This window comes from Cetorhinus maximus, chromosome 1 (genome assembly GCF_964194155.1).
Source record: "Cetorhinus maximus chromosome 1, sCetMax3.hap1.1, whole genome shotgun sequence".
In the NCBI taxonomy this organism is placed as follows: domain Eukaryota; kingdom Metazoa; phylum Chordata; class Chondrichthyes; order Lamniformes; family Cetorhinidae; genus Cetorhinus; species Cetorhinus maximus.
In genome coordinates, this window is record NC_135879.1 from 205,928,187 (window position 1) to 206,000,275 (window position 72,089).

Sequence of the window (72,089 nt, forward strand, 5' to 3'; positions counted from 1 at the left end):
TAATTAATAGATGCTGTGAATTAAGTTTTACAGGTGACCCTAAAGGAATATTTCATCGCTTTTTTTCCTCCCTCATTTTATTTTTAAACCTTTAATTAAAAGTTGCTCGTTACTGTCTCCTTTCCTGCCTCAAAAAGATTTTTAAATGCAAGCCTAGAAAGTAATACAAACGCTGTGCATAACTGAGTTAGTTAAATGGGTTAGGTTCAGATCCTATAATAGAGAATAGGCTCCCAGTGTAACATTCTTCCATTCAGCCTCTGCACAATTCAATAATAAATTTTGGATGATTTCCAGAAAGCCCAAATAGAAAAGGCAGGAGAATGGGAGCATGGATTTTAATCTGGGGCTAAGTAGGGCCAGGGGGCTGGCAATTATGTTTATTATTTAGTTTTCTTTTCCAGGCTATTTCTTTTAGTTTGGTCCTGATGTCAAAGCATCATCGTGGTTAATGGTAACATTAATTAATCAATCACTATGGTCAGGAGGCAGAGTTTCTAGAAATATAGGCAAAGACTGAAAACAAAAACCAAGTTGGATCAGAACAGAGATAATGGCAGGTCAGTTTGATGCATCTTGATTCATAATTGTAGTTAATTTTTTTTTTGTTGCTATCCAAATGAGCAAAGATTCTGGTGTCAGTGAATATGAGAGAGTTTTCAGGGGTAGGCTGATTCCATTAATCTTTCTTAGCTGCTAAATAAGACAGATTTATCCAGATAATTTCAGGCGATACTTAGGTCACAGAATTGATGCAGCCTCAAGGTTATAATCTGACAGGATGGTTTATTTCCCCCCTTCCTAACCTACGACTTCTGTGGTCAGTTTTGGTGCCTCAAATACTACACTCAGCTCAGTAAAAATAGCGAATCCAGGTCTATGTAACTCAGTAACATGCCACATTCTACACTTGCCCACTAAATCACGAGTGGAACTCTCTGAATTTTTGTGTCATTAAGTTCCTGGGTCGATCTGTTTATATTCTTCTGACTCTTGGAGTGACCCTGACGCAACAGTTCATTCTTCTTCTGTATTACGCCTCTTTGTTTGTCTCCCAAATTGTTTTCAACTTCTTGGAACCCTTGTATTGAGGTGTTGATTTTTGCCTGCTCCACTGGTTCGCTGTTCACACTTTGACCGATATTCTGCTCCTGGTTCTTGGCGTACTCCCAGTATATATAAGAACCATTTAGGTTGTGCATTTAGGCCATTTAGCCTGCTCGAACCAATTCTGCGGAGATCATGGCTGATTTACGACCCAGCTTTGCTCTTTGCCCCATATTACTTAATATCTTGGATTAACAAAAATCTCGCAATCTCAGATTTAAAATTAACAATTGATCTGGTGTCAATTGTTTACAGAAGAGAGGTCCAAAACTCTACCACTGTTTGTGTGCCGAAGTGTTTCCTAATGTAATTCCTGTTAGGCCTTGCTCTAATTTTTTGGCTATGCTCCCTAGTCGTGGACTTCCCAGCCTATGGGTAGAAAATTACCCTCGGCAAGCGTGCGTGTGCACGACCTGGCTGAGCGTAAAGTGACATCCTGATGTCATCACGCAGTCCGGCGATATTTTGTTTGGCGGGTGTTTGGCATCGGAGTCGGCAGCTACCAGACGAAAATTAAAAGGCCTGTTGAGGCCATTAAAATGTTATTTAAATTCAAAGTTACGCTGCCCTAACAGTTGGCGGGCAGGCAAAAAGGCCAAGCGGCCTTTACATTTTTTAGGAAGCCTCATCCACGGGCAGGATGAGGTTTCCTAAAGCAAATAAACATCACATTAAAGTTTTACACTTGAATTAAAAACATGTCCCCACTCATGTGAGAGAGTCACGTGTGGGGACATGTTTCATAACATTTATAAGATCTTTAATTTTTTTATCCGAAATCAGTTCATCTTTGCCTCAGGGAGATTATGTAGCGTGCACTTGCACGCATGTGCGATGGGTTGCGCTCATCCAGTTCGCATTCGCCCCCACCACCTGCACAGGCAGCGCTCGCGTTTCATGCTGGGTGGGCCTTAATTGGCCCGCCAACGTGAAATTGCCTTCCAGGCCCGATCATGGGTGGGGGTTGGCTTCTTAACCACCCCCGCCTGCCCTGGCTGAGCCTGCACACCAAGCACAAAGTTCTGCCCTGTGAAATATGCGCTTCCGCCTATTACGGGCCTGCCAAACTGAATGGAGATTTAAATGGTTCACCGCATCTGCTGGGGGAAGACAGGCTGCAGTGAGGCTGTAAAATCCTGGCCTATCTGTTCCCCTTAAGATCCTGAAAACTTTAATCAAATCACCCCTTAACCTTGTAAATTCCAAAGGATATATCCCTAGTTTGTGTAATCTCTCCGTATAATTTAACATTTGGAGTCCAGGGCCAGAATCTTCGGGTCAGTGTGCGGGGGCAGGGCCCGCTCGCCTACACGTAAAATGATACGTGGTGACATCGGGCGTGCATTGAAATAATGAACTGAGCATCCTGTCCAACCTTAAGGTTGGCGGGCAGGCATGGAGCCCAGGCGGCCTTTGCATTTATCATGAAACCTCATCCACGGGCAGGATGTGGTTTCATGAAGGCTATTAAACTAATAAAAATTTTCCAAAATATTCATAGACATGCCTGAAAAGCTTTTTTTTTCCTTTATTTAAATTTTCAAATATCAAACTGATCTCGCTGAGGCAGCCCTGTGCCTCAGGGAGATTTCTGTGTTCCTTTGCGCAGGGCCCAACTCAGCCTACTCCCCCCGCCCACACACGGAGCGGTCAGCGCTTCCGGGTGTGCGCTTCACACTGGGCGGGCCTTAATTGGCCCGCCCACGTAAAATGGCGGCGCGCAGCCGATCACAAGCAGCGATCAGCTGTGCGTCCACCCGCGCCCGCTCCCGCCCAACCCCTCATCGATGGGAAGAAAATTCTCCCCCAGATATCCTTCTGGTAAATCTATGCTGCACTCCCTCCAAGGCTAATATACCCTTCTGAAAGTGTGATGTCCAGAACATCTCACAGTACTCCAGGTGTTGTCTAACCAGGGCTGAAGCATAACTTCTACCCCTTGTATCTTAGGTCTCTCAATATAAAGACCAGCATTCCATTAGCTTTTTTGATTGTTTTCCACAATGCCAATGTCAAAAAATAATTGCAAATCTACATGGATAGCCAGAGACAAAAGCATAATCCCAAACCAACATACTTGAGAATGACTCCAGTTAGGACTCTGCCCTTCTGGGAACATTTGAAGAAAACAGCAGCAAAGGTGAAAACCAGAAACAACCAGCTAGCCAAACTTGCTGGATCTACGTGGGCGCCGCTGCCACAACACTCTGGACCTCAGCACTTGCCCTGTCATATTCCTCAGCAGAGCACTGTGCACCTGTCTGGCAAAGGTCATACACACACATCTTGTTGGCACTCAATTGAATGCAACAATGTGCAAGATACCTGGAATTCTCCGTTCAACACCTCTCCACTGGCTTCCTGTCTTTGCAAACATCACTCCAGCACACATCTGCTGACTGACGAAAACCCACAAACTGGGGAAAACCATCCATGCTGCACCTCAATTACCCCTCCATGATGACCTATTCAACCCACCTACTGCCCACCTTCCATCTCAGCAGCCCAAATGGTGCACCGTTCTTGAACAAGATCTACCAGCATACTTCCTTAAGACCCAGGAATGGGAAAAATGGGAAGTCACTAACAAGTTCCTTGTGACAAACCCCATCTGTCGAATGGCAGGCTTTGAGCCTTGCTAAAGAGGTTCAGGACAATTCGGGGTCCCTGCGCAACCAACCTTCACCACTGGGGCTTCAGTACAAACCCCTTATGCACCTGTGGAAAGACACAAACAATGCTGCATAGTACCAAGTGTCCCCTTTACAGATGAAGTGGCGTACTAATCAAATGCTTGATCCATCACCTTCAACATCCACTCTCTCCACCACTGATGTACAATGGCAGCATGTGTACCATCTACAAGGTGCACTGCCACCTAGAAAGACAAGGACGGGAACTATATCCCCATCTCTTCACTGTTGCTGGGTTAATATCCTGGAACTCCCTCCCTGGCAGTACTGTGGATGTACCCACACTGCAGGAGCTGCAGCAGTTCAAGGCGGTGGCTCACTACCACCTTCTCAAGGGCAATTAGGGTTGGGCAATAAATGCTGGCCTGGACAGCAATAAAAAAGAATCACCTTCAACTCAGCAAATGAGGGGGCTATTATTTGACTTTGGGGATTCATGGTCACTAAATGCGTAAATAAATAATTTTCTGCACCTGTTCATGACATTTTAATGATCTATGTACCTAACCACCACTGCTTCTAGCTTTTCACCATTTAAAACATATTCTGTCCTTTTTAAGTCCAAAGTAGATAATCTCACATTGGCTAACCTTGAAATCCATTTTCCATAGTTTTGTCTATTCACTTAAACTAATAATATCTCTTGGTAAAATTATGGTCCCATCTACATTATTTACAATGGTGACTATCTTTGTGTCATTGGCAAATTTGCATATGTGACTTTCTATGCCATCATCCAAATCATTAGTGAATGTAAGGAATAGTTGAGGTCCCAACTCAGATCCTTATGGGACACTGCAGGCCTCATCCTGCCAGTTAGAGTACCTGTCCATTATCCCAGAACTCTGATTGCTACTGTTCAGCCAACTTCCGAACAAGGTCAATAAATTGCCTTCTGTTCCCTGGACTTCAACTTTTGCTAACAGTGTCTTAAGAGGAACCTTATTGAATGTCTTCTGGAAGTCCATATAAAGAACATCCAGAGACATTCCATTTCCACTATTTTAGTTACCCCTTCAAAAAATTCAATCAAGTTCGTTAGGCATGACCTGCCATTTACAAACCTCTGCTGGCTCCCTCTGATCAGCCTAAAATTTTCAAGGGGGAGAATTTTCTCCCCGTCGGGCGGGCCATGCGGGAGCAGGTGTGGGTGGGTGCGGAGCCGATCGTCGCCCGCGATCGGCTCCGTGCTGCCATTATTGGCCCACCCAGCATGAAGCGCGGCTCCCGAGGATAGCGGGAGTGGGCGGGCGGCAGCGGGAGTGCAATAACTGCTGGGTCCAATGGCAACCTAGCGGCCTGTTTAAATAGCGTGCAGGCAGCCTTGAAAAGGCTGTGAATCATAGCACACAGAAGGACTCCCTAGAGCGCTGCTGGAGAGCAGGCCAGGCAGGAGGGTAGGACAGCGGGGCAGTGTCACCCTCGGTTTTCTGATGATTGCTTAGCTGCCCTCCTGGAGGATGTGGCAGCGCGGCGGGAGCTCCTCGTTCCCAGGGACAGGAAGAGAAGCCCCCCCCCACCTAACCAAACGTGCCTGGGAGGAGGTGACAGACATAGTCAGCTCCCATGACATGGTGCGACGTATGTGGGTCCAGTGCCGCAAGCAATTCAACGACATCTTGCGCTCGAGAAGGGTGAGTACCATGTTGGCAGAAGTCACTTAACACAGCAGGTGGGCTTTCCCACCAGTGCCCCCTCCCCCCCAACTCTGAGTGCAGTTACAGCATTGAATCATTGACAGCATGTGTCCCTCGCAGATATTGCCCAAGCCTAGTTCACCCTGAGTTGTGCTGAGATGAGTTCTGTACCTGCAGCATGTGTTAGACTGACACCCAGAGTACTGTTTTGGGGGCAACCTCAAGGATCTGCACCTAGGCGCAGTGCTGGAACTGCAAAACCTGTCAAAGTCAGGCTGCTGACCTGCTGGGAGGGGAGCTTCCAGGTGGAGGGGCAGCAACCCATCTGCGTTCCATGTGCTTGTGCATCCTTGCTTTGCAAGGTTAGACAGTGTGGTGGCAAATGTGGTGAAGGCAGCATGTGACTTCTTGGTGTGAGTGTGCGGCAGCTACGGTGTGGCCATACACTGGAGCCCTGCAATGTCCCACTCTGGTTGGGGTGGCAGGGATGCGATGACAATCCAGGTACAGGGTGGACTAATCGATGCTCCTCTCTTCTTTTCAGGAGAAGACTGCACACAATGCCACCGAGCGGATGCGGACTGGTGGAGGCCAGGCCCAGTTGGCCATGACCACCAGATACGAGCAGGGGGCAATGGATCTGGAGAGGTGCCACGCACCCAGGTCCACCGGTGGCGGTGAGGCTGGGGTGCCAGGGGGAGGTAAGTTTGCCGTACACTGAGGTCACCATTTGTGTCCCAGCAGCCATGCCACTGTTGAATGTTCAGTGATTTAAGCTTCCAACATGGGTTGACCATTGATTATGGAAGGATGAGCGCATACTGATCCAAGGGACAGCCATGCACATTGACATTGTCTCCACTTGAACTAATCAAATGTCCTTGTTCTTCCTTTCAGCATCACCGGAGCAGGGCCAGGAGGAGGAGGCAGAGGGACTGCCTCTGACACCTGAGGACCCAGAACAAATAGAATCACCAGCCTCACGCCATCTCAGCCAGGCAGGCACCAGCGCAGATACTAGCACCTCGGTGGGAATTAGATCATTGACTAGTGTCCCAGGGCACAGCGGTGAGGGCACTTCACACTCACTTGAGGTGTGGATGGAGACAGGGAGTGCCCATGGCGCCAGCAGTCGAAGGACTGCAGGGGACCAGGCACATGCTCAGTTGGCGGCTGATGATGTGCCTCTGGAGTCATCCATAAGGCAGCAGAAGCTGGAAGTCCAGCAAGATATGTGGAAGGATCTGGTGGAGATACATGAGGCAGCGCTTGGCATGGTCTCCGTGCTGGAGGAGTCCACGCGGAGCATCACTGACGCAATGAGCCTTATGGCTGAGCGCCATGCTTTCTCCATGGAGAGAGTGGCGACTCTCGTGGAGAGGCTCCTCCAGGAGACCAATCAGGGCTTCCTGGGGATGTGCACAGACCTGCAAGTCCTCACAGAGGCATTGGCCTCAGGTGGTCAGTGCCAGTGTGGAGGACGGATTGGGAACCAAGTATCCCAGCTCAGTGTCCATCCATCAGTGGTGAGCAGGGAGGTCCGAAGCGACCTCACATTGGCACAGGAGCTGCCTGTCATCTCTGCGGCTCCTCTCAGGGCACTCCAGATGAGGGTAGCAGCTCCGTCACCCCTCTGCCAGTGACCATGGGATCCAATGAGGCTGTGGCGACTGGGGAGATGCCAGCTGTGGAACTGGCCGCTCCCTCCCAGGCGGGGCCATCAAAGGATCCACGGGCCAGAGGACGGCCACCAAGGCCATGGGGGCCAACAGGACAGCACAGTGAGTAGGCTGTCTCAGATGCCAGTACCAGTGAGGGGGGAGCACATAGACGTAGCACCTGGAAATGTAAACTTAAGGCACCTTAGGCATACCACGGGCTTCTCACTGGCGGTTTTATGTTGCTTCGCTATGAGTTGATGACAAGTTGGTGTGATGCGTAACACCTTTGCATTCATTTTATTTTCTGCTTCGTTTTGTTAATTCATTAAATGCTTTATTTGTGAACAAGGCTCAGGGTGATATCTTATTTCTGCAGGTGGACAGGAACTCATAATGTTATGAGTGACTTGTTTGTCATTGAGCTTTATTGACAAGGCACATAGTTAATATTCCTAACCAGGTAAATGTTGCTCTCAGGTATTGAGTATGGAGCCTGCAGCCCTGGCTTGTGTTAGAGGTCCATATATGGTGGATTAGCTGAAAGTTCTTTGGATTAAAGCCTCCCGGATGTCCCTGCCTCCCTGGAGGATGCCCAGGTGAGCATCTACCCCCTCAGCGTTCTCCTGAGCGTGTTCTTCCTTGGACTCACTACTGGACTCATCGTGTGCAGCCAGAGCATCTGCGTCTACATCTTCTTCCTCCGCTGCGTCCCCCCTTTCCAGCGCCAAATTGTGGAGAGCGCAGCATACAACCACTATCAGCGACACACGATCTGGGGGGTATTGGAGTGCGCCCCCTGAATGGTCCAGGCATTGGAAACGCATCTTGAGAAGACCGATGGTTCACTCCACCACAGCCCTTGTGGTGCCGTGGCTCCTATTGTACCGCTGCTTGGCCTCTGTTCTTGGATGGCAGAGAGGCGTCATGAGCCACTTTTTGAGCGGATAACCCTTGTCACCCAGCAGCCATCCATCCAGCTGGGCTGGAGCACTGAAAAGCCTCGACACCTGGGAGTGTCTGAGTATGTAAGCGTTGTGGAAGCTGCCTGGGTATCTTGCACAGACTTGTAGAATCAGTATCCTGTGATCACACACTATCTGCACGTTCATGGAGTGGAAGCCCTTCCTGTTGACAAATGCACCGGGCTCACCTGCTGGCGCCTTGATGGCCACATGTGTACAGTCTATTGCACCCTGGACACGGGGGAAGCCAGCAATGGCCGCGAAGCCTCTGGCTCACTGTGTCTGGCTGGCCTCGTCCCAGCAGTAATGGATGAAAGTCAATGAACACCTGAACAGAGCGTCTGTCAACTGCTTGACACAAGTGTGGACAGCTGACTGGGAGATTCCGCAAAGATCACCCACCGACCCCTGGAAAGAGCCGGAGGCATAGAAGTTGAGGGCAGCCATGACCTTCAATGCCTCTGGCACGGGGTGCCCACCCACACTGTTGAAGCTGATCTCAGGGCCTATCACCTGACAAATGGAGGTCACTGTCTCCCTTGAGAGACGGAGCGTCCTTCAGCACTGCACCTCAGACATACTGTGGTAACTGCTTTGCCGCCTATAAACCCTGGCAGCAGGATAATGGCATCTTCTGCAGCCCCTTCCGCCTTGGACTTCCTATTGGCCCTGCATCCCTTGTGCCTGAGCCTCTCCTCCCATAGGTGGCTGCCCTGGAAGCTAAATGTGGACTCCTGGCCTCCTCTCCTTTCTCGCTGTCCCCTCCTCCTCAGAGGAGGTCCCTCCAGTGGAGAGCACAACTCCCATTCCCAGGGTAAGGGAAGGCTTCCTGAAACCAGCAATGCCCCAAAAATGATGTTTACTCCAGAGTCCTGACCTGAAGGCCGTTACTCCTGTCCAAGCAATTGTGAAGAATTTTGAAGTATTTCTGCTCACACAGGCAAGTATCAGTAACTTTAAGCATTAAATGTCTGACAAATAACACTCATGGCCCCACTCACCCCTCTTATCCCACCCGTGGATGAGATTTATACAAATGTCTCACCCGCCTGCCCGCTGCGCTTGTGCAATGACCTGAAGATTGCACGGGCCCCAAAAAATCAGTGTCAATTTCTGCCTCAAGGGCCTTAAGTGGCCCATTAATTAATGGCGGGCGCGCATCAGAGATCATCGTGCGCCTGCCCACCTAAATATCACGATGGCACGCGGTGACGTCGGGACACTCGCCCGACATCACCGTGTGTCATTTTAAGCATCGGCGTGCCGGCGAGAAAATTCTGGCCAAGGCCTGAAGTTTTGCGCAGACAGAGAGGCCCGAATCTGGAAGTCCTGCCCCCGAACTCGGCTTCCATCATTTTTATGGTGGGCCCGGGGTTTGGTGGTGGGGCGGGGAACTGGGTGGTGGGCTGGCAGGTGGTGTGGGGATACCTCTAAATAACACATCCATGGTCCCGGGAGGCAGCTGCCCATTTCAGTTAGCCCGTCAGCGTGAAATGCGTAGCGGAGCCAATCGCGGGCGGCTGTTGGCTTCTCGACTGCCCCCACCCGCCCCCACCGAGCACCCCCTCCAAGGGCAAAATCCTACCCTTTGTTTTTTTTCTTTACATATTCTTTTAGTTTTATGTTGTCTCTTCTCTCTTTTGCCATCCATAATGGTTTTTCTTTTCGGAAGGTGGAACTCTGCAGTAATCTGAGATGTAATATACCTTTAAGACAAGTATTATAATGTAAGGTTACATGATCTTATTGTCCAATAGCAGAGTAGCGCAGGCTATCTCTATGTGAGAGAGTCTTGGGTTAGCCACTGATGTGTAAAGACAGAGTTTTTATGTTGTGAGCACACAAGTGTAGTTGAAGAGTTTAGTTTGTAAATAAACAACGTGTGTTTATTCTAACAACGACCTCCTGATGTTCTCTGTCTCTGTACCGACTCAGTCACCCTGAACAAAGTGTGCAACCCGGGTCCTTTAGCCCCAACAAACCAAGGGCACTGGATCCAACAAACTGGCAACGAGAATGAAAGCATGAAAAATCACGGAAAAAACGAGGTAGAAAGCGAGGAAGACGAAAGAAACCAGAAGAACTGAAATCGGGCCATATCTCACACAGTAGTTGTAAGTTAAAGAAAATTTCCTTCTGAGCATTGAATTAATTCCCTAAGAGATGCTGCAATTTGGAAGAGAGGAGCCATTCGATCCAATCTCGGACGACTGGTCTCACTATGTTCTTCTTCCAGGAGAACAACCTTGCGGGGGAGGAGAAGAGGCGCACGATCATTCTGTCCATGTGTGGGAGGAAGACATACGGATTAATTTGAAATCTGTTGGTGCCCAGTGCCCCAGACTCCAAAGGTTTTGATGACTTAGTGACCCTCATAAAGAATCATTATCAGCCCAAGCTGTCAGTGACCACACAAAAATTTAAATTCAACTCATGAATTCGAGCTGCATGGGGAGACAGTTGCTTCTTATGTGATGGGTCTGAAGCAATTAACTGAATATTGTGAGCTCGGTACTTCAATCAATGATATGCTTAGTGATTGGTTAGTGTGCAGTATAAACGAAAATGCTATTCAGAGGCTATTGTTGGCTGAAACAAGTCTAGATTTTCCTAAGGTATTGGGAATCGGCCTTGCAATGGAAGGTGCCATGCGAGGCTCAGAAACCATTCGAGAAGCACAAAATGGCGCCGTCCTCCATGTTGGGCGGGGAGCTTCAACCAAAAAGAGCACGAAAGCGCAGAGGTTTGTTCTGAAGCAGGAAGCAGCCACCGCTTGCAGACAAATTAAAAAGGAGATCTCAGCAGCAAAAGCACGGCATCATAGTAACAGAGATGGAAGTAGACAGTGCTGCAATGAAACACAATTTAAAAAATTGAATGTTTCTCCTGCCATCAATAGGGAAACCTCATGAGAAATCGTAAAGATAGAATCAGGCAGATGGTCAGATAAAGGCAAAAGCCCAATGAGATAAACAGCGTTGAAAAACCTGAAGTAATATATACTAATATCTGTGCATGATATAATTTAAAGGTAGGAAGAATGGAGCCTATTTATGTCGCCGTGAGAGTGAATGAGGAGCCTATCAGAATGGAGGTGGATACCGGTGCAGCAACTACGGTGAGCAGAGAGCATACTCTTCAATACTTGAATCATGGAGAATGTAAGCTGAATTTAGAAGAAACTGTTGAAAAATTAAAGACTTACAAAGCGGAAAACATACAAGGATGTACGTTAAATCACAGTAAACCATGAAGGTCAAACAGTGAGATTACCCTAGATGACAGGCAAGGGACCTAGTCTCCTCAGATGAAACGGGCTGAAAGAAATTAAATTGGAATGGAATGAGATCTTCCAACTAAGAACTAATTGACTTTCACAGCTACTACAGAAATATGCCTCGGTTTTCAAAGAAGAACTTGGAAAAATTGAAGGGCTACAAGCAAGAGTTCACGTAGGTCCCGAGGCAACAACAAGATTCATGAAGGCAAGACCAGTACCTTATGCAATGCAGGATAGGGTAGGCGCAGAACTAGACAGATTAGAAAAACTGGGAGTGATACAACCAGTACAATTTTCAGAGTGGGCAGCTCCAATTGTACCTGTTCTCAAACCTGACCGAAGCATTCGAATATGCGGGGGCTATAAATTAACAATCGATTGCAAAATTGGATAGACACTGCCTATACCTAAAATTGAAGATTTATATGCTAAACTGGCAGGTTAGGTATGAGCCATGCCTACCAGTAATTGGAATTAGAGCAGGCAACCCAGACGTTTGTCACCATAAATACACATAAGGAATTGTATCAATACACCCGTTTACCATTTGGCGTATCCCCTGCTTGCGCCATATTCCAAAGAACCATGGAAAGTTTGTTACAGGGATTTCCCCATGTTGTAGTTTATTTGGATGATCTTCTTGTGACTGGACTCACAGAAAAGGAACATTTGCTGAACCTAGAGGAAGTTCTGAAACATTTTTCACAGGTTAGAGTGAGATTGAGAAGGCAAAAGAAGTAATTTATCTAGGTCACAAGTTCAAATCACAAGGCTTACATCCAATCGAAGAAAAAATGAAAGGCATTAAAGAAGCCCCAGAAACAAAGAATACATCCAAAATGAAATCATTTTTGGGGATGATTAACTACTATGGATACTTCTTGCCTAATTTATCAACAGAACTGGCATCATTATACTGTTTGCTCAAGAAAAAGTAGAGATGGTCAAGGCAAACACCAAAAGAAGAAGCTTTCACAAAAGTGAAAAAGTTGTTACAGTCATCTACACTTCTAGTACATTTTGATCCAAAGAAAGAGTTGATATTAACATGTGATGCACCAGATTGTGGTGTTGGAGCGGTGCTTTCTCATTGAATGCACGATGGGTCAGAACGGCCTATAGGTTATGTGTCAAGAACACATAGTACTGCAGAGACAAAGTACTCACAAATTGAAAAAGAAGGCCTGGCATTCATTTTCGGTTAAAAGTTTCATCAACATGTGCAAGGTCATCACTTTAATATCATAACGGACCACAAACCATTATTAGGACTATTCGGTGAAGACAAGGCTATACCCCTATAGACGCGACAAGAGTACAAAGATGGGTGTTGATCTCGGCAGCGTATGAGTACACTGTCATTCATAGACCCAGAAGTCAAATTGCAAATGCAGATGCACTCAGTCATTTACCCCTGCACGTAAAAGATGAGGATGTTCCAATTCCTCAGGAATGCACCTTGTTATTGAACTCCCTGGACTAATCACCAATGTGTGCAAAACAAATTAATGATTGGACAAACCGAGACCCAGCCATATCCAAAGTGAGAAATCAAGCTCTTTCTGGTTGGAATGCGATGAAATGAAATTGTATTTCCAGAGAAGATATGAGATTTTATTGTGGGAAGCTCGTGTAATTGTTCCTCCAAAAGGAAGTAAACCATTGTTATCTGAGCTTCACAGTGCACATCGCGGAATTTATAAAATGAAGGCAATAGCACGTAGCTATATGTGGTGGCCGGGAATGGATGGAGAAATAGAAAATCTAGTAAGAAATTGTATGCAGTGTCAACAAGTACAAAAATTACCAGCAACAGCCCCATTACACCCCTGGGAATGGCCGGGAAGACCAGAGGTACATGTACACATCAATTATGTGGGACCTTTTATGGGAACAATGTTTCTACTTGTCATAGACACGAATTCAAAATGGATGGATATATACGAAGTAAGGTCACCCATATCTTCAGCGACAATAGACAAGCTATGACAAAGCGTCGTTATAAATGATTTACCTGAAGTGCTAGTATCAGTTAATGGAACAGTATTCACAAGTGCTGAATTTAACCAATTCACAAGCCTCAATGGTATTGTTCATGTGTAAACATCTCCATGTCATCCTTCTTCAAACAGGCTTGCCAAGAGAGCAGTTCAGACGTTCAAATCTGGTGTAAAGAAATTGTCTGGAGATTCAATAGCGACTATATTAGCACGATTTCTATTCCACTATCGAATCACACACTATCGACAACAGGTGTCACACCTGCTGAACTGTTAATGAAACGTTGTCTCCGATCGAGGCTGGGCCTAATTGTGCCAAACTTGGGGGGAGGTAGAAAGAAGGCAGGAAAATCAGAAAATGGGACATGGCTGTCACAGTCGGGACAGAACATTTAATGTAGAGGAGAAAGTATTTGGGAAAAATTTTAGAGAAGGAACAGCATGGTTGGTCGGTGAAATAAGTGCTGTAAAGGGACCTCTTTCCTACCATGTGAAAGTCAACGATCGAATAATAAGAAGACATGTGGATCACGTATGAAGTGGAGAAGTCAAATATCCAGAACTGATTCCACCAGTGCTTTTGACTGAATCAACATTTCCCATTGAAAGATTGGATATTGGAAAAACTTGGATATTGGAATACAGAGTGAAAAACATTGAGGGTATTACCTATTGACTGCAACAGGACATAATGTAAGACTATTAGGTTACTAACAAGAATACTAATTGTTAGGTCCTTGGAGCCTTGAGAAAAGAGACACAAACAAAATGGATGTAGAAAACATAATGTAAATGTGTGACACTCTCATGAAAGCTCAGTCCCGTGTTATGTACCGCCTACAACATGTGGGAAGTCTTTGCGCTCTTGCTCTTTGCGCTCTGACTGACCACATGTGCAGCAAGTGCCACCAGTTGCAGCTACTTGAGCTTCGAGTTTCGGAGCTTGAGCGGCAGCTGGAGTTTCATGGATAGCATGTTTTTAGACGTGGTCACCCCACAGTTTACGGAAGCGCGGACAGATAGGGAATGGGTAACCATCAGTCAGAAGAAAGGTGTCAGGCAGGTGGTCAGGAAATCCCCAGGGTGCATCTTGCTCGAGAACCGTTTTTCTGTGTTGGAAAACAGTGAGAGTGACGGTTCCTCTGGGGAGCGCAGTCACGCTCATGTCAATGTGAGTGGCTCAGCTATACAGGGTGGGAGGAAAAAGGGGAGAAGAGCAATAGTGGTAGGAGACTCGATAGTAAGGGGGACAGGTGTCTCTGCAGCCGTAGGCGTGACTCCAGGATGGAATGTTGCCTCCCGGATGCCAGGGTCAAGGATGTCACTGAGTGGCTGCAGGGCATTCTAAAGGGGGAGGGCAAACAAACAGAGATCGTGGTACATATTGGTACCAACGGCATACGTAGAAAGAGGGATGAGGTCTTGCAAGCAGAATTTAGGGAGCTAGGAAGCAGATTAAAAAACAAGACCTCAAAAGAAGTAATCTCTGGATTACTTCCGGTGCCACGTGTTAGTGAGTATAGATATAGGAGGTTAGTCCAGATGAATGTGTAGCTGGAGAGGTGGTGCAGGAGGGAGGGCTTTAGATTTCTGGGACATTGGGACCGTTTCTGGGGGCGGTAGGACCTGTATAAGGTGGACGGGTTGCACCTGACCCGGAATGGGAACAACATCCTTGCGGGGATATTTGCAAGAGCTGTTGGGGAGGGTTTAAACTAACTTGGCAGGGGGATGGGATCCTGTAAAGGACCTGCTGAGGTTCAGCAAGGGGAGATGCACAGCCAAAATTAGAAGAGAGAGCAAGTGAGTCTGGAAGGCATAGAAATTATAGGCCAGTTAAGGCACAAGGGAGTTTGGCAAGGTTGGATGGTATTTATTTTAAAGCAAGGAGCCTGACGAATAAGGCAGATGAGTTGAGGGCACAAATTAACACATGGGAGTATGATGTCATTGCTGTCACAGAGACATGGTTGAAAGTGGGGCAGGATTGGCAGCTCAATATTCCAGGATAGAGGGTCTTCAGGCGAGACAGGGAAGGAGGTAAAAGAGGAGGGGGTATCGCAATATTGATCAAGGAATCAATTACAGCAGTAAGGAGGGATGACAACTTAGAAGGCTCCTCAAATGAAGCCACATGGGTAGCACTGAAAAACAAAAAAGGAGCAGTCACACTGCTGGGAGTGTACTATAGGCCCCCAAATAACCAGAGAGAAATAGAAGTGCAGATATGTAGGCAAATTTCAGAGAAATGTAAAAATATTAGTATAGTAATAGTGGGGGATTTAAACTTCCCCAACATTGACTGGGTTAGTCATAGTGTGATAGGTTTAGAGGGAGCAGAATTCTTAAAATGCATCCAGGAGAGCTTTTTGAGCCAGCACGTAGAAGGTCCTACAAGAGATGGGGCGATCCTGGACTTAACTTTAGGGAATGAAGCCAGGAAAGTGGTAGAGGTATCCATGAGGGAGCATTTTGCAGATAGTGATCAAAACTCCATTAGATTCAAGGTTGTTATGGAAAAGGTCAAGGATGGGCCAGAAATCAGAGTTCTAAATTGAGGGAAGGCCGATTTTAATAAGATCAGATATGATTTGGCCGGAGTGGACTGGGAGCAGCTACTTTTAGGTAAATCTGCGTCAGAGCAGTGGGTCTCATTCAAGAAGGAAATAGGGAGAGTACAGGGCCAACATATTCCAGTAAAGATAAAGGGTAGGACCAACAAATCCAGGGAACCCTGGATGTTGAGGGATATACAGGATTGGATAAAGAGAAAAAGGGAGGCTTATGGCAGATAACGAGGGCTCAAAACAGTGGAAGCCCTAGAGGAGTAAAGAGTGTGTAGGGGGGAACGTAAAAAGGAAATTAGGAGAGCAAAAAGTGGGCATGAAAAAACATTGGCAGGTAAAATAAAGGAAAATCCAAAGTGATTTTACAAACACATTAAGAGTAAGAGGGTAACGAAGGAAAGAATAGGGCCCATTAAGGACCATAGGGGTAATTTGTGTGTAGAGCCGGAAGACGTATGTAGGGTTCTAAATGAATACTTTGTGTCGGTGTTCACCAGTGAGAGGGATGAAGTGGGTATGGAAATCAGGCAGAAGGACTGTGATATAATTAAAGAAATTAGCATAGAAATGGAGGAGGTTCTAAGTGGTCTAGCAGGCTTAAAATTAGATAAATCTCCAGGCCCGGATGAAATGTATCCCAGGCTGTTGAGTGAGGCAAGGGAGGAGATAGCAGGGGCACTGGCAATAATTTTCAATACCTTTCTGGCCACTGGAGAGGTGCCAGAGGACTGGAGGACAGACAATGTGGTACCGTTATTCAAGAAGGGAGGAAGGGATAAACCAGGGAACTACAGGCCAGTCAGTTTAAGCTCAGTGGTGGGGAAACCATTGAAAGCAATTCTGAGAGACAGAATTAATCTACATTTGGAGATGCAGGGATTAATCAAGGATAATCAGCATGGTTTTATTAAGGGGAGGTCATGTCTGACCAATTTGATTGAATTTTCCGAAGAGGTGACCAGGTGTGTAGATGAGGGCAATGCATTTGGCTTCAGCAAGACTTTTGTTAAGGTCCCACATGGGAGGCTGATAACGAACGTAAGAGCCAATGGGATCCAAGGCAATTTGGCAAATTGGATCCAGAATTGGCTGAGTGGCAGGAAGCAGAGGGTGACGATCGAGGGGTGTTTTTGTGACTGGATGCCTGTGTCCAGTAGGGCTCCACAGGGATCGGTGTTGGGTCCTTTGCTGTTTGCGGTATATATAAATGATTTAGACTTGAATGTAGGAGGGCTGCTCAGTGAGTTCGTGGATGATACGAAAATTGGTGGGGTGGTAAATAGTGAGCAGAATAGCCTTAGATTACAGGAGGATATAGACGGGCTGGTCAGATGGGCTGATCAGTGGCAAATGGAATTTAACCCGGACAATGTGAGGTGATGCACTTGAGCAGGACAAACAAGGCATGGGAATACACGATGAATGGTAGGACCTTGGGAAGTACTGAGGATCAGGGGGATCTTGGTGTGCATGTCCACTGGTCCCTTAAGGTAGCAGGACAGGTAGCTAAGGTAGTTAAGAAAGCATGTGGGATATAGCCTTTATTAGCCAAGGCATAGAATATAAGAGCAGGGAGGTTATGCTGGAACTGTATAAAATGCTGGTCAAGCCACAGCTAGAGTATTGTGTGCAGTTCTGGAATCCGCATTATAAGAAGGATGTGATTGCACTAGAGAGAGTGCAGAGGAGATTTACCAGGATGTTGCCTGGGCTGGACAGTTTTAGTTATGAGGAGAGATTGGATAGACTGGGGGTATCTTCTCTGGAGCAGAGGAGATTGAGGGGGGTCATGTTTGAGGTCTATAATATTATGAGGGGCATAGATAAGGTAGACAGGAAGGAGCTTTTCCTCTTGGTGGAGGGATCAATAACCAGGGGGCATAGATTTAAGGTAAGGGGCAGGAAATTTAGAGGGGATGTGAGGAAGAATTTTTTCACCCAAATGATGGTGGAAATCTGGAACTCACTGCCTGAAAAGGTGGTAGAGGCAGAAACCCTCATAACATTAAAGAAGTATTTGTATGTGCACTTGCAATGCCATGGCATACAAGGCTATGGGCCTAGTGCTGGAAAATGGGATTAGAATAGTTAGGTACTTGTTTAACTGGCGCAGACTCGATGGGCCGAAAGGCCTTTTTCTGTGCTGTAGACCTCTATGACTCTATACCTCATTGGTTAAGGAAAGTATGTTCAAATACAGTGCAGAGGATGACTGGAGTGAGAGAGGGGTTAATTGAATAAGAGCCAGGCTAAGAGAGACCCTGACATTACCTCTTGAAGAATTTCTTTGGTGTTTCTTAAACTTCAAAGCATCTAGCTCTTAATGGGAAAATGCAACATAGCATGAATGGATGATCACTCCTGTATGGTGGAGTGATCTGAAATCTAGAACAAGAAAACAAGACGAGTCAAGGGAGAGAGAGAGAAAGAGAGAAAGGCTTGAAGACCAAAAGACGAAAGCCACGAGAGAAATCATTTGTGTACTCTGCAGTCTAGTTCTTGACACGGATATTATAATCTGTATCAAGCTGTAAATCACTCACTGAATTTGTTGCCATAGTTCACCTGAAAACTTAATAAATTGTCCTGACTTTGTCTCAATAAAGTCGATTCATAACTAAACTTTGCGATCATTTCTGTTCCTGCCTGAGAAAGGATGCCAAATCCCCTGAATTCTGACAGGTGGTAACCAGAATAGGCAGACAAGTGGCAGGTGGAATTTAATCAAGAGAAGTGTAAGATGATGCATTTTGGCAGAAATGATAGGAAGTGGCAATATAGGTACAATGCCGCAGATTTTCATTCCCAGGTCGGATTTGCTGAGTCAGGAAATTTCCTGGCTCAGTGAAAATGAGCTCTAAAAATGTCTACCCACAGGTGAGATTTTCGATCGGTGGTTGGGGGTGATGGTCTGACTGAAAAACAAGTCAGGGCCAGCTGCCCAGGAACGGATCCGCAGGTTGCTGGGTGCAGAGGTGGTCTGGGCACAGGGCCTACCTCTGTGCCCCAACACTGTTGAAATAAATAAAAAACAATAACAAAACAAAAACATCCCTCCAGCTGTCAGCCCTCACCCCCTCACCACCCCCACACACTCCCTATGCTCCATTCATGCCAACCTATGCCCATCCACACCCCATGGCCCCCACATCCCTATGCCAACTTAGTGCCAATTCATGCCAACCCATACCCCCACCATGCTTTGCCTTTACCCTTTCCATGCCATCTCATCTAGTATCCTTGGACAGTTCCTTGATAGCCTTGACACTTCCTGGGTAGCTTTGACAGATTTGATAGCTGAACAGCTCATTAACAGTTCCTTGACAACTGGACAATTCCTTGACAGCTGGACAGTTCCTTGACAGCTGGACAGCTCTTTTAGGGCTTGACAATTCCAATGAGTCTCTGTGTAAAATATGCATAATCATGTGCAGGGACCGAGGTGCCTGGGGTTTCATATGCATATATCTATAAATGTAGAAGAGTATATTGAGAGAGTAGTTAAAAAAGCATATGAGATTTTGGGCTTCATTAAAAGAAGTATTGAGTTCAAAAGCAGAAAAGTTATGTGGAATCATTATAAAGCTCTGGTTTGGTCTCCACCAGTGTGCAACAACCTGTTCTGGTCAGCACACTTTAAGAAGGATGTGAGATTCCTTGAAAGGGTACAGTGGAGATTTGCCAGAATGTTTCCAGGGATGAAAAAGCCCTGTCCTATTCTGGAATGTGAGGCCTGTCCTACTCTGGAATGTGAGGCTTTGAAGAATTTCTTTGGTGCTTCTTAAACTTCAAAACATCTAGTTCTTAATGGGAAAATGCAACGTAGCATGAATGGACAATCACACCTGTACTAAGAACACTCCTGATACCGATGAGAAGGTGTTTTAGCACATGTGCCATCAGTCCCATTCCTCCGCTCTCTCCTTGTAACCCCTTAAGTTCACTTCCCTGAAGCACCCATCCAATTTTCTTTTGAAATCATTCATTGTATCCACTTCCACCACCCTCATAGACAGAGTGTTCCAGGTCATTTTCACTCACTGAGTAAATAAAAACTTTCTCACATCCCCCTGTAACATCTCTGGCCCTAAACCTTAAATCTGTGCTGAAGGATAGTATGGAGAAGCTGGGGTTGTTCGTGATGGAACAAAGGAGATTGAGAGCAGATTTGATGGAGGTGTACAACATTATGATAGGTTTAGATAAGGTAGACAAAGGAAAGCTGTTCCCATTAGCTGTTCTGTTAGGGGGCACAGATTTAAGGTTTGGGACAAGAGATGAAGTGAGCGAATGTGAGAAAGAACATTTTTACTCAGTAAGCGATAATGACCTGGAACTCACTGTCTATGAGGGTGGTGGAAGTGGAGACAATGAATGATTTCAAAAGAAAATTGGATGGGAAGTAAAATTAAGGGGTTACAAGGATAGAGCAGAGGAATGGGACTGACAGCACATGTGCTAAAACACTGTCTCATTGGTATCAGGAGTGTTCTTAGTACAGAAGTGATCGTCCATTCATGCTACGTTGCATTATCCCATTAAGTGCTAGATGCTTTGAAGTTTAAGAAGCACCAAAGAAATTCTTCAAAGCCTCACATTTCAGAATAGAACAGGATTTTTTCATTAATAGCCTAAAGCTTCAAGAGCACTGTATGACATTGAACTGTATTCAAAAGCAATTTCAGACTCTTTGAGCATGAACTCTTCCAATCCTGGTGAAAATAAAGGCTGATAAAGCTCAGTTAAATTAGAGAGAGGAAGCAAAGAACATAACAATTAAGTATCTCAACCTTATTATAGGTACACAATAGGTAGAGCTCATTTTCCCTATTGCATGAAACAAAAAAGTCTTGTTGCATGAGACAAAGGCATAATACTAGAAACAAGCTATTTTTGAATGTACAGTGCTCAAAACTGCATGCAATATTTAGAATGTAGCTTCACACAATATATTAGATCAAATTAAAATAACCTGAAATTTTTGCCTCAATACCACCCTGTTTGTGCTGAATGAAGCGACTTCTCATTATACTGACTTACTGCCGCTTTTATTCTTCTGACTTCTGAACGGAATTAATTACTGGTGCCAGAAACATGCCTTATGCCATAACTACTAGACTGGGTCTGTGGCAGGTGGTGAGGGAACCAACAAGAGGGAAAAACATACTTGACCTCCATCCTTACCAATCTACCTGCCGCAGATGCATCTATCCATGACATTATCAATAGGAGTGACCACTGCACAGTTGTTGTGGAGAAAAAGTCCCACCTTTACATTGAGGATAGCCTCCATTGTGTTGTGTGGCACTACCACTGTGCTAAATGGGTTAGATTTTGATCTAGAATCTCAAGGCTGGGCATCCATGAGGCACTGAGGGCCATCAACAGCTGCAGAATTGTATTTGCTCACAATCTGTAACCACCTGGCCAGGCATATCCTCCACTCTACTGTCATCAAGCCAGGGGATCAAACCTGATTCAATGAAGAGTGCAGGAGGGCATGCCAGGAGCAGCATGAGGCATACCTAAAAATGAGATGTCAACCTGGTGAAGCTACAGCATAGCATTACTTGCATGCCAAACAGTGAAAGTGGCATGCGATAGACAGAGCTAAGCAGTCTCAACCAACAGATTAGATCTAAGGTCTGCAGTCCTGTGACATCTAGCTGTGAATGGTGGTGGACAATTAACTAAAAAGAGGAGGAGGCTCCACAAATACTCCAATCCTCGCTGATGGGGGGAGTCCAGCTCATCAGTGCAAAAGACAATGCTGAAGAATTTTCTATAATCTTCAGCCAGAAATGCCAAGTGGATAATCCATCGCAGCCTACCCCGGAGGTCCCCAGCAGCACAGATGCCAGTCTTCTGCCAATTCGATTCACTCCATGTGATATCACGAAATGGCTGAAGGCACTGGTTACTTCAAAGGCTATGGGCTCTGACAATATTCCGGCAGCAATACTGACACCTTGTGCTCCAGAACTATCTGCACCCTAGCCAAGCTGTTCCAGAACAGCTACAACACTAGTATCTACCCAGCAATGTGAAAAATTGCCCAGATGTGTCTTGTCCACAAAATGGACAAATCCAACCCAGCCAATTATCACCGCATCAGTCTACTCTCGATCATCAGCAAAGCGTTGGAAGGTGTCATCGACGGTGCTATATCAAACGGCACTTACTCAGCAAGAACCTGCTCACTGATGCCCAGTTTGTGGTCCACCAGGACCACTCAGCTCCTGACCTCATTACAGCCTTGGTAGTAAACATGACAAAAGAGCTGAACTCCAGAAGTGAGCTGAGAGTGACTGCCCTTGACAACAAGGCCGCATTTGACCACATGTGGCATCAAGGAACCCTGGCAAAACGGGAGACAGTGGGAATCAGGGGGAAAACTCTCCACTGGTTGGAGCCATACCTGGCACAAAGGAAGATATATTGTGGTTGTTGGAGGTCAATCATCTCAGCCCCAGGACATTGCTGCAGGAGTTCTTCAGGGTAGTGTCCTATGTTATGATATGATGTGCATGCACCTTTACAGGTCGTATCTCAAACTGTTATCAATCATGACCACCTCGACAGGATACGATGTAGTAGTCCCATGACTTGTAGTATCAGCAGCAGGACTAGGGGTAAGATGTGTGAATAATAGCCTTTAGTTAACTCTAGCTGTATATAGTCTTATCTTTAAGTTAAGAACCCACAATATTGTTTCACTAATCCTTGTGTACAATTGGTATGGTTCTATCAAAGAAGAAGAATGGAACACAGTGGCAAGGTGGCAGCATGGGTTTTGCAGATTTGGCTGCAAAATATAAAAGCCTCAACTCCTTCTCACTCAATACAAGAAAAGAGCTGGTGTGAAAGTGAAACAAATATCAAGCCTCACCATGTGTAAGGTTTCTGCAACCTATAGAGATTCTACACACACTGTGCTTCCATTCTGGGGTCGCACCTCTCACCAGCCAGCAGCCATTGGAGTTATTTAAGACTGTTCAAATCTGGGAGACCTTAATTAGTAGAAGTCTAACTACTGCAAACTTTAAGCAGGAATAGAAATTAAACAGCAGACTTGTTTTAATTCATTCATGGGATGAGCGTGCTGCTGGCTGGGCCAGCATTTATTGCTTATCCCTAATTGCTCTTGAGAAGGTGGTGGTGATTTGCCTTCTTACGCTGCTACAGTCCATGTGACGTAGATACATCCACAGTGCTGTTAGGGAGGGAGTTCCAGGATTTTGACCCAGTGATATTGAAGGAACAGCAATGTATTTCCAAGTCAGGATGGTATGTGACTTGGAGAGGAACTTCCAGGTGTTGGTGTTCCCATGTATCTGCTGTCCTTGTCCTTCTAGATGGTAGTGGTCATCGGTTTGGAAGGTGCTAAGGAGCCTTGGTGTGATCCTGCAGTGCATCTTATAGATGGTACACACTGCTGCCACTGTGAATCAGTGTTGAAGGGAGTAAATGTTTGTGGATGTGGTGCCACTCAAGCGGGCTGCTGTGTCCTGGATGGTGTTGAGCTTCTTGAGTGCTATTGGAGCTGCACACATCCAGGTGTGTATTTCATCACACTTCTGACTTGTGCCTTGTAGATGGTGGACAGGTTTTTGGAGTCAGGAGGTGAGTTACTTGCCGCACGATTCCTAGCTTCTGACCTGCCCTTGTAGTCACAGTATTTATATGGCTAGTCCAGTTCAGTTTCTGGTCAATGGTAAACTCCAGGATGTTGATAGTGGGGAATTCAGCAATGGTAATGGAATGTCAAGGGGCAATGGTTAGATTCTCTCTTGTTGGAGATTGTCATTGCCTGACACTTGTTACTTGCCACTTGACAGCTCAAGCCTGGATATTGTTCAGGTTTGCTGCACTTGGGCATGGACTGCTTCAGTGTCTGAAGGGTTGCGAATGGTGCTGAACATTGTGCAATCATCAGGGGACCTTCTGACCTCATGATGGAGCATAGGTCATTGATGAAGCAGCTGAAGAGGTTTGGGCTGAGGACACTATCCTGAGGAACTCCTGCAATGATGTCCTGGAGCTGAGATGATTGAACAACCACAACCATCTTCCTTTGTGCCAGGTATGACTCCAACCAGTGAAGAGTTTTCCCTTGATTCTCATGGACTCCAGTTTTGCTGGGGTTCCTTGATGCCACACTCGGCCAAAGGCTGCCTTAATGTCAAGGGCAGTCACTCCTACATCACATCTGGAGTTTAACTCTTTTGTCCATGTTTGAACCAAGGCTGTAATGAGGTCAGGAACTGAGTGATCCGTGCGGAATCCAAACTGGGCGTATGTGAGCAGGTTATTTCTAAGCAAGTGCCTCTTGAAAGCACTGTTGATGACCTTTTGCATCACTTTAATGATGGGGTTGTAATTGGCCGGGTTGGATTTGTCCTGCTTTTTGTGGATGGGACATACCTGGGCAATTTTCCACATTGCTGTGTAGATGCCAGTGTTGTATCTGTATTGGAACAATTTGGCTAGGGATGTGGCAAATTCTGGAGCACAAGTCGTCAGTACTATTGCCGGACTATTGTCAGGGCACATAGCCTTTGCACTAACCAGTGCCTTCAGCCATTTCTTGATATTACTTGGAGTGAATCAAATTGGCTCAAGACTAGCATCTGGGATGTTGGGGGCCTCCAGAGTAGGCCGAGATGGATCATCAACTTGGCACTTCTGGCTGAAGTTTGTTGCAAATGCTTCAGCCTTTTCTTTTGAACTGATGTGCTTGTCTCCCAGCATTGAGGATGGGGATATTTGTGAGTTGTTTAATTGCCCACCACCATTCACGACTGGACATGGTAGGACTGCAGAACTTAGATCTGATCTGTTGGTTGAGGGATCGCTTAGCTCTGTCTATTGCATGCTCCTTACCCTGTTTGGCATGCAAGTTAGTTGTAGCTTCAACAGGTTGACACCTTAATTTTAGGTATGCCTGGTGCTGCTCCTGGCATGCTCTCCTGCACTCTTCATTGAACCAGGGTTGATCCCCTTGCTTGATGCTGATGGTAGAGTGGGGGATATGCCAGACCAGGAGGCTATAGATTGTGGTTGAGTACAATTCTGCTAGCACACAGCACCTCATGGATGCCCAGACTTGAGTTGCCAGACGTGCAGATGGTCTCACATTAACTAGAACTCCACAGGCAGGAGATTTAATTACTGTTGAAGCTAAGTACTGCAGGTGAGCTGGGAAGAAGAAAATATCCAGTAACACACCTAAGAGCCAGAAGAAGCCTGTGTGAAAGCTTTTTTCACTGTTTGTTTTTATTTTGGATGTCCTGCAGCCACTTTCCCACCAAAATCACTATTTTGTAGGCAGAACTTAGAGTTAAACCGGGAAAACTCAGAAAGAGCTCAACAGTGCCACCATTGCAGTCAAGCAGTAACCTATGACCAATGGCCTCTAAAGATACTGCAATTCAGAGTTAAATATACCCCAGAAGCAGGTTAGAAGGGACACCTTGACATGGGGGAACTATATGAGTGGGGGTGGGGTTGGGGTTGCTGACTAGACTGTGAGCTTGCGGGGGTGGGGGAGAAGTGGGCACGATGAAACTGTGGGAGCAGTAAAAATCCTGCAAAAGGCTAAAAGATAACCTTAAAACTTCCAACACTCAATTGGAAAGCAGCAGAGCACCTATCTAGATTTACATTGTTCCAACAATGTGCAAGCTATGTTTTCAATATTTCTGAACTAGACGAACAAACCATTGAGATTAAAAACACTTTAGCCAATGAAGGCCTCTTCAGACTGAACATATCAGGCCTGACAGATAGACCATAAGACCATAAGACATAGGAGCAGAAATTAGGTCATTCGGCCCATTAAGTCTGTCTCCGCCATTCAATCATGGCTGATAAGTTTCTCAACCCCTTCTCCCACCTTCTCCCTGTAACATTTGAACGCCTTACCAATCAAGAACCTATCTATCTCGGTCTTAAAGACACTCAATGACCTGGCCTCCACAGCCTTCTGTGGCAATGAATTCCATAGATTCACCACTCTCTGGCTAAAGAAGTTTCTCCTCATCTCTGTTCTAAAAGGTCTTCCCTTTACTCTGAGGCTGTGCCCTCGGGTCCTAGTCTCTCCTACTAATGGAAACATCTTCCCCACGTCCACTCTATCCAGGCTTTTCAGTATTCTGTAAGTTTCAATCAGATCCCTCCTCATCCTTCTAAACTCCATCGAGTATAGACCCAGAGTCCTCAAACGTTCCTCATATGTTAAGCCTTTCATTCCTGGGATCGTTCTCATGAACCTCCTCTGGACCCTCTCCAGGGCCAGAACATCCTTCCTGAGATACGGTGCCCAAAATTGCTCACAATATTCTAAATGTGGTCTGACCAGAGCCTTATAAAGCCTCAGCAGCACATCCCTGACCGTGAAATCGTTGTTAATTTTTGTAAAAGCCCATCTGGTTCATTAATGTCCTTTAGGGAAGGAAATCTGCCGTCCTTACCTGGTCCGGCCTACATGTGACTCCAGACCTACAGCAATGTGGTTGACTCTTAAATGCCCTCTGAACAAGCGCAATTAGGGATGGGCAATAAATGCTGGTTTAGCCAGTGATGCCCACATCCCATTAATGAATAAAAAAAACACTGATTTGGCAAACATTTTCTTTCTTAAAAACAGACATGTTTATCACCTGATCATAACAGTAGTTGTTAGCGTGCAGGAATCCCATTGATGCAATCGTAAGTCAATCGTAAAAAAGAAATCAAAGGTGACATTGGTTACCATTGGTGCATGGAACATATGCAGCCTCCTGGACAATGCCACAGCCGAAAGACCTGACAGAAGAACTGCTCTTGTCAGTATAGAGCTGTCTAGGTACAAAGTTCTGATTGACACCCTCAGCAAGACTCATATACATGAGGAGGGTTAGTAGCTGGGTTGATTTCTTTAAAAAATCTCTGCCTGCAGCGCATGGATAGTCAAACAACAGACAGGGCTCAAACTTGGAAATTGGATGGGGAGAGAGAGAGAGAGGGAGGGAGCCCACACAGGGGCCTTCCCACTTTGGCATATTTTCTGCTCCTGTCTGTGGAGAAAACAGTTTCTTGAAACACAAAAGTGGGTTAGCTGGCTTGTCAAATGATCCTGTCTCTCCAACTGACCAGTGACCCAAATATTGCTATGGCTAGCGGATTCTGGGTCTAACTTGATTAGATTACGGCTGGGTGAATCTCTCCCTCAACCAGAGCTCTTTGTCTGAAATGATTATCTTTAATGTTTGCTCGCCACCCAGTTGAGTCTGGATGGCCTGCAAATGGCTCCTCTTTATTTCTAACTAAAGGTTTACCCTTAAAGAATCAAACTATTTACATAACAACCAAACAAAATAACAGAATATTGCGCTCATCGGGCGGGTGTGCGCCCTACCTGAATAAGCGTAAATGACACGCGCTGATGTCGGGCGAGCATCCTGACATCATCGCGCATTTCGGTTGGCGGGCGTGTGCGGGAGTCGGCAGTGTTCCGACTGACAATTAACGGACCTATTGAGGCCATTGAAGTACCAGTTGAATTAAATTTCTCGCTGCCCCTCTAACCTTATGGTTAACGGGCAGGTGAAAAAACCAAGAGGCCTTTGGATTTTTGGGAAACCTCGTGGATGAAGTTTCCAACAGCTGTTAAAAATTATGTAAAAATATTGACAGTTCATTCATAACATGACCCTGCTCACGTGACAGAGTAACATGAGGGGACATGTTGTTTAACCTTTTAAAATTATTTATTTTTCATTTTACAAATCTTCAGAGCACAGAGCTGCCTCAGGGAGCTTTCATTACGCACACTCCCTCCTCCTGCCCTGACCCGGACAGCATCGAGTGCGGTAATGCACGTTTCATCTTAATTGGCCCGCCAGTGTGAAATCGCAGTCGGGGCCTGATCGCGGGCAGTGGTCGCTTTTGCAGCTGCTCCCGCTCGCTCCTGCCGAATCTGTCCGACGAGGGTAAAATCCTGGCCATTGTGTCTGAATGTACTTTAACAAGGAGGAATAAATTTACAAGTCTCTGATGTATCGGCAGCTTGCTTATCCATCCAGCTTTAGTCATGGTGATTCTTCTCAGGAGATTATCTTTGATGGGTCCTGCAGGCAGGTTGGCTGCACTTCATGGCTTTGGAACTTGTCATGAACAGTGATGCAAGTGTTCAGCCATTTTAGAAACTGCTGGCTTCAAGTCAGTGGAATGTTGCTTTCGTCTTTTTAAAAATTCAGTACTGGTTGTTAGCCAGTAAATACGTAAAGACATTTTCATTTTGTAGTACAGAACTTGAGTATTGCTGAAAAAAGGAGACATTTTTGTCAAGGTTTTTCATCTTGGACTCATCAGGACAATTTGCAAGAAAATACCAGTGTCGGGGGAAACAGTGGGAAGAATTTTGCCGTCGGTGAGCAGGGGACGGGGCCCCATCGCCGACGCGTAAAATGACGCGGGATGACCTCGGGCAGAACCCCCGACCTCACCCCACCCCATTTAAATTTTCGGGAAGACGGGGGCGCAGCAAAATCAGCTGCGGGCCCACCGACCTGTCAAAGGCCAATTGAGGCCATTGACAGGATCAATGAACCAATTAAAGGGCCTGCCCGTCCAACCTTAAGGTTGGCGGGTCGGCCAGGAGCCCCGGCGGCAAATAGAGAAAACGTGAAACCTCATCCAGTGGCGGGATGAGGCTTCATGTAGGGTTTTAAAAATTGTAATAAAGTTGTTCTGTAAATTATGAACATGTCCCAACTCATGTGACATTGTCAAATGAGGGGACATGTAAGGGATTTTTCTTTTCTATTTTTTTAATAGTTTTAAAAGTCGGAGCAATCTCCCTGAGGCTGCACTTAGCCTCAGGGAGATGTGCGCTCTTTCGTGCGCATGCGCGAAAGAGCACACTCTTGGCTTTAGGGATTCGCCCCTGCCCGTACAGGGAGCGCATAGCGCTTCCCGCCGGAGGTCACGCTGGGTGGGCCTTAATTGGCCCCCCCCCGCGTAAAATGGCGGTGCGGCCCGCTTCGCTGGCGGCGATCGGCTCTGCGTCCGCCAGCGATTGGGTCAGGCCCGCCCGCCCGACGGGCAGAAAATTCTGCCCAATATATTTATACCGTATGAGAAGAGAGTGTTGGTTGGTTGGCAAGTGGACTCTGATTGAAAGAGTCATTGCCAAAGCTTCAACAAAAAGATTCTCTTTTTCAGCAATACTCAAAAGTCATTTTCAATTTACAGCAATGGCTTTGCAACAGTACTTGGAGCCAAGTGAGAGCTGGGTGAAGATGAGGACTAATGCAGAATAAGCTACTCCAAAGAGTGCAATCAGCCCTGCAGCATACCCACTAGCAATTAACATCCAGGCCTATTGCTTAGTTAATTTTCATGAGAGTCGTTCACCAGACATTATTTCCCAAAAAGACAGGGTGATGAACTTTTCCTTCTCAGCCAAAGATAGATTACCTATGGGTAAGAGGTGCGTAGTTTCACTTGCTTGAGAAAACCAACTCAACCAACATTGACTAGCTTTTGTAAAAGTGTCAGAAAGCATAGGGGGCTATGTGGCTGCAACCATGATTTGAAAACCTATGTTAGGTAATCAAGTGGAATTGCTCACTAAATAATGCAGCAACACACTGCGTCACAGAAGTATCCACCATATTGATGCAGAGAGGGAAAATTAGGGAGACATCATCACCAGACTGCAGCTGGATATGCTTGGAACAGCTGGCTGAAGGACCGTAGATATTGTATAATGATAGAGGGTTAGAAACAGGACGAGTGCCCAACCTCTCAGCTGCAGGATGTGCATGACCTGGAAAAGCCAAGAGGAAATGGGGAGAAATTGAAGGAATCAAATGCGTTCAGAAATCAGTCAATGGAAACAACTCCTTTGCTTTCACATTCTATTCACTTTGCCATTGAAAATACAAATTTCTTGCCTTCCTGGAGCCACAATCACTCAAGATGTCACTCAGCTGGAAGAACTCCAACAAAATTGTCTAATTAAAAACGAGTTCCACAAATAGTCCTCTAGAGATACAATTCTTTATAGCAAAACTCCCAGTTAATTCGTCACCCAAACTCTTCCAGTAGAGAGCAGCACATTCCAGGGGCTGGATTTTACAGAGGTGAGATGGGCGGGGTAGATTGCTAACGTCCCCTAGCCCCCAGAAAGGAAGTTGTCCGGGGCAGCCAACATGGTGGAAAGAAGGCTGCTCCAGGGTGAGTAAACAAGGTAAGAGTGGGACTTGCACCCCTCAGTGAGAGGAAGTCCCATCTTTGAGGGCCAATCTGACTGGCCAGCAGCTCTAGCATCCCATAAGACCATAAGACATAGGAGCAGAAATTAGGCCATTTGGCCCATCGAGTCTGCTCCGCCATTTAATCATGGCTGATAAGTTTCTCAACCCCATTCTCCCGCCTTTTCCCCATAACCATTGATCCCCTTACCAAACAAGAACCTATCTATCTCAGTCTTAAATACACTCAATGATCTGGCCTCCACAGTTTTCTGTGGCAATGAATTCCATAGATTCACTACTCTCTGGCTAAAGAAGTTTCTCCTCATCTCTGTTCTAAAAGGTCTTCCCTTTACTCTGAGGCTGTGCCCTCGGGTCCTAGTCTCTCCTACTAATGGAAACATCTTCCCCACATCCACTCTATCCAGGCTTTTCAGTATTCTGGAAGTTTCAATCAGATCCCCCCTCATTCTTCTAAACTCCATCGAGTATAGACCCAGAGTCCTCAAACGTTCCTCATATGTTAAGCCTTTCATTCCTGGGATCGTTCTTGTGAACCTCCTCTGGACCCTCTCCAGGGCCAGCACATCCTTCCTGAGATACGGTGCCTAAAATTGCTCACAATATTCTAAATGTGGTCTGACCAGAGCCTTATAAAGCCTCAGCAACACATCCCTGCTTTTATATTCTAGACCTCTCAAAATAAATGCCAACATTGCATTTGCCTTCCTAACTACCGACTCAACCTGCAAGTTAACCTTAAGAGAATCCTGGACTAGGACTCCCAAGTCCCTTTGCACTCCAGATTTCTGAATTCTCTCCCCATTTAGAAAATAGTCTATGCCTCTAATCTTCCTACCAAAGTGCATGACCTCACACTTCCCCACGTTGTATTCCATCTGCCACTTCTTTGCCCATTCTCCTAACCTGTCTAAATCCTTCTGCAGCCTCCCCACCTCCTCAATACTACCTGTCCCTCCACCTATCTTTGCCTCATCTGCAAACTTAGCCAGAATGCCCTCAGTTCCTTCATCTAGATCATTAATGTATGAAGTGAAAAGTTGTGGTCCCAACACTGACCCCTGCGGAACTTCACTAGTCACCGGCCGCCATCCTTAGAAGGGCCCCCTTATCCCCACTCTCTGTCTCCTGCCAGACAGCCAATCTTCTAACCATGCTAGTACCTTGCCTCTAACACCATGGGCTCTTATCTTACTGAGCAGCCTCCTGTGCGGCACTTTGTCAAAGGCCTTCTGGAAGTCCAAGCAGATAACATCCATTGGCTCTCCTTTGTCTAACCTACTTGTTACCTCCTCAAAGAATTCTAATAGATTTGTCAGGCATGACCTCCCCTTGATGAAACCATGCTGACTTTACCCTATTTTACCATGTACTTCCAAGTATTCTGAAATCTCATCCTTAATAATGGACTCTAAAATCTTACCAACGACCGAGGTCAGGCTAATTGGCCTGTAATTTCCCGTCTTTTGCCTCACTCCCTTCTTAAACAGGGGGGTTACATTAGTGATTTTCCAGTCCTCTGGGACCCTCCCTGACTCCAGTGATTCCTGAAAGATCACCACTAACGCCTCCACTATCTCTTCAGCTATCTCCTTCAGAACTCTGGGGTGTAATCCATCTGGTCCAGGTAATTTATCCACCTTCAGATCTTTCAGTTTTCCTAGCACCTTCTCCTTGGTAATGGCCACCATACTCACCTCTGCCCCTCGACTCTCTTGAACTTGGGGATGTTACTCATGTCTTCCACCGTGAAGACTGACGCAAAGTACCTATTCAGTTCCTCCGCCATTTCTTTGTTCCCCACTACTACTTCTCCAGCGTCATTTTCCAGCAGCCCAATGTCCACTTTTGCCTCTCTCTTACCCTTTATATATCTAAAAAACCTCTTGCAGTCTTCCTTTATATTACTGGCTAGTTTACCCTCATATTTAATCTTCTCCCTCCTTATTTCTTTTTTAGTTGTCCTCTGTTGGTCTTTGTAGGCTTCCCAATCCCCTAGTTTCCCACTGCTCTTCGCCGTATTGTATGCTTTCTCTTTAGCTTTTATGCTGTCCCTGACTTCCCTTGTCAGCCATGGTTGCCTCGTCATCCCTTTAGTATGTTTCTTCTTCCTAGGGATGAATTTTTGCTGTGCTTCCCAAATTACTCCCAGAAACTCCTGCCGTTGCTGTTCCACTGTCTTTCCTGCTAGGCTCATCTTCCAGTCAATTCTGGCCAGCTCCTCCCTCATGTCTCTGTAGTTGCCTTTATTCAACTGTAATACCGTTACATCTGATTCTGAGCTGAGCAGTGGGAGCTGCTGGGACTAGGAGTATGCAGAAGACGGATGGCTGCTGGAACCATGTAAGTTCCGTGCTTTTAGGTCAGGGAGGGATCTGAGTCCTTCGGGAGTTGAGGGAGAAGGTGATGGGGCGGGAGAATTTTAGAAGGCAGGCAGCGAGGAAGGAAGTGGTTGTGACATCTTGAATGTCCCCAGTGCACACAGGGAACTCTCTGCATGAGATGCCACCCCCTTCCTTTCTGCCTTTTCTCATCCAGGACGCCAAAAACAGCCCGCCCTCTCCCACCCACTCACCCATGCCAACTGTATTACGGGCTTTGTGGTGGGCGGGAGTGGAGAATACGGCAGCAGGCAAAATGCCGGAAATCCGGCGGTGTAAAAACAGTTTGCAATTCTCCCAATGGCGGGTTCACGGCGGGTTGGTTATCCCACCGACTAGTGATGGGAACACCATTTGCATTATTAATATGTCACGAATGCTCATTAAAACAGTCGCTTGCTGCAATCTTGTCAGGCCTTCCAATCTTGCGCCATGCCAACGGGAATTTATGTCAGCCTCAAACTGGTTTGAAAAGGGGTGGTGTGCACAAATCAGACCTCAGATCACTCATAACTCCGAGGTGAGTGCAACATGCATAGCCTACCTCACATAGCGCTGCACTGGTCTTGTTGCGATGAGCACCACATTGCTGGGGCCGTCGGGTTGGTCTGCTCCTGCTCTTTGCCTACGTTGTCCTGAAGAATACGACTGTGCTGTGGTGCTCCACTTTCAGACAGTGGCCAGTACTGTGGCTGGGTTTGGGGAGTGCAGGGGACGCCTACTCCTGGTGGCTGAGACCCTGGTGCACAAGGACACAAGAAAGTGAAGCTCAGAGGATGACATTTTTGGAGACTGTGAAGGTCCATATTTTCTCCTGCCCTACTTGCATGGTGGCTGATGCCACCTTGTCCCTGAGACACTGACACACGCTTCAAGGTGGTCAAGCGGAGACCAAGCATGAACGGGAGTGTCAGGGGGAGAGACCCAGACAATGGAGGCGAATCGCCAGACCTAGGGTCTCCTAAAAGAGTATTCAATTTACAAATGAGTGAGAGGCAATGCCGTTTACTTCTTTATTTGTCCCGAGCTCTGGTACATGTCACATTATTCATGAAGAACTGATGCCACATGGAGTTGGACGGTAGCGCCTGCCAGTGGCTTTGAAGGTGACCACAGAGCTCAAATTCTTTGTCTCTGGGTCGTTCCAAGGATCAACAGGGGACCTATGTGGAATCTCTCAGTCCGTAACACATTGATGTATAAAGGAGGTCACAGATGCCCTTTACAGGAAGTCCCATCATAGTGTCAGGTTTGCTCTGGACGAAGATTATCAGGCTGTAAGATTCACCAGCTTCACTGCCACCTCAGACTTCCCAAGAGTGCAGGGTGCAATAGGCTGCACCCATGTAGCTATACCGGCTCCATGGCAGCAGCCCCTAATATTTATAAACCGCAAGGGCTATCAATCCATCAATGTACAACTGGTGTGTGATCACTGGAAGCTCATACTGCACGTTTATGCACGGTACCCATGGCTCCTACATCCTGAGTCACTCCCAGGTACCTGAGATGTTTGAGGGGCCATTATGTCTGCAGGATGGCTGCTTGGGGATAGGGGGTACCTACTGAAACACTGGCTGATGACACCAGTGCATTGCCCTCAGAGTTGTCCCGAGGAGAGGTATAGCACTGCTCCCAAGTCCACATGCTCCCTTACAGAGCAGACCATAGGCCTTCTGAAGATGCGTTTCAGATGCTTGGACCACTCAGGTGGTTCACTACAATACACTCCCTACAGGGTTTCCCGCATCATCGCAGTGTGTTGCACTCTTCACAATCTGGAAATACAAAGAGGTGAACCCCTGCCAGAGGATGAACTGGAGGAGGATGAGAGCTCATCACAGGATGAAGATCTGGAGGCCCAGGAACCTCAGGAGCCTGCTGAGGGTCAGCATGAGCGCAATCACACCACAGAGGAAGGAAAACATGGGAAACATGTCCGCGAGACAGGTTCCAGGAAGAGGAAAGTTAAGCGAGGGAAGGTGGCCACATCCCTCCTAGCCCTCAATGTCATTTTCTTTCATCTCAGGGGATGTCCACCCACTTGCAGCAAGAACGAGTCCTGCATTCACACTTTCACGTTCTGCTCTCATGAATCACCAGGCCATGATCTCTGCTTTGGTTCATGGTGCCCTGTGAGTGAGCTCACTCTGGGAACCGAGAGTCCACTTTGCAACAAGATCAAAGCAAGAGAAGACTTGAAACCTTCACCGGTATCTAATGATGCAAACACTGCTGCGACAGATGTGGACATGCCCAGGGATCTCCTCCTCCTGTGTATGGCTTTTCTTCTGCCACTACCACTGAGGGGATACAAATGCCGCTAGAATATCAATGCTGATGAGCTGCCCTCACTCAATGTTGTTCCTTGAGAAAGCAGGGTTAGAAACGCTTACATCACACCCTTCAAATAAAGATTTAAACACATCTCCCTGACATCACACAAGGGCAAGTAGACCAGTTCAACTGAGGTTGACATCACAGGAATGTTAATCTCACAGTGAGACACTGTCACTGAGTGGAAGGATGGCTAAACCTTGACACAAGAGGATTCCAAAGTAGAAAATCACAACGCTTCAGTTGACCAAAACATTTACATAACCACCAAATGTATTCACAAAAGTAAATTTATTTACATGAATAGCACATCTGTGATCCAAAAGTGACATCAAGGGCTGAATTTTCAGGTCAGCAGGTGGCCACGATCGGCGGCCCGGGCGCAGCCGGGGAATGGACCACTGACCGCAATTGGCCCCGACCGCGATTTCACACTGGCTGGCCAATTAACCAGAAGCACCTTCGCCAGCCTGAGAAGCTGGAGTGGATGGGATCACAGGCAGAGGGGGCTGTGAGTGGTTGCACATCCTTGGAGTGTCCTGAGAGGAGGTCCGCAGGGTGTCTAGATGATGCTCACCCTCCCTATAGGGACCAAAGGGCCCTGCCCTGACCCCTGCAGGAGATGGTGAAACTGAAGTGAGGTCATCTTCATGTCATCTAGACCTTGATGGTGCCCACCAGGGTGTGTGGCCATGGAATACAGGGTCAAGCGCAAATCTGGCAAGACAAGGTCTCCATGGTGGTCACCAGCCTTTCCATGGTGACCTCGAGGTGCTCACATATCGGAGCCACAACATCAGACAAAACGTGGATGGACTCCTCCATCATTCACTCTAGTCTGCTGAGTGACAGTCGAATCTCTGCCTGATGTTCCGCTGCCTGTCATTGCATCTCCAGCATTGAGTTGGCAGCCACTTCCAGAGGCTCATCATCTGATTCGGACTGAGTGGGTGGCTGGTCTCCAGCAGCCCTCCAAGTGCCGGAGACCTGAGCTGTCCCTGCCTCCGGCCTCCAGGGACGTGTCAGTGAGGTGTTCACCAGAAAGTGAGCCCGAGCCTAATCTACAGCTGTGTGTGTCTCTGAGCTGGTGGAGGGTGCGTGTGAGTGCCGTTACGGTTCTTCCAGAGCTTCCTCTTTGGATATAGTCTGGGGGCTCACACTGGTGCTGGACTGCCTTGGGGGCCTCGATCTGCTGGTGCCTAGAAAATAGAATTTCAGTTGATGAGCATGAGCTAGATAAGACCACGGTGACTAGTGGGCCACTGTGATTGTCAGGATTTGATGAGGTGATGGAGCTGTGATCCATAGTAGGTTGCTGGGAGAAGCTGATCTCCCCTTCCCACAGGAATGATCCCTGTCCTCCCCAGCCAGCTCGGCTGCAGCCTCCTCAAACTCAGTGAGGGCAATGATGTCAGCCGTCCCTCCCCTAGTCTGCAATCTCTCGTGCCTGTTGTGTGCCAGCTTGGCCTGTATGAAGAAGAAAGAAAGGCATGTGATGAGAAGGGATGGAGCAGAGGTTGGGTGAGATGCATGTCCCCTGTGTGTGGTGAGCCCTCCCCAGAAGAGCCAGAGGATGGAGTGTGAGCAACATGATAGGTGGGATGGTGGTGATGTGAAAGTCTCGGTGAGAGAATGAGTGTTGATATGTGTCCCCCACTAATGGTTGTGTGAGATCCCTGAAGAGAGTGGCTGTTTGAGTGCATGATGCCATGATGAGATTTTGATATTGGAGGGAGTTGAAGGATGATTTACCCTAGTGGAGTGGCTGAGGTCATTCATCCTCTTCCTGCACTGGATGGCATTTCGGGCACAGTTGCCTGCCATGCTGACCTGCTCTGCACTGGCCTCCCAGGCCAGAGAGCTGAGACTGGTGTGCTTGCTGGAGCCATCCCTGAGATACAGAACATTCCTGTGCGCCCACAGTCCTCTGGTTAAGGCCTGGAGGGCCTGGTGGGTGATGCAGGGTGCTGCTTTCTTCTTGAGGCTTCCAGCCTTCTTCTTGTGGCTGGGAAACATCTCTGCTCGTGTCCTGAAGACAGGTGGGCTGGAGGGAGTGAGGTGTATGTGTTGGACTGGCATTTAAATGCGATGCCTGGACCTTCGACCCCACCAGCTGTTGGCGGGAAGACAAATCAACTCCGGACCTGTCAGGTGATTTGGTCCGATACTTGCCTGTGCATAATTCATGAGCAGAATCGGGTGCAAGTTCTCACCATTCCTGCGAGCAGGGTCGGCGCTGCCGAAGCCACTCGTCACTGCGCTTAGTCTCATAAATGGAAAATTCTGCCCATAATGTGGGCAGCATATTATCCTGGTCAATAGGCTTGCTATCAGGCCTAAATGACCCTTAATTATTTATTTACATATGGCGATTGGGTTGCCAATTTTGGCAGCCGCCCACATAGCTTATTATGGGGGTCAGCTCGGCGGTGGGCAAGAAGGTGGCGGGCTAACTACCTGACATATTTTAAGTGCCACCTGCACCACCACCCCACATCCACCTCCCAACCCCACACCACCCACCTGCTGAAAACACTCCCAGAAGGGAGCACGTAAAATCTAGCTCCAAAAATCCATTTAACGCAAGGATTAATAATTTCAGAGGGCTCCTGTTAGTTCAGTTGGTATGTACGCTGCCTTTTGCAGAACCAAAGGATATGGACCAAGATAGTATTGGGCTCAATCGTAACACCTTCTCTAGCCATAAAAAAACTGCTGACACTTTGGCGAGGAGTTTTTTTATTTGGTGGTACCCCTGGAATCCTGGCCTATCTTAGGAAATTCTGTCTCTTTAACACTAGGCAGTTTTCCATGGTCAAACAGGCTATCACAGTGCAGCTCAGTCAGGCTGACAAAGGAGTAACGTTCTTTTTTAATAGAAGCATTAGCCGATGCAATCTGTTGTCCCAGGAATTGCTTGGCCACAAATAATCAAAAACACTTTGAATGATATATGTATGGCCTATTTTCTGTGCCACTATAATGCACCTGGCATTAATTGGGTGGGTATGTAGTATACCTCTCGTAACTTATGGCAGAACAGCTCCGAAAGAATTTTTCACTGCATTCCACTGGAGTTATGCTGGGGAGCCATCTCAACTTCACCAGAAAATCTTACCCTCACTCTCTAGACTCTCGACATAAAGCAAAATTGTTTGAGGGAGGGAAAACTGGCAGCTATAGAATTGTAACACAGCAGGAGTGAAGGGCAGAATATTTTTTTTAAAATGTGATATTTGCTTGTGGAAATTTAAATAGAATGTTTATATCTTGTAAAGTGTTTGTCATTTGACTGCATTTTCAGGATTAGCTGCCGTAATGATTGAGCCAAGAAAAAGATGCAAAGCAGATTGCCAATAGGATTTGTAAACAAATATGTGTGTGCTTGAGGATTTTTTTCAAACCAATTGCATTGTTTATCTAGTAAGTAAACCACTTCAAATTAGAAACTGTAATCTGCCAAACTGAATATGCAGGACATTGAAGATTTATTTTAATTGGGGTTCTTTTTAATACTGTCAATTGAAATTCTGGTTGAAGCATATAATAACTTGGCAAAGCAGAGGGTGAATTACCTTGTTACGGACTGCAAAATGATATGGTGTGGTTTTGCCTTCAGTTCTCTACACAATACATAAAAGTCTTGAGGTCAGTGGATGACATTTATTGCAGGCTGGCCGTTTAATAAACAGTCAGAGAAGTTATAATCAGATGGTCAATTTTTCTAAGCTGCCATTGAGCACTTTCTATTGGATGCCTCAAGAGAAAGGTATTGGCAAAGACTTGGGAACAATTTACCAATCTGGCTACTCTGTCAAAAGTGATAAGCAGTGCGACTGGCAAAGAGGAATGGTGCATTGAGGATTAGGGACAGGGGGTGGGAGAAGCATAAAATGTAACAAGAAAATAATCAGAACTCCATTGTTAACTAAAGAAGTTAAGGAAAGCATCAAACATAAGGAAAATGCATGTAACTGTGCAAAGATGAGTGGCAATTCAGATGATTGGTCAGAATGTAGAGAATGGCAGAGAATGACTAAAAGGTTAATCTGGACAAAGAAACAAAATCGCATCTGTTCTGATGATGCCACTTTCCAAAACAGTTCCTCTGACATGTCTTCCTTCTTCCTTAACCGAGGTTTTCCACCCAAGGTGGTTGACAGGGCCCTCAACCGTGTCCGACCCATTTCCTGCGCATCCGCCCTCACACCTTCCTTTCCCTCCCAGAACCATGATAGGGTCCCCCTTGTCCTCACTTATCACCCTACCAGCCTCCGCATTCAAAGGATCATCCTCCGCCATTTCTGCCAACTCCAGCATGATTCCATCACCAAACACATCTTCCCTTCACCCCCCTGGCGGCATTCCGCATGGATCATTCCCTCCGGGACACTCTGGTCCACTCCTCCATCACCCCCCTACACCTCAACCCCCTCCCACGGTACCTTCCTATGCAACCACAGAAGGTGCAACACCTGCCCCTTTACTTCCCCCCTCCTCACCGTCCAAGGGCCCAAACACTCCTTTCAAGTGAAGCAGCACTTCACTTGCACTTCCCTCAATTTAATCTACTGCATTCGCTGCTCCCAATGCAGTCTCCTGTACATTGGAGCGACAAAACGCAGACTGGGTGACCGCTTTGTGGTACACCTTCAGTCCGTCCGCAAGCATGACCCAGACCTCCCTGTCGCTTGCCATTTCAACACATCACCCTGCTCTCATGCCCACATGTCCGTCCTTGGCCTGCTGCAATGTTCCAGTGAAGCTCAACGCAAACTGGAGGAACAGCAGCTCATCTTCCGATTAGGCACTTGACAGCCTGCCAGACTTAATATTGAGTTCAACAATTTCAGTTCATGAATTCTCTCCTCCATCCCCACCCCCTTTCCGATCCCCCTTTTTCTAATTATTTATATTTCTCAAATATATTTTTCTTTTCCCACCTATTTCCATTATTTTTAAATGTATTCCCATCCATTGTTTCATCTCCACCTTTTAGCTTATTTCGACCCCTTCCCCCCACCCCACCCCCACTAGGGCTATCTGTCACTTGCTCGTCCTGCTTTCTACCCTTAATGTCATCATTAACACATTCCTTAGCTATTGTCACCACCGTCAACACCCCTTTGTCCTCTTGTCTATGACATCTTTGGCAATCTCTTCCTTGCCTCCACCTATCACTGGCCTCCTGTCCAGCTCTACCTGTCCCACCCCCCTCAACCAGCTTATATTTCACCTCATTTCTATTTCTCCTCAGTTCTGATGAAGAGTCATATGGTCTCGAAACGTTAACTGTATTCCTCTCCGCAGATGCTGTCAGACCTGCTGAGTTTTTCCAGCTATTTTTATTTTTGTTTCAAAGAAATTAGAGTATGAGAGGAAGCTAACTAGAAATGTAAAAACAAACAGCAAGAGTTTCTACAGGTATTTAAATAGGAAAAGTATAAGTAAAGTGAGTGTTTGTCCTCTAGAGAGTGATAATAGGGAGGTAATAGTAGATAACAAGGAATTGGAGGATGAAATGAACAAATATTTTGCTTCTGTCTTCACTATAGAGGATACAAAAATATTCCAGTAATAGCTGTAAATCAGGAGGTGGGAGGGAGAGGGGAACGTGGTGAAATTACCATCACTAGGGAAGCAGTACTGGGCAAATTGATGGAGCTGTGGACTGACAAGTCTTTGGGTCCTGATGGACATCATCTTAGGGTCTTAACAGAGGTGGCTAATGAGGTAGTAGATGCAATGGTGTTAATTTTCCAAATTTCCCTAGATTCTGGAAAGGTTCCATTAGACTGGAAAGTAGAAAATATGACCCCTCTATTCAAGAAGGAAGGGAGGCAGGAAACAGGGAACTATAGACCAATTAGCTTGTTGTCTGTTGTGGGAAAGATGTTAGAATCAGTCCTTAAGGAGGTTATAAATGGGCACTTCTACAAATTCAAAGTAATCGGGAAGAGTCGGCATGGTTTTGTGAAAGGGAAATCACGTTTACCCAATTTATTGGAGTTCTTTGAAGGAGTAACATGTGCCACGGATAAAGGAGGAGCCTGTAGACGTGCTATACTTAGATTTTCAGAAGGCATTTGATAAGGTGCTACATCAATGGTTATACGGAAAATAAAAGCTCATGGTGTAGGGGGTAACATATTAGCATGGATAAAAGATTGGCTGACTGGCAGAAAATAGAGAGTATGCATAAATGGGTCACTTTCTGACTGGCAGGTTGTGAAGAGTGGAATCCCGCAGGGATCTGTGATGGGGCCTCAATTTCTTATAATTTATATCAATGACTTAGATGAGGAGAGTGAAGGCATGGAAGCTAAATTTACAGATGACACAAAGATAGGGAGTATGTTGTGAAGTATGTATATAGTATGTTGTGAAGAGGGCATAAGGAGGTTGAAGACGGATATAGGTAGATTAAGTGAGTGGGAAAAAATCTGGCAGATAGAGTTTACTGTAGGAAAATGTGAAGTTGTTCACTTTGGCAGGAAGGATAAAAGAGCAGAGTCTTACTTAAACAGAGAACGGTTGCTGAATTCCAAGGTACAAAGAGATTTAGCTGTTCTAGTGCATGAGCCACAAAAAGTTAGTATGCAGGTACAGCCAGTAATTAAGAAGGCTAATGGAATTCTATCCTTTATTATGAGAGGAATTCAACATAAAGGTAAAGATGTTATGCTTCAATTATGCAGGATATTGGTGAGACCAAACCTTGAATATTGTGTGCAGTTTTGGTCTCCTTATTTAAGGAAGGATTTAAATGCATTGGAGGCAGTTCAGAGGAGGTTTACTAGATTGATACCTGGAGTGAATGGGTTGTCTTATGAGGAAAGGTTAGACAGACTGGACTTGTTTCCATTAGAGTTTAGAAGAGTGAGGGGTGACTTGATTGAAGTATATAAAATCCTGAACGGTATTGACAAGGTGGACGTGGAAATGATGTTTCCCCTGGTGGGTGAGTACAGAACTAGGGGCGCTATTTTAAAATTAGGGGTCACCCTTTTAGGACAGAGATGAGGAGAATTCTTTTCTCTCAGAGGGTTTTGCGACTTTGGAACTCTCTGCCTCTGAAGGTGGTGGAGGCGGAGTCACTGAATATTTTTAATGCGGAGGTAGATAGATTCTTGTTAGGCAAGAGCGTCAAAGATTATTGGGGTAGATGGGAATGTGGAATTCAGAACACAAACAGATCGGACATGATCTTACTGAATGGTGGAGCAGGCTCGAGGGGCCGAATGGCCTACTTCTGCTCCTATTTCATATGTTTGTATGTAAAAACTGCTTCTGAAGAGTTTATCAAAATGTTATCGTTTTTCTAATAAATTTACCACAATGGACAGAAAATAATCTCTTCATCTTTAGTTGCATGTAGCAATAGTTTGGAAGTTAAGATGTAAGAATAATAGCATCCTGGATACAGGAACACTGGGGCTGAAAGCCTGCTTTTGTGCACTAGTGGCACAGGTGCATCTTGTGGCAATGAGGGCAGAAACTGCAGAGCACAGAGCTTCTGCTGGGATTGCCATGAAAGAGTCGATTGGAGTTTTCCAACAGATAGCACTTGGAGTGTTGAATCCTTATTAGCCTCCAAGAATTATTTAAACGAAGGTGGAGCTGCAAATCCCGATAGTTTGTGCGAGAAACATGGGTCATCGCCTTGCACCTGCAAAAACAGCACTACCATGACTAGGTGTCAGTGGTTCTGTGCCATCTATACCACTCAGCAAGTGCAGAGCCAATGTCCTGTCTTCCTGCAACTCTTACCTTATATCATTAATCTTTAATTAAGCATTCAAGTTATGTATGTGATTTACTTGGGTCAAGAGTACATGTAGAACAACATTTGCAGGAAGGAATCTTTTGACCCACGATGAGATAAATGGTACAGCTGGGTAATATTCCATTATTTCCATTAGATGGCTGGTTGGAGTGGGATAGAGTTGCAGTGTTCAAATCTCTGTGAATGAGATGGGGACATATTTGACTGTTATTTTACAACTTGTGAGTGAAGGAATTCATGCTTCTTATAGGGGAAGTTAAGATTCAGAGGAAATACTGTTTGCACCATGATTTGCAATTTAATGGCACATCACTTGCAATCACTCTGAGAGTATCTAAGAACGGCGGTTGTGGCAAAATAAAAATGTTACTGGTGCAACAACTGATGCGTTTCTGAGTTTGGGGCTAGAGCATGTGTTTGTTCAGAGTAGAGGGAACCTTCCATTATTCCAGTAACTCATTTAATTTGAATCCTGGCAACCTTCAGTTGCCAACAGTTCACTTTTTCTCTCTCATACTATGACTTTCCTTCTGATCCCAGCATGCTAAGTTTAAAAGCAAGGAGCTGAAACATTTCTTCAGAATACGTGCACACATAAATAATTCCCGTGTTCCTTTAATTTTAGTCTCTTAGTAGGAAATTAAGGGTGCCTAGGGGTAAAACTTAACCCTCAGATAGACACCGTTTACTGGATACAACATTTTGAGTTGACCATACAACAAAATAGATTATGTAAAAATGTAAATATATAAATTTCTGTTTCTTTGTTTCCAAAAATAAGATATAGCTCATGCTGTATATAACCTGGGAGCATATTATGCCAGGGGTGAGCGCAAATGTGGGAAAATGTTCCATGGACCAGCACTGACATTCCTCACTTCGACTGATGCAAATATTTATCTCTCACTCTTCCAAAAAAAGAGAAGATAACTAAAAAGAGAATTTCTTTTCTATTTATTTACATCCTAATTAGTAACTTACAGCACCAAAAAATGCTTTCAAAACTGGACTGTTTAACATCAGAGGATACCACTTGCCCTAAGGAATTCTGCTGGAAGAATGCACTGATAAATCGGGCTGTTTAACATCAGAGGATGCTTCATTGCTTAAGGAGGATTCAAAGTTTTGTGGAGCAGAAAGAGACTGGAGTCATATAACATTCAAATGGCTTTGAATCCTACTTTAAACCCTCATAGAACAAGGGTCTGAAATAATGCAAAATGATCTCTGAAACTGAGGCTGACAAGAGGCACATACACATGTACAATTTATTCAGTGTTCTTCCTTCTCTGTTTCCCACTACTCCTCCGAAGGCACTGATTCATGTTGAGATAGAGTTCCATCAATGCCAGCAACCCCTAGTGAATATTCTTTGTATGTGAGCCTAGATGATGAGTGTCATCAAGGAAGCGCCAATATTTATTTATTTTTAATAACATTTGTTTAAAGTAGAAGTAAAAGTACAAAATACAATCTTGTAAAACAAATATTGTTATTATTCTGATTCTACTTAACCCAAGACATATTATTCTCATTGATGTGCAATCTCCACAACACCTTCAATACATGTTTTTGATTAGTAGCAGAATTTATTGTTCACACTGTGGACATGTTACACAGTCAAGGAAGCTACTTGGGGCTAACAACAAGAAAAATCATATATTCTTCATATAAGCTCCTATGCTCTTTGTTCCTCTTAGACAACCCTTTAATCATTATTCTTCATGTCTTATCACTTCCACTAGTTGCCTTCCTTTTCCTGGAAATCACTATAGTTTTAATTGGAAATATCTTTCTGCATGCCAACCCTACTGTTCTGTGAGGGAAAGAGATATTTTTATGATGAGATCATTTTTACTAAAAGGGGGTGGGGGTTGGGGGTTGGGGGTGGGGGGTGGGATGGGAGGTCTATACTGTGTGAGAAAGAATTGAAAAGTGTTATTTTCTCTGGCACTTACATACTTTGTATTGATAATATATAAGAAAATAACAACTCAATTATAACAGAAATGATAATCACCATTTGTTTTAGCCCCAAATCCCATAGGCACATCTTCTACAAAATTTTTATGAAACTTTACATTTTTATTTTAACAATTTTTATTCCTTATCCCAGTAAAATTATTAATCTCACAAAGTTGTGCTTAAAATTTTGATGTTTGAGGGTGCATTCCCCATGGCTCTAAGATCTATCCTCAAAGGTGTGCCTGGGATTTGATCATGGGTGAGGAGCTGATATCTAACATTCTCCACTCCTTTGGAATTGCTTTGGCAATATAATGTCATATTTACCTCATGATTGCAAATGGACAGTCAGGGAAGGCACAGAGTGGAGGTGAGGTGTTTCCCTGGGGGACACGTGGAGAATCAGAGGGGCAGTCATATTAGGTTTCCCTTGCAAATCTCTGAATAGCCAGTTACATGGCAGTAAGCTAATTTGGCAGTGCTAGCTCCTGACCTCGCTTTACTGAGAGGCAGGAAATAAAATGGTGCCTAAAACATGTTAAAACTAAAACATTGGACAATTATAACATAAATAAATGTAAAATACTAATTTCAATAATTTGTGTCAGCCAAATATTTCTGCATGAAATTAGGTTCAATATGTGCTTTTTTTTTTGCCTTAGGTCATATGTAGCCTTAAGGTAGATATCTTCTTTATTTTTAACATGTAAAATTCTAGGAATTTAATAAATTGTTTCAGGTTATCTGGAGACAAGAAAATCATAGATGTTTTTCAATATTTCTTTGGAGAGAGTGGCAGGTGCATGTCAAGGGGCATGCCCCTCAGGAGGGCCCAAGGGTAGGCCAAAATAGTGCCAGTTAATCATCCAACAAAATGCATATGACAGATGGGAATAGAAGCTTAGCGTTATTTTCTCATGATTGCTCTGCTAATTTTGCCTTTTAAATTTGCTAACAACATGTCACACCATAGCTCAACTCCCTAAGGTTCATAACATTTCTGTCATCCAACATTCAAGAAACATTTGTGGCGAAAATGTATTATTTTATTTGAATTTTTGGAAATTGTGTTCAATTAACTGTAGTAGAAATGTAAATTAAAAGGCCAAATTCTCTTAAATGGCAGCAGAAAATTTACAAAATACAGCCAGTTGTCCTGACTGAATTATTTGACAAATTGGAAGTATATTTAATGATTAGGTCAGAATCTCTCCCTTCAGAGGGTCAGTTCTGCAGGTTTTTCCTTCATGCCCTGCAATGCTGAAACGACCGCTTATATATATTCCCCTTTTCCTTACATCCCATTCTCTTTTTTTTAAACTTTTATTTTACTTCCTCGCTTTCAAATCTGACCCATCCTGACTTTTTTTGCAAGAACATTTTTCCTAAAAACATTCATCTGTAACATTTTAATTATTTCATGGATAGGAAGATAAAAAAAAGTTTGCATTGACTTAAAAACTGGGCCTTAATACAGAAAAGCGGCTTCAAAAAACCAATTTTTCAGCCAATGAAAAATCCAGACATTTAAGGTTTACCTGTCCGTGATGAACAAACAAGTCCATTACATGAGTAAACCTATCAGTGGCCCCTAGAACCCAAGAGCGGGCAGATGCAAAGCCAGAAATATTCACTTCTTAAATTTTAAATTTGCTTTACAATCTTCCGAACCTGTTCTACATTTTTGTGATGGTGACATTCAAAAAAGGCAACAAGGCAGAACAAATAAATTATTGGCCCAATCGTTTGACTCCAGTTACGTGGAGGTTGCAGGAAGCCATTAAGGGCACACAGTCTGATCACCTTGTCAAAGAAAAGATTATTAGACATATTCAACACGATTACTGAAAAAAGTTGTCTTGTCAACAAGGGTGGATAGTTTGAGGAATTTATAAGATTGATGGATTTAGATAGTTTAGTTCACAGGGTAGATAGAGGGAAATCATTTCACCTGGTGGGGGAAATCCAGAATAAGGGGCCGACAATTAGTTAGGCCATTCAGGGGTGAAGTTAGGAAACACTTCTTTTCATGAAGGTAGTGGAAATCTGGAACTCTAATTCCCCAAAAACACTGTTGAGGCTAGGTCAATAAAAAAACAACACTCAGATTGATAGATTTTTGTTAGGTAAGGATACTAAGGGCTATGGAACCAAGGGGTGAGGTGCTGATTCTCAAATGCCTAAATGCCCTGTTTACCCAACAAAAATCTTCCCACTGGATTGCCAGTCCTTGTATGTCCCCAAACTGAGTTGCCTACACCTTGGTAAAAGGGCCTACATCCAGCAAAGTTTCAGGCGGAACTGTAGGATGGCTCACTCCCCCAGTTATGGGCTGCTCATTGGTGCTCATTCAGTACTGACAGCTCGCTGTAAGAGTTCTAACTAGATCCAACTGTAAAAATGGTTTGAGTATTTCACTGGTGTCATTGAGCAGGCAATAGCATCGGTCTGCCCAGCTCAACCTGATGTGCTACCAAAATAAATGTGAGCTCCTTTTTTTCTATTCATTCATGGGATGCGGGCTTTGCTGGCTGCGCCGGCAATTATTGCCCATCCCTAGTTACCCTGGAGAAGGTGGTCGTGAGCAGCCTTCTTGAACCACTGCAGTTCATGTGGTGTGGGTACATTCACATTGCTATTAGGAAGGGAGTTCCAGGATTTTGACCCAGCAACAGTGAAGGAATGATGATATATTTCCAAGTTGGGATGGTGTGTGACTTGGAGAGGAACTTCCAGGTGGTGGTGTTCCCATGCATCTGCTGCCCTTGTCCTTCTAGATGGTCATGGGTTTGGAAGATGCTTTCAAAAGAGCCTTGGTGAATTCTTGGAGATGGTACACACTGCTGCAACAGTGCACCGGTGGTTGGGGGAGTGAATGTTTGTGGATGGGGTGCTAATCAAGTGGGTTGCTTTGTCCTGGATGGTGTCAAGGTTCTTGAGTGTTGTGGGAGCTGCACTCATCCAGGCAAGTGGGGAGTATTCCATCACACTCCTGACTTGTGACTTGCAGATGGCGGACAGGCTTTGGAGAGTCAGGAGATGAGTTACTCATCACAGGATTCCTAGCCTCTAACCTGCTCTTGTAGCCACAGTATTTATATGGCTAGTCCAGTTCAGTTTCTGGCCAACGGTAACTCCCAGGATGTTGATAGTGGGGGATTCAGCGATGGTAATGCCATTAAACGTCAAGGGGTGATGGTTATATTCTCCCTTATTGGGCGTGGTTATTGCCTGGCACTTGTGTGACACGAATGTTACTTGCCACTTATCAGCCCTGGATTTTGTCCAGATCTTCCTGCAGTTGGACATGGACTACTTCAGTATATGAGGAGTTGCGAATGGTGCTGACCATTGTGCAATCAGCAGCGAACATGCCCACTTCTGACCTTATTATGGAAGGAAGATCATTGACGAAGCAGCTGAAGATGGTTTGGCCTAGGACACGACCCTGAGGAACTCCTGCAGTGATGTCATGGAGCTGAGATGACTAACCTCCAATAACCACAACCATCTTCCTTTGTGCTAGGGATGACTCCAACCAGTGTAGAGTTTTCCCCTGGTTTCCATTGACTCCTGGTTTGCTAAGGCTCCTTGATGCCACACCCTGTCAAATATGGCCTTGATGTCAAGGGCAGTCATTCTCATCTCACCTCGGGAGTTCAGCTCTTTTTGTCCATGTTTGAACCAAGGCTGTAATTTATTTCACTGCTCCTTGTAGTACCTTGCTATATGCAGTATTGATTGTGGTTCCCGACGTTACAACACTGGCTACACTTCAAAGTCTGTGGTCAGTGGCAAAGCACGGGCACTCACTACTGACCTCAGATCAAGTCTTGCTGAGGGATCTAGTGAAGATTTATCTTCTATCACTGTGCAGCGACACCACAACTGATTGCAGTATTCTATACTGGGCATACCCAGCATTTTTAAAATATATTATTCGTTCATGGAATGTGGGTGTCGCTGGCTAGGCCACATTTATTAGCTTAATTACCTATGTTCCAGCTTTGCTAGGGCTCCTTGATGCCGCACTCAGTCAAATGCACCCTTAATGTCAAGGGCAGTCACTCTCACCTCACTTCAGGAGTTTAGCTCTTTTGCTCATGTTTGAACCAAGGCTGTGATGAGGTCAGGAGCTCTGTGGGCCTGGCAGAACCCAAACTGGGAGCCAGTGAGCAGGTTATTGCTAAGCAAGTGCCACTTGATAGCACTGCTGATGACCCCTTCCATTACTTTATTGATGATGGAGAGTAGACTGATGGGGCAGTAATTGTCTGGGTTGGAGTTGTCCTGCTTTTTGTGTATAGGACATACCTGGGCAATTTCCCACATAGCCGGGTAGATGCCAGTGTTGTAGCTGTGCTGGAACAGCTTGGTTAGGGGTGCGGCAGTTTCTGGAGCACAAGTCTTCAGTACTATTGCTGGAATATTCTCAGGGCCTATAGACTTTGCACTATCCAGTGCCTTCAGCTGTTTCTTAGTATCACGTGGGGTGAATTGTATCGGCTGCGGACTGACATCTCTGATGCTGGGGACCTCCAGAGGAGGCCGAGATGGATCATGGCTGAAGAATATAGCAAATGCTTCGGCCTTGTCTTTTGCACTGATCTGCTGGGCTCCCCCATCATTGAGGATGGGGATATTTGTGGACCCTCCTCCTCCAGTGAGTTGTTTAATTGTCCACCACCATTCATGACTGGAAGTGGCAGGGCTGTAGAGCATATATCTGAACCGTTGGTTGTGAGATCGCTTAGCTCTATCACTTGCTGCTTATGCTGTTTGGCACACAAGTCGTCCTGTGTTATAGCTTCACCAAGTTGACACTTCATTTTTTGGTATGCCTGGTGCTGCTCCTGGCGTGCCCTCCTGCACTCTTCATTGAACCAGGGTTGATCCCCTGGCTTGATGGTAATGGTAGAGTGGGGGATATGCCAGGCCATGAGGTTATGGATTGTGCTTGAGTACAATTTTGCTGCTGCTGATGGCCCACAGCGCCTCATGGATGCCCAGTCTTGAGTTGCTAGATCTGTTTGAAATCTATCCCATCTAGCATGGTGGTAGTGCCACACAACACGATGGGGGGTATCCTTAATGTGAAGACGGGACTTCGTCTCCACAATGACTGTGCCGTGGTCACGCCTACTGATACTGTCATGGACAGATGCATCTGCAGCAGACAAGTTGGTGAAATGAGGTCAAGTTTGTTTTTCCCTCTTGTTGGTTCTCTTACCACCTGCCACAGACCCAGTCTAGCAGCCATGAACTTTAGGACTCAGCCAGCTCGGTCAGTATTAGTGCTACCGAGCCACTCTTGGTGATGAACATTGAAGTGCGCCACCCAGAGAACATTCTGCATCCTTGCCACCCTCGGTGCTTCCTCAAATTGGTGCTCAACATGGAGGAGCACTGATTCATCAGTTGAGTTTCACCTGATGAGACTTCATGGAGTCCGGAGTCAATGTTGAAGACTCCCAGGGCAACTCCCTCCTGGCTGTGAATCTCTGTGCCGCCACCTCTGCTGGGTCTGTTCTGCCGGTGGTCAGGACATACCCAGGGATGGTGATGGTGGAGTCTGGGGACTCTGTAAGGTATGATTCCGTGAGGATGACTAAGTCAGGCTGTTGCTTGACTAGTCTGTGAGACAGCTCTCCTAATTTTGGCACTAGCCCCGATGTGTTCATAAGGAGGACCTTCTAGGGTCAACAGGGTTGAGTTTGCCATTGTTGTTTCCATTGCCTAGGTCAATGCTGGGTTGGGTGGTCCATCCAGTTTCATTCCTTTTTTGAGACTTTGTAGTGGTTTGATACAACTGAGTGGCTTGCAGCACCACATCACTTTTAGTGGGGCTTACGGAGAGGTCTCTACCTACCAGACCAGCCAGAAGGTGGGGTTGGCTTTTCAATGGTTGCAGGACTAGGGCTTGCTTGGGGAAGGGGGAGAAGTGGCCTCAGGCAAGGGGAGAGGCTGCAGGGCTAGCGCTGTAATGGGGAAGGTAACCCAGGATGTGTGCAGGAGCACACGTTGAACTGTGCAAGTGGCTTCAAGGTGGTGAGTGCTGAGGGAGCAGTCTCCAGAGGAGATGAAACCAGATGAAGATATGAGGATGTGTGTTAGAGTATGAGTGATGATGTCCCTTGAGCTGGCAGTCAGTGAAATGCCAGTGAATGTGTGATGAGCTTGCGAGTATGTGAGTTTAGAGTGATGAGATGATTGCCTTACCTTGACAGCATGGATGAGACCATTCATCCTCATTCTGCACTGGATGGCCAACCTCTTCTATGCAGTGTTGGCACTGGCTACCACTGCCACCACCTCCCAAGCTGGAGTGGTGACACACTGATGGGCCTCCTGCAGCCATAGCGGACATAGAGGACATTGCAGCGGGCTCCAGCGGTGTCCAGGAGGCGCTGCAGGGCCCTCTCCGAAAAATGGTGGTTTGCATTCACCTTGCCTTTTGGGGCCATGCCTTCTGTGCAGCAGTCCTGAGGCACTGAGAGGTGTGCACGCAGCTGCAGTACAAATATGGCACCCGACTTGGGGAAGCGGCGAGGTGATGGAATGGCGGGTGAATTGGAGGAAGCCCGCCAGCAAAATAGCACGTTTCCTGTGACTGCATAAATAATGAGGCGGGAAGGGGATGATTCGGTATGAAAACCCGCCATTGTGGCTCGTGGATAAAATGGTTTACATGCCTGCTGCCAAGCTTAGTGCAAATCTGGAACAATTCCTCCCTTTGCCCTAGCTCTAGACTCGAGAAGTGTTGTCCCTGAACTTATTCTTGTGTCTGCGCATGACTGCACCTGTAGAGGGCGCAAGAATGTAAATTACATGCAAATGAACCTGAATGAATCTGCATCAGATCACCTTTAATAGCGCCAGGTGTTGATGAAAGGCAGACTGCTCCCATAAAAACTGAGCATGATTAAATCCTGGGCTACTGTCTAAGTGCTTTCGGTCTTAAAGTGACAGTTCACATTCCCAAGAATCATAGAGTCAGACAGCACAGAAGGAATCCATTCTAGCCCAGTGTGCCTGTGCTGAGCTCAGCAGCTTACACAGCAACATTAAGATTTCCACACTTGACTGTGAATGTGTGGACACCAGATGTTTTAGCCTGATTTACTCTATGATAACCATGAATGCTGATAGCCTAGCTGTTACCCCTGTCGCAAAACCCGGGTCTACTTATCCAATTCCCTTTTGAAAGTTACTATTGAATCTGCTTCCACTGCCCTTTCAGGTAGTGTGTTCCAGTTTATAACAATTAACAATAACAATAAAAAGTCTTATCATCTACCCCCATGAGTCTTTTGCCATTTATCTAAACTGGTGTCCTTTGGTTACCTACTCTTCTGCCAGTGGAATCAATTTTTGTTTCCAGAAACAGGACAAAAGAGAGAGCTAAATCTTTGTCTTTATCACGTTAAAAATGGTTTTGCTGCTTCAGGACTTGTTGCTGAAAGCTGCTAGTGTCTCTTACACCGAATGAAGGGGGCTGTGTTCAGTGTGGTGCTGCCTCCCCTTTGTGATAAGGCTTATTTAGAGGCAGAGTAGGAAAATCAACCACAAGCTCACTTGAAGACGTTCCCTTTCTTGAGCTTCTCTAATCCCGCCACAGAACAGGGGTCCTTCCTCTTCCTGACCATATAACTATTTAATCCCACCTGTCAGTCAAACCAGCACATTCCTCTTTTGCTGCACATTCATTTATCATATCCACATTTTTGGCTTCTTCTCCAGATTTGCAATGCACCGTTATTCCAATTACTTTTTGCAAAGGATGCAACAATATGTGGAAAATTGTTTGCCTATGTCTACTGCCTCGGACTGTAGTGCCACATTTTCTCCCAGTTCTCCCAAGGCTGACTGCAGAAGATCCCAGACCATTGTTGGGAATGTAGGCTGCCATCCCAACCTGCTAAATATCAGGAGAAGGCGCATTCAAATGGATGAAAAGAGTATATGCAAATTTAAAATTATAGTTGGCAAAAATAAAGTTACAGACAGAAGAGAGAGAGAGACAGACAAACTGTACTTCTTTCCTCTCACCAAACGTCCATAAGCAGAAGGTGTTTTTGAATCATGTTTAAAGTAGGCTGTGGCGTGTTTTCTCAAACCCTGTTTGTGTGATCCAATTTACTAATAACTCACAGCAAACTCGCGTTATGATGAACTCAGAAGATTAGTTTATTCATATTCAAAACGTGGGGATGGGTATTCACAATGTCCCACTCCACTACACATATGCACAGTAAGTGAGGGGTGGGGGTGGGGTGATAGAAAAAATAGTTTTACAACTATGGATAGTAACCAGACAAGAACCACATAAATGAATATCAGTTCACTTGCTTTCCAGAGCCTGAGAAGTCAAAATCTAGAGGGTGTTTCCTTTCTGGTGAAGTTCAATCCCGATGAGTTTCTGGTTTAAGACAACAACATAAAAATCATTGAAATGAATGATGCTGCAGCATGATGGGCTTGGGTTGCTTCAGAGGCATTGATCAGAGGCTTTTAAAATTAAGCAGGATTCAAGAAGTTGAGAGATGGTAACTGACTGCTTACTCAGCCAGGCTGCTGGAGTCCTTTCTAGTTGGTGTTAAAACAGCAGTCTGAGGATTTCTCAGTTCTCAAAGGAATATAAAGTTTTCAAAATGGTCAATTGAGTCATGTGACCTTCTTTGTGTACATTGGTATCAAAAGGGATGTTTATCCAGTGTGCAGAACTGGCTTTGATTTCAGGACTGATAATGCCACAGTCATTAGCTGTTGAACAAGTTACCATCCATATTGAGAGTCTTGTGCCAGGAAGCCATTATCTAGGCAGATCCTCTGACTCTGCTAGAAGGGTAAGCTTATCAAGAGGCATAAGATGTCCCTTTATCCCCTCAATGGTCCCCTTTTGAAATGGACCTGGACAGCCCCAGGTGTGAATTTGTTAACTCTCTGTAGGAATGATGAGTTTTAATCTGCGAGTCCCCTGGTTTCATCATTACAAGAGGTCTCTACAATGAGGTATGAGATTCCACAGATTGAGAGAGGAATTCTTTTGTTCTTGTAACTGCTGTTGGTAGCTTCTAGAACAAAAGGCCAACCATGTGGTCATGTGACTTGTAGCAGCCATCTTTATTGGTTCAGCAAAAAGTCAATTTTATAAATAGCAAAACAAATCAAGTTTTGATACATACAGGTCTGAATTTTTAGAATTTGGGAACACATTCCCGCCGAGTCTGGCTGCCCTGCAGCCATTTTATGCTCAAATGAGCGTTGATTGGCCATATGCGTAACGTCCGCTGTTCACGGAATCCCACCTTGGGGAGCTGCTAGCCAATCTGATTGGCTGGCAGCTCTCCTGCCCCTGCAGCAACAGCGTTCTAGTGGCGGAAGATGAACTGCATGGAGCTGCCATGAGACCACGTCCTGGGAACCGGAGACCCAGGTAAGTGTCAGAGGTCCCACAGAAGGCTTGGGGGGGTGGGGTTTGTTGTGAGTGGGGTGATCGATGTCTTGGGGGTTAGGCCAGGTGGGAGGGAGGTCCTGAAGGGGAATGTTCGCCTAATCAGAAGATGGCTTCTGATGGAGGCGTACTCCGCCCCACACAGCCCTTCCCGCCCGAGATCTAACTTTCTTTATTTTTGGGTATCCCCCACAGAGCTTCAGTCTGCCCGCCAGCCTAAAAATTGAGGCTGGGTGGGAAATGGCCTTAAGTGGCCATTAATCACTGGGAGGCTGGGGTGGGCGGGAACCTGGAGGTAATCCGGTCCATACAATTTCACGCTCCCCACCCACCCCCTTTTTATAAAATTGACTTTTTGCTGAACCAATAAAGATGGCTGCTACAAGTCACATGACCACATGGTTGGCCTTTTGTTCAGAAGCTACCAACAGCAGTTACAAGAACAAAAGAATTCCTCTCTCAATCTGTGGAATCTCACACCTCTCACCTAAAAACCCACCGGGGAGTGGGCGTACTGGGAGCATAAAATCCTGGCCACGGTGTTGGATTTAATTTCATGTCATAGGGATTCAACAAAAATAATAACCTTTCGAAATATTCATCAGCAGCTCACATGATAACATTCCTGCTCCCACAGGCATTGAAATGAACATAAATCAATTAGGTTTGCTCAAAGGGCTTCAACTACACCTTCCTGTTTAATGCTGTTACTTTAAGGATAGAAACAATAGGTTACCTCTTTCTTGTTAACATGGATGCAATAATGCTCTGCCAGGAGCATACACGCAATAGTTATGCAGCGGCCAGGATGAAATATGAAATGAAGTGAAGGACTCGGAGGTGTGTAGTATTGGTTTGCTCTATGAAAATTTGACTGGGAACACTTCGGAAGCAAAATCATACCTATATCCTCCATGTGTCTACATGATGTCATTTTAAAAGTAATTCAATGGCTGTAAAGCATTTTAGGGCATCCTGGGAACACATAAAGACCCATATAAATGCACATTCTCTCCATCTCTCTCTTCTCTTTTCTCATTTGGTTATTAGAGTAAGCTGTGACTCAGTTGGGAGCATATTCACCCCTGAGTCAGGAGGTTTCGGTTCAAGTGTCGCTCCTGAATGTGCAAAAAAATCAAGGCTGAGGCTGGAATGCAGTACTGAGGGAGTGCTGCACTCTTGAAGGTGTCTTTTGAGTTGAAATTGTTAAATAAAGGCCCCATCTGCCCTCTCAGGTGGGTGTGAAAGATCCCATTGTACTATTTTGAGGAACAGCATGGTCTTGGACAATCTCAGCATCACAAAAACAGATTATCTTGTACTCTTTCACATTGCCAATTGTGGGAACTTGCTGCATGCAAATTGGCTGCCATGTTTCCTACATTACAACAGTGACTACACCTCGAAAGTGCTTCATTGGCTACAAAGTGCTTTGGGACACCTTGTAAAAGGTGCCATATAAAGGTGCCGAACCTCTTAATGTAAAGCTTGAAAACAGTAAGAGTAGATAGACACATAACCAAATATTTAATGGAGTGAAGGCTATTTAATAAACTGTAAAAAAATAGTCAACTTTTTTTTTGATAGGTGCATACAGCACATGAGCAAAGAGGTATTGGCAAACCTACAGGAATCATTGGTTAAGCTGTAGTGAAAATATTGCAACCAGCTTCGAGAAGTGAGTAAAAATTTTGATAAAAGAAAATTAGAAGGGCACAGGCAAAAGGCAGTGGAATGGGATCTTTGGTTACTTCTTTCAGAGAGCTGGCACGAGGTGATGGGCTGAATGGCTTCTTCCTCTGGTGCAAAATTCCATGATTTTATCATTGTAATGACTGTCTTCTAATTTATAGCCATTGATGAAGCACCTTTGATGTGATGCAGACATGCAGCAGAATAATATCTAAATCCAATGCTGGCTTAGGATTCCCTATACTGAAGTTTAGATAGTCAAATATAGACCTGAACTAATCATAAATCCTCCAGCTAAATCGCAAAGGACAATTTACTTGCTGATAATCAGGGAAGTTGTGCTCATCAAATTCAATTGTGAAGCCCTTGCATATTTCAGAAGTCTTGACATCTGTCTCTATTTTCTGCATTCTTGATTCAGTAATTCTGGAAATTCCTCTGAGATGAAAACTGTTGTGTTGTGTGTCAAATTTAGGCCAGTTTTTAAACAGGGTTAACTTCACTGGACTGAGCATTTAGTTATTTAAGCTGAAATTTTCTGTGAACTTTCATCATAAACAGCATCAGCATCTTTCTCTGGGCGGGCGGGACCAGAAATTCCTGTCCAAAGTCAACGGACATTTTACTGGTCCGTCAAATTTTCCGTCCTGCCTGCGATGATACCCACAGTGGGTGGGACTGGAAAATTCCGCCAGGTCTGTTGCAATTTCTGTGCATGATCCAAGCCTTGGTCGCCAGAGTTTAAAAGCAGTTACTTTGGCATCAATTTTGACTCTGGGTGTTAATGTGAATTGGGCCATATTGATTCAGTTGTCCTCAATATATCCTGATTTTCATTTCCATTGGTTTCAAGCTGTGTTGAGAACATCAATATTAAAATATATAGGGCTAAAGCTTCATAGTCTCAAAAGCTTTCCTACTCTGCTGGTACGTTAAGCTGTTGAAACAGAAGATCTGGGATGGCATATCACTAAGAAGCTATCCTTAATGCACAAAGAAAGTTGCCCTGAAGTCTCAGTTCTGACCATTGCCGTCATAGGCCTCCACTAAAATAAGTTCTGGGAATTATATTACACATGTTTCCATGGGGAATATTACACACAAGGAGCGATTTTAATCCTGACCCTGACAGTTCTGATGAAGGATCATAGACCTGACAGGTTAAGTGGGTTTCCATTTCTACAGATGCTGCCAGACCTGCTGAGTGTTTCCAGCATTTTCTGCTTTTATCATTGAGTTCAACAATTTCAGACAATAATGTCTGCCCCCATTCTTATTCCTTTCTCTTTGCATGCTTTGGTTTTACTCTTGTATTTCTCTGTTTTGCTTCTGGATGGAAACTATGCATCATTCTGCCATTCGCACCACCTCTAGAGACATATTTTGTTTCTTTGTTTGTCCCATTACCACTCCCTTTGGCCTTGAACCATGAAAAGTTTTGTTATTTTATCTCTCCTGTCTTCCATCCTTGCACCCTTGTTCCCTTTTTTACCTTTTTCCCATCTTCCCCACTTTCACTTGCTCAAAATCTATTATGTCTCTAACTTTTCCCATTTCTGATGAAACATCAACGACCTGAGATGTTAACGCTGTTTTTCTCTCTCCATAGATGCTGCTGGGCTTGCCGAGTACTTACAGCACTTATTGTTTTTATTTCATAAAACTCTACCTGGCTTGATCATTGATATCTTTGAAATCTAAGTTTTTTTAAGACACAGGCTTGGTGTTAACTAATTGCTGCTTATTGATTTATCCCATCTTCAGTCTTAATGGATTGAGAGTCTGGCTGGCTATCACAAGGGAAAGCCAATGCTGGCAGATGACACCCAGGGAGCAGAGATGAGGGAGCGATTGGGAGGGTCATTGTGGAGGGTGATCAGAGATATGTTGGGGGTGTTCTGATTGCTGGCCCACAATCAGTGCTGTGAAAACTTCCCTGGTAGATCTGGCATTTCTCGCCTCTTGTCAGCTGCCAGTTTTTTCATCTCCGGGGAACATGATTGGCAGCCATTAAGTCTAATTAGCAGAGAAAATTTGTATCATATGACATGTTCAGATAACAGACCTGGCTCTGGAGAGCAGGTTAATTACCAACCCACTTCCATTAAAGTTGAAACTGGGCTCATTGGAGGAGTGTTGGAGTTGAGTTTCCAACTTATGAAGTTTTCACCTCCCCACCGTATTTCTGCCTGTCTTGAAGTTTTAAAAGACCTGCCCCACCCCCATCAATCAACACATTCTTGGATAATATTCTGCACACTATTTAAGGTCAAGTTTCAATTGGTAAATATAATAATCCTGACTCATTTCTTTTTGAATTTACTTATATTTTTGGCTGAAGCACAGACTTAGGATTTCTTCATTTGCTTTGCTTTCTGCTTTCAGAAAAAACCTAGTAACTGTCAGCACCCACAAGATAAATATTTAAGCATTGTGATTTGGCTCCCCATGCTAAATATTTCCATAGTTTCCACATGTTAGCTGCATACCTACCTGATCACTGATGACATGGTATCAGTCTGAAAAGTGTTTCCTGGTGTTGACTTATGTTTCTGAATAATAACAAGACAAATATGGTAGACAACTTGAAAAATGATCAAGGTCATGAACAGTTGCAATGAGTTCAGAAATGGGACTATGTGCGGGGGTGGAGTACGGGTTGATTTAGGCGCTTAAGCATAGACGGCTCCTGATACTAGGTCAGGTCTGGGAAGTCAACAACAGAAAACATTCCAAAGTGAATAACAGTCCCACAGGGACGTTTTAAAGTAGAGAATGTGCATTTCATATCACAGACAAATGATATCTAGAGCCAGCATTATTGTCGGTTGGCCTTGTACTACATACATTATAAGCACTGAGAATATTTGCGTTTTCATTATATATAATAGCCTTCTAATATTTCATTTTATTTGAATTGTCACTGGATGGTTTCAGGGAGATGAACAGTTTCTATTACGATCCAACAAAGCAATGTGGTGCCCATGCTTGAATGGTACATCACTAAGGTTCAATGTAGTCCTATAAAATGGGGTTCCTTGCTGACTTAAAATATAATCTTTCCCAGGACATGAGCATAGTTAGCACAACCAACACTTATTGCCCACCCCTAGTTGCCTTTGAAAAAGTGGTGATGAGTTTTCTTCTTGAAGCACTACAGTCCATGTGATCAGGTACTCCCACAATGCTGTTAGTTAAGGATTTTGAAGCCTCTCCAATGAAAGAACAGCAATATAAAGTGCCTTTACTCATATAATTTCTAAATGCCTCTGTTCCCTGGTTTACCTGGTGGCCTTGCCATGTGGATGGGGCTCACCAACCCCCACCCCCACTGGTACAGTGGCCCTTAAGTGGTCATTTATTCTCCAATTAAGGGCCACAACTGACCCAGGAGCAGGCGGACCACCCAATATCTGCCTCACTGCAGGGAAGGCAGGGAGGCGATGGGCATGGAGGTTTCCTTGCCATGTTTGGCCTGATGCCATGAGACTTCATGGGTTCGGAGTTGATGTTGAGGACTCCCAGTCAAATCCGTCCCAACTGTACCACCACTTCTGCTGGGTCTGTCCTGCCGGTGGGACAGAACATACCCAGGGATGGTGATGATGGAGTCTGGGACATTATCTGTAAGGTGTGATTCTGTGAGGAAAACTATGTCAGGCTGTTGCTAGATTTGTCTGTGAGACAGCTCTCCCAATTTTGGTACTAGCCCCCAGATGTTAGTAAGGAGGGCTTTGCAGGGTCATCAGGTCTGAGTTGCTGTTGTTGTTCCCAGTGCCAAGGTCGTTGCCAGGTGGTCCATCTGGTTTCATTCCTTATTAACCTGTTTTAGTGGTTTGATACAACTGTGGGGCTTGCTAGGCCATTTCAGGAGGCATTTAATAGTCAACCACATTGCTGTGGGTCTGGAGTCATATGTAGACCAGGCCAAGTAAGAATGGCAAATTTCCTTCCCTAAAGGATATTAGTGAACCAGATGGGTTTTTACAACAATGATCATGGTTTCATGGTCCTAATTCAAATTCCACCAGCTGCCATGGTGGGATTTGAGCCCCGGTCCCCAGAGCATTACCCTGGGTCTCTGTATTACCAGTGGCAATATCACTACACCGCCTCCTCCAGGTGGTAAGTAACATTCAACACAGGTGCCAGGCAATGACCATCTCCAGCAAGAGAAAATGTAATCATCGCCCCTTGACATTCAAAGGGATTACCATCACTGAATCATCCACTATCAACATCCTGGGGGTTACCATTGACCAGGCACTAAACTGGACTAGCCATATAAATACTGTGGCTACAAGAGCAGGTCAGAGGCTAGGAATCTTGCAGTGAGTAACTCACCTCCTGACTCGCCAAAACCTGTCCACCATCTACACAGCACAGATCAGGATTGTGATGGAACACTGTCTGCTTGCCTGGATGAGTGCAGCTCCAACAACACTCAAGAAGCTTGACACTGTCTGCTTGATTGGAAACAAAAACAGAATTACCTGGAAAAACTCAGCAGGTCTGGCAGCATTGGTGGAGAAGAAATCAGTTAACGTTTCGAGTCCTCACGACCCTTCGGCAGAACTGAGTGTTGATAGTTAACTGATTTCTTCTCCACCGATGCTGCCAGACCTGCTGAGTTTTTCCAGGTAATTCTGTTTTTGTTTTGGATTTCCAGCATCCGCAGTAGCTTTTAGCTTTTTGTTTTTATCTCTGCTTGATTGGATCCCATCCACAAACATTCACTCCCCCCACCACCGACACACGGTAGCAGCAGTGTGTACCATCCACAAGATGAACTGCAGGAGCTCACCAAGGCTCCTTAGCCAGCACCTTCCAAACTCATGACCACTACCATCTAGAAGGACAAGGGCATCAGATAGATGGGAACACCACCACCTGGAAGTTCCCCTCCAAGCCACTCATCATCCTGACTTGGAAATATATTGCTGTTCCTTCACTGTCACTGGGTGAAAATCCTGGAACTCCCTCCCTAACAGCATTGTGGATGTACCTACACCACATGGACTGCAGCGGATCAAGAAGGCAGCTCACCACCACCTTCTCAAGGGAAACTATGGATAGGCAATAAATGCTGCCCTAGCCAGCGATGCCCACATCCCATGAATGAAATGCCCAAGCCTGGATATTGTCCACATCTTCCTGCATTTGGACATGGACTGCTTCAGTATCTGAGGAGTCATAAATGGTGCTGAACATTGTGCAATCATCAGCGAACATCCCCACTTCTGACCTTGTGATGAAAGGAAGATCATTGATGAAGCAGCTGAAGATGGCTGGGCCAAGGACACTACCCTGAGGGACTCCTGCAGTGAATGTCCTAGAGCTGAGATGACTGTCCTCCAACAACCACAACCATCTTCCTTCGTGCTAGCTATGACTCCAACCAGCAGAGAGTTTCCCTGCTGATTCTCATTGACTCCAGTTTTGCTAGGGCCCCTTGATGCCACACTCTGTCAAATGCTACCTTGATGTCAAGGGCAGTCACTCTCGCCTCTCCTCTTGTTTTCAGCTCTTTTCTCCATTATATATAAATCATTAAGGATCACAAGGATTTTGACAGCAGCAGAAAAGCAAACATCAAAGGGCTGTAAGTCCATGAAGGCTGCTTCAAGATGTAAGCGCCAGGAATGCTCCATCCCTCACACCACCTCACTGATCCAGGCAGGCATTCTGGGGTTGGGGCAGGGCTGCTCCTTTGTCCACCAGTGATGTTTTGCCATTCCATTTGGGGTATGTCTTAGGGATTGCCAAAGGAGATCTTAGTCTGTAACATAAATGTGCCAACTTGGGACGTCACAACCAGTCTATCTGGAAAGCACCCACCAAAACCCTTTTGGCAATCCGACAATTACCTGCTCAGCTATTGTGAGGACAAGTGCATTGGTGCTGGGAGTCATTGCTCTCACTCCACTCCATCTCCTCCTACAGCTTTGTTTGGGGGAGATTGAGGCTTTTTCCCTTACAAGGCTGTGAAGGAATTGCCACCAGCCTGGGACCTGGATATGTCTCATATGGAACAGTTCTACTTTTCTGTCCTACCATCTGTCCAGTTTTGAACTTGGCAAAAAGTGCCAATCCTAAACTGGAAATACCTCTTCATAGATGGACAGGAATCTAGAAGCTATCTGTCATTTCAGAATCTAAAGCCATTTTAATCCACACAGCATTCTGCAACTGAGATGGACTGCTTCAAAATTGTGATATTGTGTATTTGATTCACACTGAGACTACCAATCTCCCCAGTTCCTATAACATGATGGTAGTCCTGTATCCAGCAGGAATAAGCCTCATGAAGGATCACTCAGATTTAAGTATTCCATCCCTTTCTGTGTAACATATTCCTTCTTATTTTCTCATTTGTGAAACCCAGTGTATGTGCTTCTCTGTTATCACATTACTGACAAGACTATGATTACTTTCTCTGTTTTATATTAAACCTGGGAAGAACAGCTGATGCTGAAAAAACTTGACTGTCGTCTTCCACAACAATATTCAGAAGTGATTAGTTTACTGCGCTGACATGAGTCCTAGGTCACCACCTCTCTTGGAGATCGGAAAGAACATTTACTTTTCAAACACGAATTCCATCAGTCTCCTCTCTTCTCCTTACCTCTCTCTCTCTCCCTCTCCCTCCCTCTACCCCCCATCTGGTAGTTCATTATAATAAATGTTCTTTCATTGGGACACTCTGTGCTATCTGTTGAAGTACGCTGTAACCTCTCCAGTCTGGAAAGCTCTTGTTCGTAAACACCTGTTATCCAGAAATATTTTGAACAGATCCAAGCATTTCCTCATCAGCATCATTTTAGTCAGTACTTTGGGAACAAAAACATGGAAGCTACAATATTTGGGTCAATAAAATGACTGCTTTATAATATTTTTGCATTGTTTCATGTTTGGGGTAAATATTTGTATGTACTATGTTTTCTGGCTCACACACTGATGGCTAGGCATTCTAATGTCAGTCCATAATCCAAAAAATTCAGAAATCCAGAAATGACTTTGTCCCAAGCATTCCAGACCGGAGATGTTACAGTGTATTACTGCAAGCAGACAAGGAGTGTTTGAGGCGTATTTGACCATGAGGTGAGGCTGAAGTGAACCTCAGTCCTATCATTACTATTGCTCAAAAGAGAGACACATTGCCGAAGCTTTTCACCTTGCGATCATCAGGACCAATGTAAGAATGCCACATTTGAAACGATCACAACAATTTATACTGCAAGAGAAAAGGGTGCTGATTGGTTGGCAAGTTAACTCTGATTGGCTGAGGCATTGCCATGGAGAAAACAATGGAGTGCTATAGGCTTCCCAAAGCTTCTGGGTGATTCAAAAGAGGCACAAGGCTTGAACATATTCCTTTTGTTTGCAAGAAAGGGAATATGAATGTATGTTGCTTCTAACAAGTGTAAATGAAGTACATTACGAGCTCAGCTGATTAAGACTGGAGAAGAACTTCCTAACACCTCAGTTAAGAAGCAGAAGGAGGAGCTGCCACAGAAACCAATGCCCACCCTTCGTCACCTGTCCCTTTGTCCTTTGTGATCGGTAAACTGTTCTCACCTACCACAGGTCATGTTTTTTTTCTATTTAGTTTATGTATTATATTTATACTGCTGCTTCTTAGTAAACTACTTTAAAATCACTTATGGGCTTGACTCCCATTTTTGGGTAATCTATGACCCCAGAACTCAACCCTTACAAACTGGTGTCAGGAGTAGGATCGCAGTTTTCGAGATATCATAGGCTTGAGATTTGAGAAGCAATTTTCATAAGTCTTACTTAAATGTACGTGGGGAATTTTTAAGTGAAGCCAGGAGTTACAATGGCATTGGTATATGCTAGGGAATGACTGATACAGAGTTTGACAGAGAAAATGTGTGCACCGGAAATGAGAGGTATACTGGGGGTTGTAAAAGAGCGAGATGGGGACTACGAGTGTATCCTTGATAGGCTTTCTAAAGCAGTTCAGAAAGACAAAATGAAGTTGAAAGACACCCCGAATAAGTTGGCCTATGGTGCACACACATGTGCACTACAGCCGAATAGAAAGTACAAGAAGTTAAGGGAACAGGTAGATAAGTTGCAAAAGGAAAGTGATGTGATTAGTGTCTTACATGCTGATTGATGGCATCCCCTGGAAAGAGCCCTAGAAAATGAAGTTCCTGCGGTTGGCTGTGCTGTTACTCGCCCTGGAGTGTAGCTTCAGGTCTTTTTGCAATATGTTGCACAGCTGTCTGACTTTCTCCCATGAATCGAAGCCTCTGAAGACATTGCCACTCTTTGAGGTCAAGTGACTGGATAATGTGGGAAGGTATCTGCCTTCTGTCATAACCAGTGATTAAAATGTGGAACTCACTACCACGGAGAGTAATTGAGGTGAATAGCATAGATACATTCAAAGAAGAAAAGCACATGAGGGAGAAAGGAATAGAGGAATATGTTGATTGGATTAGATGAAGTTTTCTGAATACCTTGTAATACTTTGTAACGTCTCTGATATCCAACTGTGTTTCTTCTTCCTCCTCCTCTTTCTTCAGCTACCGCAGTATAAACATAGAGCCGGAAACCAGCTCTCCCCCAGTGTCCACATTGTGCTAAGGGAATGCTGGTGGATGCAATCATGGAAACTCCTACCCAAGTGTAGCCCCTCTTTACAACTTACCTCAGTGAACACAAATTGAGCTTTCACTCTGCTTTCCAATTGTCACCTGCCTCTTTAATTTCCAGGATTTGAACTGCAGCAGGAAGAACTTGACTGTCCAGTTTATTTAGGAGCAGCCTGCACATGATGAGTGCCCAGCGGAAATAAAGGAAACCAACACGCAGGCCACAATGATATAATTTTTGCCTCATTAAAATAAAATTTAAATAGCAACATCTGTTTCAGACACACTGGAGCAGTCCCCATCCAACCAGCAGCCAGAAGTGCACATAAAGTGCAAGCAGGCAGAGGCCTAGAATACTGGCTCTCTGCCCCTTTTCATTTTTCATTGCATTCCCAAAATAAGCACACTAGGGCACTATGCAGTAGAAAATCAGCCCCGTTCTTTCTTTACTGGGCTATATTATTCCTCATTACATTATAGGAAGATCAATATCAGATTTGTCCTAATGGCGAGTAATGACTGCTGCCTTGATCCTAATAATAATGGGAGCTTGCTTTTTTAAAATTCATTCATGGGATGTGAGCTTCACTGGCTGAGCCAGCATTTATTGCCCATCCCTAGTTGCCCTTGAGAAGGGCATATGTAGGTTTAATTTCCTCCATATAGTATTTTTTATGACAATTCTTAATGCATTTCCTTTAAATGTGTTTCATAGTCTACTAAAAAAATGTATGACAGGGTACTAAACAACAGAGTCCAGTATAATCTGTGCGTTCCAGTGTTATGAATCTCTTTTTTTTTCCCTTAATTAACTTTTCTCTCCTCTTCTCCTGGAGGAGCTGACAACTATCTGGGGTACTTGTCCACAGGTACCAATGGATGTCTAACATTTCACAGGAGATACCATCAAAATCTAGGAATGACTGAATGGTTGCAAACTGGGTTTATACAGTGTGCGATGTGAGTGCTTCCACTGCCTGCATGGCTAGTTACTCCTGATACTTGGGATTTGAATAAATTACATATTCTGTGCAAGCTCCCACCTGCAAAGTAGGCTCCTTGAGGGAGAATTGGCTCAAGGAACACAGCTGACAGGAATTTAAAGGGCTCCAGCAGCGTTTTAAGCAGTTGCATTCTTACCTTCAACACAGCTTCCAAGTTCCTATACTGCGTTCCCCACAAATGCCAGATTCACTGATGCTACACTGAAACTCATGTTGTATGAACTAAAGGAAGGAATATCTGTCTTCTGAAGTGCGCCCTCCACAAAAAAGAGCTTGTTTGACAAACCTGGCAGCAGATAGTTGTCAGAGCGAATGTTGTCAAGGTATCCTAGGGGTGAATTTTCCCAAATTTGCACTGTGTGGTAGCGGGCAGGTAAAATGGTGTCCTACCCACCGACGGCGATGACTGGTTTTCACGCCGTATCGTCCTGAGCCTGCCACATTACTTATGCATTCCCGGGAAACACGCCGTTTTCATGGCGGGCGGGCTCTCATTCGCTCGGCGGTCATCACCTCACCATTGCATCATGCCGGCGAACATGTTTTAATGACAGTCGCCAGCACAGCGCTCATCACCACCAGCTCACCACCACTGCCCGGGAGACATGGCCAGCAAAGGGAAAAACACCATAGCCCCCCGCTTCAATGAAGGGTCCCTTGAGCGACTGCTGGATGCAGTGGAGGCCCACCGGGATGTCCTGCACCCTCTCTCTGGCTGCAAGATGGGCAGCAACATGACCAATCCAGCTTGTGAGGTGGTGGCAATGGTGGTCAGTGCCAACGCCCTTCAGAAGAGGACAGCCGCCCAGTGTTCCTACAATGTGTGCAGTTCAACTGTTCCACGGTCCAGTAAAGTGGTCACGGACTCGCTGTCTGTGCCAGGGGGAGGCGGGGGCGGTGGGGGGGCAGGCGGTTGGGGTAAGGTCTGGAGTGCTTGGTGGCACTTTGGTGCCTCCGTGTTGCTTGTGTGGGTGGGCAGGCTAGGAGCCCAACCCCAATCATATCACTGTGGCTGTGCCCGATCTGTCTCAGTTGCAGAGGAATAGTCAGTTTATACAGATAGTCCTACTGCGTGGCCGCTTCCCTCGCCTACCCTGCCCCTCACCTCGATTTCCTGTGCGTGGGATCCAATGCCAGGGCAGCAGTTGCCACCCCCCCGACCACGCCCCATAACAGCAGTCATCTCTGAGGCTGGGCAGCAGTTGACCTTGGACAGCCACCCCGCAAAACATTCACCGCTGAGGCTGGACAGAAGTTGCTCCCGGACCCTCCCCCCCCCCCCCACCCCCCGCGGACAACAGTCACCTCCGAGGCAGGGCAACACTTCACCCTGGCCCCCTGGCGCCCCTGAAGCCTGCAAAGCAACAGGCAACCCTTGCAAACTCTACATAACGATGCTGTCCACTCACCTCCAGTTCCCCCAAAGTGAAGGCTGCCAAGTGCACGCTGCCTGCGTGCTGTTGTGAAACACATTGACGTGCTTTCCCGCCAACGTGGACGGACGATCTGGCAGGGTGCAAGAGCCTGGCGGGATGGCCTTTTAATAATATGCTGATGTATTATAATGAGCTCCCTGGTGACCGTTGGCGGGAAATGCGGCCCACCATTGGCAGGCTGAGCGGATGATCTCAACCTGCCGTCGTGACACCGATTGCGCCATATTGTCCGCGCATGCCACCTATCACGAGAAAGAAGACTTGGGTGTTAAAGTATAACTGGGGCCCAATGTTTGCAGTTGGAATAATTTTGGTCAACCCAGCGTGAAATCGCGGTCGTGGGCCAATTATAGTGGGGGGACCTTTTCCTCGACTGGTCCCGAACCCGCTGGTTGCGCGTACCCGCCAAGGGTAAAATTCAGGCCTTTAAGATTTTAGGCTGGAACTTACTGTCATCAGAGCCATTTCAGCACAGTACTCTCCACAAAGGATCTTGTGTCATTAAAGTGTAAACCTGACTTACAGTGGTGGCCGCACATCCGCACTTAAACACAGACATCAGGAAGTTGCTACCTGAGTTGTCGCACTCATCCAGAAGCTTCGCAGTGTATCTCTGAAGTTGCTTTATTTATGTGATACCAGGAAAAGTGAGGGCTTGTCCGTTCCAATGCATTAAAAATTTTAAGATGTGTTAAGTCTTAATTATTGCTGAACAATCTGACTGGCACTAAAAAATAATTAAAAAGAGCTTCATTCCTTCAGATTTTTTTATTTTTTGGCGATTTTCTATCTGTCTCTTTTAAATCTATTTTAACCTCATCTTCCTTTTCCTCTATTTTACTTTCTGTATATGAATTGGCATGAAATTCCTTTTCTAATTTATGATTTATTGTTCAGACTTAGTGCTGTTTAATAGCTATTCTTCAATCTGATTAGTTGCTTGCTCTGTTTACAGAGGTCCCAGGTCCTTTGTGGAGGGTACTGAGCTGAAATGGCTCTACTAAAACCAGTTCCGACCCAAAATCTTATAGGCCTGAATTTTACCCTTGGCGGGTACGTGCAATCGGCGGGCCCAGGACCAGTCGGGAAACAGGCCCCTGAACGTGGTCAGCCCATGACCACAATTTCACGCTGGTTGGTCAATTAAGGCCCACGCAGCGTGAAACGCGTCTTCCCAATGGTCAGGAATGGCCAGGCGGGGGTGGAGGCAGGGGCCGGTCGGGCACCAGGTCCGATGGTGACTCGGCGGGTGGTTTAAGAATGGCAGAAACAGATCCTCCAAGGCTGCCAGGGAAGAACCACAAAAGCTGTGTTCTGGAGAGTGAAGCTAAGGCCTCAATGGTGGCTGGAGAAGTCAGGCAGGAGTGCAGGTTGGGTGCGCACTCAGACACCCAGATTTCAGATTGGTGTCCCACGGTGCTCTTGAAGGAGGTGGGTGCCAGGAGACACACTCTCGTTCCCAGTGATAACAGGAGGAGGCAGCCCTGGCATGAGGTGGAAGCAGATCTTTGGCAGCCTAGCTGGAGGAGTGTTGGGTCAGGGCGTCCCTGGTGTCCCTGCCTCCCTGAAGGATATAGAGGTATGCTTCCACACCATGCTCCCCTTCAGACTCACTACTGGGTTCATCCTCTGTGGCCTGTGGAGCTGCTTCAAGGTCCTCTTCCTCCATTAGGTCCTCCTTGCCAGTGCCAGATTGTGGAAAGCGCAGCATGCAACCACTATCAGTGACACCCGCTCTGGGGGATATTGTAGTGCTCCCCCTGAACGATCCAAGCATCAGGCGCACATCTTCATATGACCTATGGTCCTATCACCACCCTTGTGGAGGCATGATTCCTATTATAACACAGCTCTGCCTTTGTTCTTGGGTAGTGGAGAGGTGTCACAAGCCCCTTTTCAACATAAACCCTTGTCACCCAGCAGCCATCCATCCAGCTGGGCTGGATCACTGAAGAGCCTCGGCACCTGGGAGTGTCTGAGGACAAAAGCATCATGGGAGCTGCCAGGGTACCTTGCACAGACTTGCAGAATCTGTGTCTTGTAGTCACACACTATCTGGATATTCATGGAGTGGAATCCTTTCCTGTTGACAAAGGCACCCGATGGACCCGCTGGTGCCTTGATGGCCACATTTGCAGTCGATGGCACCCTGGACGTGGGGGAACCCAACAATCGCTGCAAAGCCTCTGGCTCGCTCAGCCTGGCTGGCCTTGTCTGCACAGAAATGAATAAATGACATTAGCCGTCTGAACAGACCTTCTGTCACCAGCTTGACACAACTATGGACAGCCGATTGGGACACCCTACAAATATCCTCCACTGACACCTGGAAAGAGCCGGAGGCCTAGAAGTTGAGGGCCACTGGCATGGGGTTTCCATCCATACAGTTGGAGGTGATCTCAGGCCCAATCATCTCACAAATGGGGGCCGCAGTCTCCCTGTAGAGCACAGCCTGCATTGCCATTGCACCTCGGACATATTGAAGTAGCTGCATCGTCGCCTGTAAGCTCCTTGAAGGCTGCCAGATGTTGTTGGGGAGGCTGAGGGAGCTGTCTGGAAGCTATCCAAGAGTCGTCCTGGTGTGCAATCATGGCCTCAGCACCTGGTGGTCATAGAAGGCTGGAGGGCAAGTTGGGTGGGCACCCTGCCCCCTGTTTCTCAGGCGAGTGCCTGAGAGTGCTGGGCAAGGAGGTTAGTACCAAGCAGCATATGTTAATGCCCAGGGACGGCAAGAGAAGGCCACCCCACCTGATCAAGAAGGCCTGGACAGAGGTCGCCACCCAGGTCAGTGCACCACATGTGGCTTCAGTGCCACAAAAGGTTCAATAATGTTCTGCGGTCAGCAAGGCTAAGTGCAGAGATGGCATAGACCTGTGTGGAGACCTTTAGTTGGGTGCCAAATGCTTGGAACATGCAGGGGTCTAAAAGTGTGTATGCCAACTGGCACTTGAGCCTGCCCTGCCAAGGCTGGGATGTCAGCATGACTGGCCTCAGTGCATTGCAGGGTGAGATGTGCCACAGTGACACGGCCGCATAATGCCTGGGTGGGAGGGCGGGGTGGGGGGGGTGGGGGAACCAGGAAAGGACCTTCAGGGAGATGGAGCAATAATGAGGCTATTTTTCCCTGTCAGGAGAAGAGCAGTCATAATGCTTAAAGTCATAAAGTGCCGCAGGAGGGTTGGAGGAGTGCCAAATCTGTGCACCCCCATGAAGCACGAGAGTGATGCACTGGAGCTGGGATGCCACTGGCCAGCCCACTCCTCCAGTCGTGGTGAGGCAGGGGTCTCGGATGAAGGTAAGAGTGCAGGTGACAGATGCGTGTGCGGTGGGTACTGGAACCATAACGGGCTCCTCTCATAAAAAACTGAACTGTCATAGCCAGAGAGCCCATTGAAGTTCCAATGCAGATGGCACCATGCAGCAGGTGTCTCCTCAGCCTGCCTAGCATGCACAGTGACTATGATGATTGAATGTACTGATGTTTTGCTTTCCTCCCGCAGATGCACCATCTGCAGGAGCTGCCGGTAACCCTGACGACCCCCCGTTGAACTCTGTGGAAGACATCACACCTGCACCAGTGTCACACCATCTCTCTGAACCAGGCACCAGTGCAGATACTCACACGTCGGTGGGCATTAGTTCTTCGGCTCTGCGGTTAATGCACAGCGGTGAGGGCACATCATTCTCACATGAGGAGCTGGTAGATGCAGAGAGGTCCCAGGGAGCTGACAGTGGGAGCACAGCTGAAGACCAGGACCTGCTGCGCCCAAGACTCCTCTGGAGTCGTCCATCAGGCAGCAGAGGCTGGATGTCCAGCGGGATATGCGGGGAGATCTGGTGGAGATCATGAGGGTTTGTCAGGAGGAGTCCATACAGAGCATGAGTTTTGCATTGACCCTTAACACCGAGCGCACAGCCTCTTCCATTGAGAGAGTGATGACTCTCATGGCGAGGTAGCTTCGGGAGCAGAATCAGGGGTTTCTGGGGCAGCACTTGGACCTGCAATCCCTCACACAGTGTGAGAGATGAATGAGGCACCTAGTCTCTCTGCTGGGTGCCCGTCCATCAACGGTGAGCAGAAAGGTGCAAACGCACCTCATGCTGGTGGACCAGCTGCCCATTGTCTCTGTGGGCTCTTCTCAGGGCCCTCTGAATGACGGCACCAACTCCTCTGCCTCTCATCTGATGGTGCCGTGACAACTGAGAAGTGCCCAGTCTAGAGGACGACCGCCAAGGTCATGAGGGCCACCAGGACAGCAGGGTCAGCAGGCTGCCTCCAATGCCACTGACAGCAAGGCGGGTGGTGGGGAGGGGGGCACCAAGACACAGCACCCGCAGACATAAGTTGAAGGCACCTTGAGAATAACAGGAGCGTGTCATGGGTGACACTATTTGCGTTAATTATTTTGATGTTTGTGTTAGGGATGGACACTTTGTTCTTTGTATGTTCATGTGAAGTAAGATAAACATTTATTTAACTTAAATGGGTTGAGTTGGCTGGATGGTATGAATAGGTGCCAGATGCAGCACAGGCTTGTAAAAGTATGGCGTTGAGTGGTGTTGGCATACTGGGTTAGGTTCTCATTTATTGATTGTTAGCAAAGGAGACAGTGCCATTTGCTTGATGAGGCATCAATGCCAGCTGAAGTTTCGCTGGGTCAAAGCATCTCTGGTATCTCTGCCTCCATGAGGGTTCCTGTCCTCTGCGTCGAGGTTCTCACCCTGCTCCTCCCCAGGCTCTTCCTCTGAGCCATCACTTGATTCATCCTCTATGGCCTGTGGAGCTGCCTCGCTTTCCTCAGCCTCTAGCAGGTCCCCACTTGCCAGAGCCAGGTTGTGCAGGGCGCAGCATGCGATAACCATGAGGGAGGCACGCTCTGGAGGATACCGCAATGCTCCCCCTGACTGGTCCAGGTATCTGAAATGCATCTTCAGCAGCCTGAAGGTCCTCTCCCTGACTCCTGTTGTATCTCTCCTCGGCCTCAGTTCTTGGGTGATGGAGTGAAGCCACCTCTTCAAGGGATAGCCCTTGTCACTCAGGAGCCATCCATTCACTCATGTGGGAGCCACGAACAGCCTTGGTACCTGTGAGTGCCGCAAGGCGTAAGCATCGTGTGAGCTCCAAGGGTAAAGGGCACAAACTTGGAGAATCTGTGTCCTCTGGTCACAGACGATCTGAACATTCATTGAGTGGAAGCCCTTTCTGTTGATGAAAGCCCCTGGCTCACCTGCTGGCGTCTTG